We start from the raw sequence: 72,089 nt of genomic DNA on the forward strand, positions 1-72,089 counted from the left end.
GGGCTATCTCCTTTTCAGAGTAGCCTCGGGTACCAGCCTCCGCTGTTCTCATCTCAGTTCGCCGAGTCCAGCGTCCCCTCCGCTCAGGCTTTTGTCCAACGTTGCGAGCGCACCTGGAAGAGGGTCAGGTCTGCACTTTGCCGTTATAGGGCGCAGACTGTGAGGGCTGCTAATAAGCGTAGAACTAAGAGTCCTAGATATTGTCGCGGTCAGAGAGTTTGGCTCTCCACTCAGAACCTTCCCCTTAAGACGGCTTCTCGCAAGTTGACCCCGCGGTTCATTGGTCCGTTTCGTATTTCTCGGGTCATTAATCCTGTCGCAGTTCGACTTCTTCTTCCGCGATACCTTCGTCGCGTCCACCCGGTCTTCCATGTCTCCTGTATTAAGCCCGTTCTTCGCGCCCCCGCTCGTCTTCCCCCCCCCCCCCCCCATCCTTGTCGAGGGCGCACCCATCTACAGGGTCCGCAGGATTTTGGACATGCGTCCTCGGGGCCGTGGTCACCAGTACCTTGTCGATTGGGAGGGGTACGGTCCTGAGGAGAGGAGTTGGGTTCCCTCTCGGGACGTGCTGGACCGTGCGCTGATCGAGGATTTCCTCCGTTGCCGCCAGGTTTCCTCCTCGAGTGCGCCAGGAGGCGCTCGGTGAGTGGGGGGGTACTGTCATGTTGTGTCTTGTCTCTGTCCTTTCCCTTCACCCTGTCTCCCTCTGCTGGTCGTTGTTAGGTTACCTTTTCTCCCCCGCTTTCTCCCAGCTGTTCCTTGTCTCCTCTAACTACCCATTCACCCCGTTCCCCACCTGTTCCCTTTTTTCCCTCTGATTAGGTCCCTATATCTCTCTCTGTTTCTGTTCCTGTCCTTGTCGGATTCTTGTTTGTATTTCATGCCTGAGCCAGACTATCGTCATGTTTGCTGTAACCTTGTCCTGTCCTGTCGGAATCTGCCGGTCTATCTGAGCCTACCTATGTTTGGTTATTAAAGAAGCTCTGTTTAAGTTAGTTCGCTTTTGGGTCCTCATTCACTCACCTTAACAGTAGCGTGGGCGAGTGGGTTGCTGATGTCAACATTGTGAACAGAGTGCCCCGTGGTGGTGGGGTTATGGTTTGCGCAGGCATAAGCTACGGACAATGGGCACAATTGTGTTTTATCGATGGCAATTTGAATGCACAGAGATACCGTGACGAGTTCCTGAGGCCCATTGTCGTGCCATTCATCTGCTGCCATTACCTTATATTTCAGCATGATAATGCACGGCACCATGTCGCAAGGATCTGTACACAATTCCTGAAAGCTGAAAATGTCCCAGTTCTTCCATGGCCTGCATACTCACCAGACATGTCACCCATTGGGCATGTTTGGGATGCTCTGGATCGATGTGTACGACAGTGTGTTCCAGTTTCAGCAAATATCCAGCAACTTCACATAGCCTTTGAAGAGGAGTGGGACAACATTCCACAGGCCACAATCAACAGCCCGATCAACTCTATGTGAAGAAGATGTGTTGCGCTACTTAGTGGTGACACCAGATAATAACTGGTTCTCTGATCAACGCACCTACCTTTTTATCTGGGACCAACAGATGCATATCTGTATTCCCAGTCATGTGAAATCCAGAAATTAGGGCCCAATTAATTTATTTCAATTGACTGATTTCCTTATATGAACTGTAACTCAGTATGTTTGAAATTGTTGCATGTTGCGTTTATATATTTTCTCAGTGTAATTATTGTTATTTTTTGGGAGATATAGTTTACAACCTCACCTGCACAACTTTTTACCTTGTTTTTATCTGCTCTGTTAATCTTTCACTTTTTGTTTGTTTGTATGTGAGTAAATATAACTGAAACAGAAGAAAAGCTGTACAACTCTTGAGATAACTGAGTGATTAGGAGGAGTAGTGAACTCTGCTGTATCTTATCTGCTCCTAGATTAGAGCCTCCTAGATTAGAGCCTACCTGAATTTGTACTGTAGATCAAGGCCTTGAGGGGCAGAACACAAATCATTTGGACCGCTTTCAAACACTATGATGGACAGTTAACTAAGGCATCATAAATACTATGGCTACATCTCAATACTTTTAACAGAGGCATCATAAATACTATGGCTGCATTTTGATCTTCTTACCTGGCTTCTAGTATCGCCCCACAATAGTATATGCATTGGTTGAAGCTCAATGTTAAATTAAAATCTCTCTACTATCATATCTAAGCCAATATGAAACCAATGTCAATGAAAATGCGCAAATCAAATTGATTAGAGGCCTCTTGTTATGAGCTGTCCGGCCATTACCGAGAACCACATACCGTATTCTTAACAGGGTGGATAGCATTAGGAAAACATTTTCAATTTCTATCACTCTCTCATGCTTATTTCTGTCCGTTAAAATTAAGAACCAACGATGTGCTACCTTTTTGTAGCATTTCTGACAACGATAAAAACATTTCAGCCAAATTTCAGTTCTACAACAAGACCAAATCACTTGGATTGCACATCAACAGCGCTTGTAGCTAACACCAGTCGGAGAGAGGCAAGCCACAAACAAAGCTAGCTATATTTTGCTACGGAAGGTTTGTCACTTGCCTGAAGTAATCTGTGTAAACTGTTGGCCTTGACACGTACATGTAGTCAGAACACAAACAAATAAGCATAAATTAGATAGAGATCGTCCTTGGCTGTTATTGCCAGTTAGCTAGTAATGCTATGCCTTGTTGGCCAGTTAGCTAGCCAACTAATTCCCGAAAATCTAAAGTCACCATCCAAGTTAAAAGTTGCCAAGGGGGTGCGGGGTGCACCCAGGCTAAACAACACCAAAATCAGTGCTTGCGCAGTCAAAAGAAAACGGCATGCTCGCTGACTTGGTTAGCAATTTGACTGTTTTCAACACACGGTCATCACCAGATTGTCCATTTAAAGAGTGTGAACATAATGCGTTCATGACAGGGTTCGTAGCATACGCACGCACGGTGTGTGCTTATTTTCAATTATTAGGTGGGTCTTAAAAGAGCATAGTTAAGAAGCAATGGACAGGGACTTTGGTGAGTGTACTACTGCATGCGTCTTGCCAATAGTGTGCGATTGTGGCCCGCAAATAGGGGCGTTCCTGCATGTTGTCATTCCACTGCAGGAATACTTTTCCCACCCTGTAACACACTTGATATTCTGGATTTCAAATGATTGTCTATGTGATTAAAATGTGGGTCAAAGGAAAATACAAGTATTATCTGAGTTTTCATGGGGGAAGGATACTGTCTACCAGTGTCCTAACTAGCTAGCTAGGTAGTTACCGGTGTCAACCCCACCTCCCGCCTACTGTGTACCAGCGTCCTTCTAGCTAACAGGCAGGGGCAAAGGACACTGTCTACATTTGTCTCTAGCTAGTTAGCTACCGGTATTGTCGCCCCCACCTCTTCTTCTGTGGGGTTTATCGGCGGCTGGCATCCAACGTTAAGGTGCATTAGCATTACCATTACTGGAGCACTGGTGTGTGAAGAATCCAATACTTTAGCTGGTATGCGGTACAAATCACATTCTTGTGGAAGCACCTACTCTAAGAGTAGGAATTAGGCTGTTTGAGGTTTGAATCATAAACAACCTGCATACAGATTGTTTGAAGAAATAGACCCTTCACACCTACTGTTGCATGTGTGTGCTGGAAATTTTCTGGAAGTCTCTTCTCTTTCATTTGTCTCCTCTCCTTCATTTGTCCCCTCTCTTTCACAGATATGGAAACACAGAATATGTATTTCTATTTTCCAGCATAGCTCTATCGCAACCAGGTTACAGTTAGTTGATGATGAATAAAACACATTAAAACAACCTACCTTAATTTTAGGAAAATAACTTGTATCAACTTTCTCCCATTTGACAATTTAATAAAGATAGCTTACCAAAAGGATTTAGCCAATCCCTTCCAACCTGTATCACATGTACGTACACACACACACACACACACACACACACACACACACACACACACACACACACACACACACACACACACACACACACACACACACACACACACACACAGGCCATTGAATAGACAGTTGACACAGCAAACCCATAAATGTCAAACAGCTCAACTTTTAAATCCTGAAATGAACTTTATCTCATACTGGTTTCCACTTATACGCCGGTTATAACCGATTTAAATAATAAAATTATAATTGAAATCATACTTAACTTATTCTCTTTCTCTCTCCAGGGGTACATACATTACATAAAATGTCATACATACATTACATTTCTATATAGTAATATATGATAATGTCATACATTTGCCAAGTCAAGCATGACCAGAAAGAGAGGGAATGAGAGGAAGAGAGAGGGGGAGATATAGAATAGAGGGATGAGCTCAAAGACAGAGAAAAATTGCTGGAAGGAGTTGAGGATATCTGGGAGGAGGTGGGGATTACCTGGGGTGTATTCACTAGGAACCAAACAGAACCAAACATAAACAAATGGAAGCAAACAGAACAAAACGGGGAGAAACCTAGCTGAATTTGTCCAATAAAAACTCTAGTTTTCGTTACAAAATGTTTTCCATTAGGAGTTAACGGTTACCGTTGCAAAATGTTTTGCTGCGGTCTGCAACTACTAAATGCGACTACTAAATGCACCCCAGAAACTCCAGCAGTGAGTTCCAGTTACAGCTGACAAGACTGCAGAATTCAATAGCATCCCATGTATCATCAATGAAGTACTGTCTCCACCTGGTGGGGAATAGAGGTTAAAAAAGGGTTTCCTACTTTTGGTCATAAAAATAATTCATACATAAGAAAAGGCTATAATGATTAAACTAAAACACAACTATTCAAAAATATAAGCACACACACAACCTCAGATCAATTTAGATGAACCATATAACTGTAATAGTGGTGATGAGAAGATCAGACAGGAGGTTGTAGAACAGGACCTGTATAATAAACCTCAAAAAGGTGGATTTATGCTCTGATAGCGATAGGGTGAGAGAGATAAGATATTATTTTATCTCTCACAGCATGCAGTGACGGTGTTCGCTCTTTATCTCGGTAGGTATGAAGTGTATCAGAGTGTGATTGAACACAGTCAGTTGAAGGGTAGGAAGCTACAGGACAGAGTCTGTCAGTCAGTAGTGGTGGTGCTCAGAGTAGTTTTGCTTGGACTCTGGTGTGACTACAAAGTGTTTTGGACATTTTGTGGGTTATTGTGGGACATATCACCATTGACTGTGATCCCGAGGTGACCGTGAAGCACAAGACATGCTGCTAAGACTAAGTCTCCTCAGCCTACTGGCCCTCTCTCCATCTCTGGCTGCCCCACACCAAGGCTCCTTCCCTGGAGTGGATTCTCCCCACAGGAGCTCCAGAAACAACAAGCTGCTGCTCATCTCATTCGATGGGTTCCGTTGGGACTATGACAGGGACGTGGACACCCCTCACTTGGACGCGATGGGCCGGGACGGCGTCAGGGCTGCCTACGTCACACCCCCCTACCTCACCATCACCAGCCCCACACACTTCACCCTGCTCACAGGTAAACTATTACCTGGGTTGGGGAGTAATGAATTACATGTTTACAAAAAAAACGGTAACTGTAATCGGTTACATTACCAGCTAAAATATTGTAATCCGATTACAGATATATATTTTTTAAACTAGATGATTACATCAAGGATGACTTTTAATTCAGAAAGGATGTTCACGAAAAAAATATTTGAGACTTCTCTGTTTTGTCAATAACATTCAAATCAGCATTGAAAAAAGGCGCAAATTTAAGTTAGTTCCACCTGAGCATGTCTGCCCACAAGTCAGAGACCGCTATGATGAGCCACCAAATGTGTTTGATGGATTGCGGGAAAAGAGCAGGAATAGGCTTTTGTAGGCTGCTGTACAGTCCAAACTATGTCTTCCAATGGTGCGACTGCTGTCGTCATCCAAATTTTATCCAATTTCAATAAACGCTTGCAGGTAAGGATGAGAGCAATGGTGTAGTTTACAGCGATACGGATATCTATATAGCGCATTGACGTGAGTCACACTGTTGCTCTCTCATTTAGCTATTTGCGCCATACGGATTGTGGTTGTTGTGGATGACTGTTCAGATATCTAAATGTGTATTTGAATCAAATAATGGTTGAAATCAAGAAGTTTAAGCTGCCTATCAATCATTGTTTTTGAAACCAGTGGACAGCGAGTGAAAAATGCGCTCTTTAAACAGCTGCATAGTGCGGTTCCCAGCCTATATGGATTAGAAATCAGGCTTTTATTGCTCAATCTAATTCATGCTGATTTTTAAAAAAATCCATAGGCCTAATGGACACATGCTCAAACTCGCACACGTTTGATAGAGTTAAAGGGGCAATCTGTAGTTGCCACTGTACATCGATTTTTGGACTTAAAAATGACAAAGATGTAAAGATCTAATTTTATCATATCATTCATTATATGTAGTACTTGTGTCCCTTTAGGGCACCTGTAACCCCCTTGCTTACCTACATTGAAATGCTTGGAATGTTCTTCATGTGGAACGCATTAAACAATGCCGACGTTAATTTCTCCTCCCGTCTCATGTCCTGTCCTTATTTTAGTTGTAAAAGTAATACAGTGTGCTATACAACAAAACTGGCGACGAGGAAGAAACGTTCTCACATTTGTGCTCATTATCTTCGGCAGAAAGTCTGAGTTAAATTCGTAATTTCTTCTGCTGTAGAAAGACGCAAACAAAACATGGAGCTAGCCAGTCAAGTGAAGCTAGTTCGCTTTTGATGTCACAGCAACGAGAGCCTCGAGGGATAGGAAGAGTTTCGCTGAGGGAGAAAGTGAAGTCATCGTGAGTTAAAATACTAAAACAAGGGTATTGGAGTAAGGGACCGTCTGAAAAGTGTAAGAAACAAAAATAAATCTAAAATGTCTGCATTGGTTGGAAATATATGAACATTTGTTGAATCTGTGGAACAATGGAGTTCCACAGTTCTCACAAACTTCTACAGATGCACAATCGAGAGCATCCTGGCGGGCTGTATCATCGCCTGGTACGGCAACTGCTCCGCCCTCAACCGTAAGGCTCTCCAGAGGGTGGTGAGGTCTGCACAACGCATCACCGGGGGCAAACTACCTGCCCTCCAGGACACCTACACCACCCGATGTCACAGGAAGGCCATAAAGATCATCAAGGACATCAACCACCCGAGCCACTGCCTGTTCACCCCGCTATCATCCAGAAGGCGAGGTCAGTACAGGTGCATCAAAGCTGGGACCGAGAGACTGAAAAACAGCTTCTATCTCAAGGCCATCAGACTGTTAAACAGCCACCACTAACATTGAGTGGCTGCTGCCAACACAGACACTGACTCAACTCCAGCCACTTTAATAATGGGAATTGATGGGAAATGATGTAAATATATCACTAGCCACTTTAAACAATGCTACCTTATATAATGTTACTTACCCTACATTATTCATCTCATAGGCATACGTATATACTGTACTCTATATCATCGACTGTATCCTTATGTAATACATGTATCACTAGCCACTTTAACTATGCCACTTTGTTTACATACTCATCTCATATGTATATACTGTACTCGATACCATCTACTATATCTTGCCTATGCTGCTCTGTACCATCACTCATTCATATATCCTTATGTACATATTCTTTATCCCCTTACACTGTGTACAAGACAGTAGTTTTGGAATTGTTAGTTAGATTACTTGTTGGTTATTACTGCATTGTCGGAACTAGAAGCACAAGCATTTCGCTACACTCGCATTAACATCTGCTAACCATGTGTATGTGACAAATAAAATTTGATTTGATTTGATTTGCACAGAACGTTTTGAGTACTTTGTGTTGGCAAATGGAATTAAAGCAGAAGTCGTTGTGCCAACAGTTTTGACTGTTTTGGGAGGAAAAACATCAATCTACTGCGCAGCCTAGTAACACCTGAAAAACCTGGTGATAAATCATATGATGAAATTGTGGCTACCTTAAAAGGACATTATTCTCCAAACCACTGATAATCGCAGAGATTCAGGTTTCATAAAATAAATCAAGAGGAGGGGGAATCAATCTCTCAGTTTGTGGCTGTATTGAAACAGTTATCTGAACACTGAATTTGGGCGAACGATGAGTGACACTATACTTGATCGGTTAGTGTGCGGCATGAGCAGCGAGGCAATTCAGAAACGCCTTTTGACTGAGAGTAACTTAACATTCCAGAGACGCACAACAGCTAAGTGCATCGACCCAAGTGCACAAGGTGTCTACCGAGTTAAAAAACAAGGCAGGAGGTGGCAAGCCATGCTATCGCTGTGGGAAACCAGGTCACCAAGCAGAAGAGTGTTGGTGCAAAGACTTAGACTGCAGAAGTTGTGGAAAAAAGGGTCAAATCGAACGTGCATGTAAAAACAAAAAGAGACAATCAAAGAAACGTACTGAACAAAGGAAAAGCGACTTCAGGGAGTACAAAAAGAAAGGTCATAAAATGGAGCACACAGAGGATGAACAAAGTGATACCCTGTCTGAAGGGGAAGAATCTTTGCATGTTATGTCAATTTCAGACAATGGATACAGGAACTGGGTGACATCGCTACTGGATGGAAACGCAGTACGGATGCAAGTGGACACTGGAGTAGCCATATCTTTGCTGTCTGAGGCTGTATACAAGCAGAAACTACATCACCTCACACCACAGCCCACAAAGATGACACTGAAAACATACACCGGTAAGATTGTTCCAGTGAGAGGAAGCGTTATTGTGGAGCTCAACAAACAGAAGGTAAAGCTACCACTCTACATTGTGAAAGGCAACCATCCAGCATTGCTAAGACGCACATGGCTGGAAAATATCAAACTAAACTGGCAGGAAATTCACATGGTTGCAAAAGAGGACACAAACCTACAAGGGATATTGAGGAAACACGCGGATGTGTTCAAAGGAGACCTTGGCAGTATGAAGGACATAACAGTTAAACTGACCGTGAAACCAGACAGCAAGCCAAAATGCTTCAAAGCTAGACCTGTCCCATACGCCATAAAACCAAAAGTTGAAATTGAGCTAAACTGACTAGTTGAGAATGGGGTATTGGATCCAGTGAATGTTAGTGAATGGGCTACACCCGCTGTTCCAGTCATAAAAAAAGATGGATCACTCTGTGGTGATTTCAGTCACCATTAACCCAGTCTTGGCTGCTGAAAAATATCCACTACCCCTCATTCACAACCTATTTTCTGGTTTAGCTGGAGGACATAAATTCAGTAAGATAGGCCTGACATAAGTCTATCTACAGATGCATGTGGACCAAGAGTCACAAGAACTGTTGATCATGGTGACTCACAAAGGAGTACAGGTACCGGAGGCTTCCTTTTGGAATCACCTCAGCTCCGGCCTTGTTTCAGAGAGCTATGGACCAGATACTGAGCGGGCTTACTGTGGTCCATTGTTACCTCGATGATCTACTCATCACCGGCAAAGACTCGTAGGAGCACATGAGAAACCTGAATGCTACACTACAGAGATTGAAAGAGTACGGTCTGAGGGTCCGGAAAGACAAATGCAAGTTTTTCCGGCCCTTTGTTGAGTACCTGGGCCACATCATCAACAGTTCGGGGCTCCACAAGGTGCCATCGAAGGTGAAGGCCGTTGCGGAAACTACATCCCCACAGAACGTGAGTCAGCTGAGATCATTCTTAGGACTACTGACATACTACGCAAAGTTTGTGCCAAACCTAGCTAACATGTTAAAGCCACTGCATGAACTTTTGAACAAAACCAAACAGTGGAAGTGGACAGACAGATGTGAGGAGGCCTTCAAGTGAAAACAGCCTTAGCTCAGTCAGAGGCCTTAACCCACTTCAACCCCAACTTTCCATTACAGTTGGCATGTGATGCATCGCCTTATGGCGTTGGTGCGGTTGTCTCACAAATCATGCCATCGGGTGAAGAAAGGCCAATTGCTTTTGCATCACGGACCTTAAGTAAAGCCGAGAGCAATTATGCACAGATAGAGCATGAAGCACTCGCCATTGTGTTTGTAGTTAAGACATTTCATCAGTTTCTGTTTGGCTGACGATTCACACTGCTGACGGACCATAGACCCCTCACCTCCATCTTTGGTCCCCACACCAGCATTCCGTTGTTTGCAGCCAGCCGCATGCAGCGATGGGCATTATTGTTATCTGCTCACCAGTATGCAATCAAGTACAGAAGGTCTGAGCAGCACTGCAATGCAGACAGCCTCTCAAGGCTTTCCTTACCTGTTGCACACACTGAGCACTCCTTGGCTGAAATCTTCTACTTCAAGGATGTGACGAATGCCCCAGTTACATCTGACCAAGTAAAAAAGTTCACCCACACTGATCTAGTGATGTCTGAGGTCGTGGACATTGTCACTCGTGGAAATTAAGCTGTCGGACAGCCTACAACCTTACCTAGTGAGGAGAAACGAGCTCACAGTTCAGTTTGGATGCTTGCTATGGGGTTGTCGAGTCATCATACCGCCGCCACTGAGAAGGCAGGTGCTTGAAGAACTCCATTCAGGGCACTGTGGCATGGTGCGAATGAAGGAGATTGCATGCAGCTACTTTTGGTGGCCAGGTTTGGACGCAGAAATCGAAGACAAGGTCAAGTCATGTTCTGCATGTCAAAAGATGAGGAACATGCCACAGCTAGCACCACTACACCCGTGGGACTTCCCAGAGGAGCCTTGGCAGCGAGTCCACATAGACTATGCAGGCCCACTGGAGAATTGTATGTTCTTAGTTGTGGTTGACGCACACAGCAAATTGCCTAAGGTCACAGTGATGAAGAGAACCTCAGCGGAGAGAACCATCGAAGAGCTACGGTCAATCTTCAGTCGCTTCGGCTTGCCAATGCAACTCGTTAGCGATAATGGCCCCCAACTGGTGTCTGAAGAGTTTCTGTCATTCATGGAAGCAAATGAAATTCAGCACATCAAGTCAGCACCGATTCACCCTGCAATGAACGGCCTCGCTGAAAGGTTTGTCCAAACAATGAAGCAAACTTTAAAATCATCACAAGGGAACGGCTCCCTCAATAGGCGTCTAAACACCTTCCTGTTAACCTACAGAAACACTCCCCACGCTACAACCAAAGTGGCACCCGCGTCAGCCATGATGAAAAGACAGCTTCGCACGTGACTCGACCTCCTGAGACCTCCAAAGACTAAACAGGTTGTACAGACACAACAGGGAGCATAGGTGGAGAGACAGCAAAGCAAAAGACAGAAGCTTTATAGCTGGAGAGAGAGTTCTTGCTCGGAACTACTGCAAATGTCCAAAGTGGATACCAGCCACAGTGGTTGCACACACAGGGCCTGTGTCCGACATAGTTCACACACTGGAAAACATAATCTGGAGGAGATATGTGGATCAACTGTTGCCAGGAACCAACCTCAGAGACGACTCCTGTCAAGTGACAAACCAAGATCAGCTACTGGAGACCTACCATGACTATGAACCATCACCTGAACATCCACTGCAGCAACCTACAAATGTGGAACGTGCTCCAGATTCACCTGAACCAGCCAGAGTGCCTACTCAGGGTACTGTTGCACCTCAGTCTGGGCATACACCATAACCACTCAGCCTCAGAGACAATGTGACTGTAGACTCACCTGTATTACGTACCCATTACCCCTGACAGGTTGACTATTTAGTTCAGACTAAGACTTAAGTCTGGGAACCCTCTTTCCCTAGTTTAGAAAAGGTTATTCTGAAAAGTTCATTTATTTATATTAAGAGAACTGTCAAAAAGAAAACAATAGGCTAAACAGTGAATATTTACTTTTTCCTTATGAGTCATCAAAAGTAAATGGGGAGCAATACATTGTGTATTAATATTCTAGTTTAGTCCCTTTAGGGCACCTGTAACCCCCCATGCTTACCTATGTTGAAATGCTTGGAATTTTCTTCCTGTGAAACGCATTAAACATGCCGACGTTAATTTCTACTCCCGTCTCATGTCCTGCCCTTTTATTTTTTTACATTTCACCTTCACTTAACCAGGTAAGCTAGTTGAGAACAGGTTCTCATTTACAACTGCGACCTGGCCAAGATAAAGCAAAGCAGTGTGACAAACAACAACACAGAGTTACACATGGAATAAACAAGCGTACAGTCGATAACACAATAGAAAAAAAGAACGTCTATATACAGTGTGTGCAAATGGCGTGAGGAGGTAAGGCAATAAATAGGCCATAGTAGCGAAGTAATTACAATTTAGCAGGTTAACACTGGATTGATAGATGAGCAGATGATGATGTGCAAGTAGTGATACTGGTGTGCAAAAGAGCAGAAAAGTAAATAAAAACAATATGGGGATGAGGTAGGTAGAATGGGTGAGCTATTTACAGATGGACTATGTACAGCTGCATTGATCAGTCAGCTGCTCAGATAGCTCATGTTTAAAGTTAGTGAGGGAAATGCAAGTCTCCAGCTTCAGCGATTTTTGAAATTCGTTCCAGTCACTGGCAGCAGAGAACTGGAAGGAAAGACGGCCAAAGGACGTGCTGGTTTTGTGGATGACCAGTGAGATATACCTGCTGGAGCGTGTGCTACGGGTGGGTGTTGTTATCGTGACCAGTGAGTTGAGGTAAGGCGGAGCTTTACCTAGCATAGACTTATAGATGACCTGGAGCCAGTGGGTCTGGTGACGAATATGTAGCGAGGGCCAGCCGACTAGAGCACACAGGTCGCAGTGGTGGGTGCTATAAGGGGCTTTGGTCTCAAAATGCAAGGCACTGTGATAGACTGCATCCAGTTTGCTGAGTAATACATTTGATTTGATTTTTGATTTGATTTTGGATTGATAGTCAGTTTTACTAGGGTAAGTTTGGCGGCGTGAGTGAAGAAGGCTTTGTTGCAAAATAGAAAGCCGATTCTAGATTTGATTTTGGATTGGAGATGTTTGATATTAGTCTGGAAGGAGAGTTTACAGTCTAGCCAGAGACCTAGGTATTTGTAGTTGTCCACATATTCTGGGTCAGAACCGTCCAGAGTAGTGATGCTGGTCGGGCGGGCAGGTGCGGGCAGCAAACAGTTGAAAAGCATGCATTTGGTTTTACTAGAGTTTAAGAGCAGTTGGAGGCCACGGAAGGAGTGTTGTATGGTATTGAAGCTCGTTTGGAGGTTAGTTAACACAGTGTCCAAGAAGGGCCAGATGTACTGTATACAGAATGGTGTCGTCTGCGTAGAAGTGGAGCAGGGAATCACCCGCAGCAAGAGCGACATCGTTGATATATACAGAGAAAAGAGTCAGCCCCAGAATTGAACCCTGTGGCACCCCCATAGAGTATGCCAGAGGTCCGGACAACAGGCCCTCCGATTTGACACACTGAACTGTCTGCGAAGTAGTTACTGAACCAGGCGAGGCAGTCACTTGAGAAACCAAGGCTATTGAGTCTGCCAATAAGAATGTGGTGAAAGCCTTGGCATGGTCAATGAAGACGGCTGCACAGTACTGTCTTTTATCGATGGCGGTTATGATATCGTTTAGTACCTCAAGCGTGGCTGAGGTGCACCCATGACCAGCTCGGAAACCTGATTGCACAGCGGAGAAGGTACGGTGGGATTCGAAATGGTCAGTGATTCTTTCATTGACTTGGCTTTCGAAGACTTTAGAAAGGCAAGGCAGGATGGATATAGGTCTATAACAGTTTGGGTCTAGAGTGTCACCCCCTTTGAAGAGGGAGATGACCGCGGCAGCTTTCCAATCTTTAGGGATCTTGGACAATATGAAAGAGAGGTTGAACAGGCTAGTAATAGGGGTTGCAACAATTGCTGCAGATAATTTTAGAAAGAGAGGGTCCAGATTGTTTAGCCCAGCTGATTTGTACGGGTCCAGGTTTTGCAGCTCTTTCAGAACATCTGCTATCTGGATTTGGGTGAAGGAGAAGCTGGGGAGGCTCGGGCAAGTAGCTGCGGGGGGTGCGGAGCTGTTGGCAAGGGCTGGGGTAGCCAGGAGGAAAGCATGGCCAGCCGTAGAGAAATGCTTATTGAATTTTTAGATTATCATGGATTTATCGATGGGGACCGTGTTACCTAGCCTCAGTGCAGTGGGCAGCTGGGAGGATGTGCTCTCTTGTTCTCCATGGACTTTTCAGTGTCCCAAAACGTTTTGGAGTCAGAGCTACAGGATGCAAATTTCTGTTTGAGAAAGCTTTGCTTTCCTGACGGACTGCGTGTATTGGTTCCTGACGGACTGCGTGTATTGGTTCCTGACTTCCCTGAACAGTTGCTTATCGCGGGGACTATTCGATGCTATTGCAGTCCGCCACAGGATGTTTTTGTGCTGGTCAAGGGCAGTCAGGTCTGGAGTGAACCAAGGGCTATATCTGTTCTTAGTTCTACATTTTTTGAAAGGGGCATGCTTATTTATGATGGTGAGGAAATTACTTTTAAAGAATGATCAGGCATCCTCGACTGACGGGATGAGGTCAATATCCTTCCAGGATACCCGGGCCAGGTCGATTAGAAAGGCCTGCTCGTAGAAGTGTTTTAGGGAGTGTTTGACAGTGATGAGTGGAGGTCGTTTGACCGCGGACCCATAGCGGATGCAGGCAATGAGGCAGTGATGGCTGAGATTCTGATTGAAAACAGCAGTGGTGTATTTGGAGGGCAGGTTGGTCAGGATAATATCTATGAGGGTGCCCATGTTTACGGATTTTGGGTTGTACCTGGTGGTTTCCTTGATATTTTGTTTGAGATTGAGGGCATCGTGGTGCCCTGACTTCCTAGTTAATTAAATGTACATGATTAGCTTAATCACGTAACAATAATTACAGAGAATTGATTTGATAAAATAACAGTCTTCACCTTTAATGATGCCAAATACACAACACTACCCATGCTAGATTACGGAGAAGTAATTTATAGAAAGGCAGGTAAGGGTGCTTTCGAGAGGTTGATGCTTATTTATAAAACCCTTTTAGGCCTCACTCCCCCCTATCTGACATACCAACTGCAGCCCTCATCCTCCACATACAACACCCATTCTGCCAGTCACATTCTGATAAAGATCCCCAAAGCATATCATCCCTTGGTCGCTCCTCTTTTCAGTTCGCTGCTGCTAGGGACTTGAACTAGCTACAAAAAACACCCAAACTGCACCGTTTTATCTCCATCTTTTCATTCAAAGACTCAATCATGGACACAATCGTGGATAGTTGTAGCTGCTTCGACTGATGTATTGTTGTCTCTACCTTCTTGCCCTTTGTGCTGTTGTCTGTGCCCAATAATGTTTGTGCCATGTTTTGTGCTGCTACCATGTTGTTCTGCTGCCATGTTGTGTTGCTACCATGTTGTTGTCATGTTGTGTTGCTGTCATGCTATGTTGTCATCTCAGGTCTCTCTTTATGTAGTTTTGTGGTGTCTCTCTTGTCATGATGTGTGTTTTGTCCTAAATTTTTATTTTATTTTTAATTTTTAATGGCCTCGCAGGAGGCCTTTTGATAGGCCGTCATTGTTAATAAGAATTTGTTCTTAACTGACTTGCCTTGTTAAATAAAGGTAAAATAAAAAATATTAATAATTCAAAAGTTACATTACTGATTACAATTTTGGACAGGTAACTAACTGGTAACTGTAACGGATTACATTTTGAAAGTAACCTACCCAACCCTGGCTATTGCTACACACATGTACAATGTACACATACCGGTAGGATACATACTGTTACACAAATACCGCTAATTTACATAACCAACTTCACCCTAATCACATAACAACAAATATTGACATGCTGTCCTGTATTGCTTGTAAAGAGTGTATGTATCCTGTTTCCAGTGCCGCACACAAAAGCTAACTTTATGAATAGCCTACAATTAGATATAATTCGCCACCTACCACACATTTTCAAACCACATTGCATGAAGTTGTCTCTGCTTTTAACAAACACAAAAACTCTTTGACCACTCATTCCATTTTCCTCACAACATAAGTGCTGCACCTTCAAGTTACCCAAATGGAAAGGCCACCCGGTATCATACAATTCTCTGCTATGAAATTTACTTTCAACACGTGTAGGAAGCCAGGCATCAAATCCTTATTAAAAGCTGAAAGATTTATGCAATCTGAAAAGAAGGCAGAGTGTACGAGCGTTTGATGGAAACCGTTCTGAAATTAAAAACAAATCTAAACTGAATACCACAGATACAATGCACAGAGACATTATAGTCCACCGATGCTTTTACCTTCTTAAAAAAAACAAAGGCACACCAGGCCTTAAATACAAATATTTTTTTTCCATTCATTCGTAAAAAGTATTTTATCTGTAATTTGAGAAAATAAGGAGAACAATGTTGGCATAACAGTTTAGCTACCATCAAAAGTCTACTATCAAAATTGGAAACAATGTTTCATTTTTAAGATGTGCTGACAGTACGAAATACAACGCTTCTACATGGAGCATGCGCATGCATCATTGAGAACCGCAAGCAACTTCTTCACAACCCTGGGGTGTATTCCTTACGTAAACCGTTTACCATTTAAGAACCATAATGGAAGCAAACAGAGCAAAAATAGAGTTTCTATTGGACAAATTCAGGTAGGTCACCTCCACGTTTCATTCTGTTTGCTTCCGTTTAAGAAACACACAATAACACACAATTATTTTCTAAGGCAAAACTAATTGCTGAATGGCTTCTTATTCAGGTCAAATAGGCCTTGTGGTGATGTGCCTGTGAACTGTTTTCTTCCGTCTCTACCCACAAACAAAATGCTATCTATACTGAGAGTACAAAACATTAAGTACACCTGCTCTTTCCATGACATAGACTGACCAGGTGGAAGTTATGATCCCTTATTGATATCACCTGTTAAATCCACTTCAATCAGTGTAGCTGAAGGGGAGGAGACAGGTTAAAGACATCCAGCCAACGCAGCTCCCCTCTGAATACTGTGCAGAAGAAATATGAGCCTGTGCACGAAATTGAAATTCACTCAACTTTCTACAGTTTTCACCTTTAGTCAACACTGTCAACGTTTCGCTCTACTGTTGGAATTGTGATCAAATCAATGCAATATTAGCCACTTCCGATGTAATATACCGAAACAAAACAAACGATTTTGTATACAAAACTTACTGTGCATGAGATTTTCTTGTAGGCAGAGCGCATTGGAGTTGGATCCTATTGCATTGAAAGGCATGACTCATGCTTGTACTCTAAATTGGAATAGGATTCTATTGCATCGTCAAGCACGACTCAGGCTAGTATTCTACACAGACCAGTACTCTACACAGACCAGTGCGCCATAACAAATCAGAGCTGCAGTCGGCCTATTTGCAGATAGTCATTGCCATATATGGATCTGTGCCATTCACTTTGAACTGGACTGTGTTTAGGCTACAGTATGAGCTGTCACAAGTAGATGCGCTTGTTTTGAGATCAAAGTGAGAGCTCCATGTAACCATGTGTGCACATTTGTTCATATTCTTTGCTAGTTAGTGAGTTATTAGCTCAGTTATAGATAATTTCTAGTCAACAATTGGGGAGTGGTTGCTTCAAACAAGAGCACAAAATGTGGACCGTCTTTGAAAAGCAAGTCAGATAAAGAGCTTTTTTATGTCTTAAAGGGAATTTGTTTTATTTTAAGGCAGTCTTGAATAAAGTAGCCAATAGGCAGAACATAATTTGTCTGATTTTCTGTAATAATGGTATGGGAATAACAATTAATTATATTTTGTACAGTGGTTTCTTGCATCAGACACAACATTTTCAGTCACCTCCTTGACTGAAGGACAAGTGGATTAACAGGTTAATTTCAATCCCTGCAGTTTTTTTTCTTCAAAAGTCTCATGGAATGTTAGTGTTGAACACCAGGCATTGTCATGTTGTCTTGTCTCTGTCCTTTCCCTTCACCCTGTCTCCCTCTGCTGGTCGTTGTTATGTTACCTTTTCTCCCCCTCTTTTCCCCAGCTGTGCCTTGTCTCCTCCTAATTACCCATTCACCCCGTTCCCCACCTGTTCCCTTTTTTCCCTCTGATTAGGTCCCTATATCTGTCTCTGTTTCTGCTCCTGTCCTTGTCGGATTCTTGTTTGTTTGTTTATGTGTCTCATGCCTGAACCAGACTATCATCGTGTGTGCTGCAACCTTGTCCTGTCCTGTCGGAATCTACCTGTCCATCTGAGCCCACGTATGTTCGTCATTAAAGTACTCTGTTTGTTAATTCGCTTTTGGGTCCTCATTCACGCACCATAACAGAAGAATCCGACCAAGAATGGACCCAGCGACTTCGGATCCTCTCCACTCAGCCGTCGAGATCCAGGGAGCGATGCTAGGCAGACACAAGCAGGAATTGTCTGCTGCTCGACATGCCGTTGAGACCCTGGCCACCCAAGTCTCCAACCTCACAGAACAGGTTCACCATCTCCGCCTCGATCCACCGGCCACTTCCAGGGCTTTCGAATCTCCGGAGCCCAGAATCAATAACCCGCCGTGTTACTCTGGGGAGCCCACTGAATGCCGCTCGTTCCTCACCCAGTGTGATATTGTGTTTTCTCTCCAGCCCAACACTTACTCCAGGAGCACTGCTCGTGTCGCCTACGTCATATCTCTCCTTATTGGACGGGCTCGTGAGTGGGGCACGGCAATCTGGGAGGCAAGGGCTGAGTGTATTAACCAGTATCAAGACTTTAAGGAGGAGATGATACGGGTTTTTGATCGATCTGTTTTTGGGGAGGAGGCTTCCAGGGCCCTGTCTTCCCTATGTCAAGGCAATCGATCCATAACAGACTACTCTATTGAGTTTCGCACTCTTGCTGTCTCCAGTGGCTGGAACGAGCCGGCCTTGCTCGCTCGTCTTCTGGAGGGTTTCCGCGCAGAGGTAAAGGATGAGATTCTCTCCCGGGAGGTTCCTTCCAGCGTGGATTCCTTGATTGAACTCGCTATTCGCATTGAGCGACGGGTTGATCTTCGTCACCGAGCTCGTGGAAAGGAGCTCGCGCTCTCCGTCGCCTCCCTCTCCGCATCACTACCATCTTCCTCTGCCGGCTCGGGTGCTGAGCCCATGCAGCTGGGAGGTATCCGCATCTCGACTAAGGAGAGGGAACGGAGAATCACCAACCGCCTCTGTCTCTATTGCGGTTCCGCTGGTCATTTTGCCACTTCATGTCCAGTAAAAGGCCAGAGCTCGTCAGTAAGCGGAGGGCTACTGGTGAGCGCTACTACTCCTGTCTCTCCTTCAAGATCCTGCACTACCTTGTCGGTCCATCTACGCTGGACCGGTTCGTCAGCTTCCTGCAGTGCCTTAATAGACTCTGGGGCGGAGGGCTGTTTTATGGACGAGACCTGGGCTCGGGAACATGACATTCCTCTCAGACAGTTAAAGGAGCCCACGGCCTTGTTCGCCCTGGATGGTAGTCCTCTCCCCAGGATTCAGCGTGAGACGCTACCTTTAACCCTCACTGTTTCTGGTAATCATAGTGAAACCATTTCTTTTTTAATTTTTCGTTCACCTTTTACACCTGTTGTTTTGGGCCATCCCTGGCTAGTTTGTCATAATCCTTCCATTAATTGGTCTAGTAATTCTATCCTCTCCTGGAACGTCTCTTGTCATGTGAAATGTTTAATGTCTGCTATCCCTCCTGTTTCCTCTGTCTCTTCTTCACAGGAGGAGCCTGGTGATTTGACAGGGGTGCCGGAGGAATATCACGATCTGCGCACGGTGTTCAGTCGGTCCAGGGCCACCTCTCTTCCTCCACACCGGTCGTATGATTGTAGTATTGATCTCCTTCCGGGAACCACCCCCCCCCGGGGTAGACTATACTCTCTGTCGGCTCCCGAACGTAAGGCTCTCGAAGATTATTTGTCTGTAGCTCTTGACGCCGGTACCATAGTCCCCTCCTCCTCTCCCGCCGGAGCGGGGTTTTTTTTTGTCAAGAAGAAGGACGGGTCTCTGCGCCCCTGCATAGATTATCGAGGGCTGAATGACATAACAGTGAAGAATCGTTATCCGCTTCCTCTTATGTCTTCAGCCTTCGAGATCCTGCAGGGAGCCAGGTTTTTCACTAAGTTGGACCTTCGTAACGCTTACCATCTCGTGCGCATCAGGGAGGGGGACGAGTGGAAGACGGCGTTTAACACTCCGTTAGGGCACTTTGAATACCGGGTTCTTCCTTTCGGCCTCGCTAACGCTCCAGCTGTCTTTCAGGCATTAGTCAATGATGTCCTGAGAGACATGCTGAACATCTTTGTTTTCGTTTACCTTGACGATATCCTGATTTTTTCACCGTCACTCCAGATTCATGTTCAGCACGTTCGACGTGTCCTCCAGCGCCTTTTAGAGAATTGTCTTTTCGTGAAGGCTGAGAAGTGCACTTTTCATGCCTCCTCCGTCACATTTCTCGGTTCTGTTATTTCCGCTGAAGGCATTAAGATGGATCCCGCTAAGGTCCAAGCTGTCATTGATTGGCCCGTCCCTAAGTCACGCGTCGAGCTGCAGCGCTTTCTCGGCTTCGCGAACTTCTATCGTCGTTTCATCCGTAATTTCGGTCAGGTGGCAGCTCCTCTCACAGCCCTTACTTCTGTCAAGACGTGCTTTAAGTGGTCCGTTTCCGCCCAGGGAGCTTTTGATCTCCTCAAGAATCGTTTTACATCCGCTCCTATCCTTGTTACACCTGACGTCTCTAGACAGTTCGTTGTCGAGGTTGACGCGTCAGAGGTGGGAGTGGGAGCCATCCTTTCTCAGCGCTCCCTCTCTGACGACAAGGTCCACCCATGCGCGTATTTTTCTCATCGCCTGTCGCCGTCGGAACGTAACTATGATGTGGGTAACCGCGAACTGCTCGCCATCCGGTTAGCCCTAGGCGAATGGCGACAGTGGTTGGAGGGGGCGACCGTTCCTTTTGTCGTTTGGACTGACCATAGGAACCTTGAGTACATCCGTTCTGCCAAACGACTTAATGCGCGTCAGGCGCGTTGGGCGCTGTTTTTCGCTCGTTTCGAGTTCGTGATTTCTTATCGTCCGGGCTCTAAGAACACCAAGCCTGATGCTTTGTCTCGTCTCTTCAGTTCTTCAGTAGCCTCCACTGACCCCGAGGGGATTCTCCCTGAGGGGCGTGTTGTCGGGTTGACTGTCTGGGGAATTGAGAGGCAGGTAAAGCAAGCACTCACTCAAACTCCGTCGCCGCGCGCTTGTCCTAGGAACCTTCTTTTCGTTCCCGTTCCTACTCGTCTGGCCGTTCTTCAGTGGGCTCACTCTGCCAAGTTAGCCGGTCACCCTGGCGTTCGGGGTACGCTTGCTTCCATTCGCCAGCGTTTCTGGTGGCCCACCCGGGAGCATGACACGCGTCGTTTCGTGGCTGCTTGTTCGGTCTGCGCGCAGACTAAGTCCGGTAACTCTCCTCCTGCCGGCCGTCTCAGGCCGCTTCCTATTCCCTCTCGACCGTGGTCTCACATCGCCTTAGATTTTGTCACCGGACTGCCTTCGTCAGCGGGGAAGACTGTTATTCTTACGGTTGTCGATAGGTTCTCTAAGGCGGCTCATTTCATTCCCCTTGCTAAGCTTCCTTCTGCTAAAGAGACGGCACAAATCATCATCGAGAATGTTTTCAGAATTCATGGCCTTCCGTCAGACGTCGTTTCGGACAGAGGTCCGCAATTCACGTCTCAATTTTGGAGGGAGTTTTGCCGTTTGATTGGGGCTTCCGTCAGTCTCTCTTCCGGCTTTCACCCCCAGTCTAACGGTCAAGCAGAACGGGCCAATCAGACTATTGGTCGCATCTTACGCAGTCTTTCTTTTCGCAACCCTGCGTCTTGGTCAGAACAGCTCCCCTGGGCAGAATACGCCCACAACTCGCTTCCTTCGTCTGCGACCGGGCTATCTCCTTTTCAGAGTAGCCTCGGGTACCAGCCTCCGTTGTTCTCATCTCAGTTCGCCGAGTCCAGCGTCCCCTCCGCTCAGGCTTTTGTCCAACGTTGCGAGCGCACCTGGAAGAGGGTCAGGTCTGCACTTTGCCGTTATAGGGCGCAGACTGTGAGAGCTGCTAATAAGCGTAGAACGAAGAGCCCTAGATATTGTCGCGGTCAGAGAGTTTGGCTCTCCACTCAGAACCTTCCCCTTAAGACGGCTTCTCGCAAGTTGACCCCGCGGTTCATTGGTCCATTCCGTATCTCTCAAATCATTAACCCTGTCGCAGTGCGACTTCTTCTGCCGCGATATCTTCGTCGCGTCCACCCGGTCTTCCATGTCTCCTGTGTCAAGCCCGTTCTTCGCGCCCCCGCTCGTCTTCCCCCCCCCCCCCCCCATCCTTGTCGAGGGCGCACCCATCTACAGGGTCCGCAGGATTTTGGACATGCGTCCTCGGGGCCGTGGTCACCAGTACCTTGTTGATTGGGAGGGGTACGGTCCGGAGGAGAGGAGTTGGGTTCCCTCTCGGGACGTGCTGGACCGTGCGCTGATCGATGATTTCCTCCGTTGCCGCCAGGCTTCCTCCTCGAGTGCGCCAGGAGGCGCTCGGTGAGTGGGGGGGTACTGTCATGTTGTCTTGTCTCTGTCCTTTCCCTTCACCCTGTCTCCCTCTGCTGGTCGTTGTTATGTTACCTTTTCTCCCCCTCTTTTCCCCAGCTGTGCCTTGTCTCCTCCTAATTACCCATTCACCCCGTTCCCCACCTGTTCCCTTTTTTCCCTCTGATTAGGTCCCTATATCTGTCTCTGTTTCTGCTCCTGTCCTTGTCGGATTCTTGTTTGTTTGTTTATGTGTCTCATGCCTGAACCAGACTATCATCGTGTGTGCTGCAACCTTGTCCTGTCCTGTCGGAATCTACCTGTCCATCTGAGCCCACGTATGTTCGTCATTAAAGTACTCTGTTTGTTAATTCGCTTTTGGGTCCTCATTCACGCACCATAACAGGCATGGGCTGCTACTGTAGGCTGAATGATAGAACAGATATTTCCATGTTAAAATGTTATGTGATGCGTTTTTCTCCATTGTTTTTTATGGTAGGCCACTCTGGGAGGCCTACATTATGATCAAATAGCCACAGTAGCCTACTTGTAACTTAAAGGGGGTAGCCTCAGTGTTCACAGTAAAAAGGGACGGAAGTTGCAGAAAATGTTATTAATTTTCAAGTTTGAGCTCAGCATACCTGAAATGTTCTTTGTGCCAAAAACACATTTTAGGGAATATTGGCCAGCGTCCCTGTGGAACGCTTTCGACACCTTGTAGAGTCCATGCCCCAAAGAATTTAGGCTGTTCTGAGGGCAAAAGGGGTGGAGCTCAATATTAGGAAGATGTTCCTAATGTTTTTTATACCCAGTGTAAAATATCGCTAAAGCAAGTTAAGATTCTGTTTTTAAGACATTATGATATAACAAACGCCAGAGTCTGATTACTATTAGGCTGTAATTAACTTTGAGACAGACACCATTCTGCAACCCATTCGGCTCCAGAAGAGATGAATGAATGTCCATGGTCCTATTGGCCTATTATAAGCCAACAAGACAATGGAGGTCTATCAACACCACATTCACAGCCCCACTTATAAGGTCTCTAACCATGGGACTGCTTCCTGCTTGTTGCTTGTCTCTGTTCCTCAGGTCGGTACATAGAAAACCATGGAGTGATCCACAATATTTGGTTCAACACTACGACCCAGGAGAAGAAACAGTACTACATGACCCAGTTTGTGGATTCCTACTGGGACAACGGGAGTCTGCCCATCTGGATAACAGCGCAGAGACAAGTGGGTGCAACACACACAAACACACAAATCATCTCTGTCATAACTTTCTTAATTCCTTCTATGTCCCTTGGTGGGTCTGAAGCTACTGTATAATTGTAATGTATTACAGCTCCGTTATAAATAAGGTTAGAATCATTTTCACCCTTCCTCTGCCATGCAGGGTCTGAAGGCAGGCTCCCTCCACTTCCCCGGCACGGCCGCCACCTACAAAGGTGAGAGAGTAAAGGTCAGCCAGGTGGAACCTCGTTTCTATGAGCACAACAATGAGACGGACTGGAGGATCAATATCGACAAGGTGATTGGTCAGTGGTTCTCCAAGGAGGACCTAGACTTTGTGTCTTTGTACTTCGGTGAACCAGATGGAACGGGACACAAGTATGGACCAGAATCCCCGGAGCGCCAGGAGATGGTCCAACAAGTGGACCGGACCGTGGGATACATCCGCGATACCACCCGGAATCACGGCCTCTCTGATCGGCTCAACATCATTATCACTGCTGATCATGGAATGACCACTGTGCTCCGGAATGGCCTGGTCGACGAGATCATCCTGTCCGAGATTCCGGGATTTGACTTCCGGGATATCAAGTTCCAACTGGTGGATTATGGACCAACAGGAATGCTTCTTCCCAGAGAGGGAATGCTGGAGAAGGTGTACCAGGCCCTGAAAGGGGGCCACCCTCACCTGCATGTGTATAAGAAGGAGGACATGCCTGGTAGGCTTCACTATAGTAACCACCCTCGCCTCCTGCCCCTGATTCTCTTCGCTGATCAAGGATATGTCATCAATGGCGTGAGTGTGCCGAAACAGTGTCCTAACAGTACTATATTGTTGTTCTTTATACACGCTACTCAGGAGACGGGCATAATTTTTCCTGATCAGGTCATGTGGTCAGAACAAACTCTCTTCATACTGTCTTGATGGCATGCATTGAAGTTCTGTTACCAAAAACCATTGCAATCTCTGCACTAAAACCCTATAAGCACTCTTTCATTATCATCTGTACAGTTTTTCCCAGTCCAGTTCAACAAGGGAGAGCATGGCTATGATAACCAGATGATGGACATGAAGCCGTTCTTCAGAGCTGCGGGGCCTGACTTCCAGAAGAACCTGGCTGTGGGACCCTTTGAGACGGTCAACGTGTATCCGCTGATGTGCCACCTCCTGGGCATTAAACCGGAGGTCAACGATGGGTCGCTGGAGGTCACTCGCCAGATGCTGGTTCCCAAGAAGGACCAGGGATCCTATGAGAGTAAGTCTTTACGTTTATAATTTATTGACAGAACATTTATGTGCAGAACAACATAGGATATTCAAAATGTGAATTCTGCTTGGACAGAATTATAAACTTTTCCTATTCCCCATTAAGTACAGTGCCTTGCGAAAGTATTCGGCCCCTTTGAACTTTGCGACCTTTTGCCACATTTCAGGCTTCAAACATAAAGATATAAAACTGTATTTTTTTGTGAAGAATCAACAACAAGTGGGACACAATCATGAAGTGGAACGACATTTATTGGATATTTCAAACTTTTTTAACAAATCAAAAACTGAAAAATTGGGCGTGCAAAATTATTCAGCCCCTTTACTTTCAGTGCAGCAAACTCTCTCCAGAAGTTCAGTGAGGATCTCTGAATGATCCAATGTTGACCTAAATGACTAATGATGATAAATACAATCCACCTGTGTGTAATCAAGTCTCCGTATAAATGCACCTGCACCGTGATAGTCTCAGAGGTCCGTTAAAAGCGCAGAGAGCATCATGAAGAACAAGGAACACACCAGGCAGGTCCGAGATACTGTTGTGAAGAAGTTTAAAACCGGATTTGGATACAAAAAGATTTCCCAAGCTTTAAACATCCCAAGGAGCACTGTGCAAGCGATAATATTGAAATGGAAGGAGTATCAGACCACTGCAAATCTACCAAGACCTGGCCGTCCCTCTAAACTTTCAGCTCATACAAGGAGAAGACTGATCAGTGATGCAGCCAAGAGGCCCATGATCACTCTGGATGAACTGCAGCGATCTACAGCTGAGGTGGGAGAATCTGTCCATAGGACAACAATCAGTCGTATATTGCACAAATCTGGCCTTTATGGAAGAGTGGCAAGAAGAAAGCCATTTCTTAAAGATATCCATAAAAAGTGTAGTTTAAAGTTTGCCACAAGCCACCTGGGAGACACACCAAACATGTGGAAGAAGGTGCTCTGGTCAGATGAAACCAAAATTGAACTTTTTGGCAACAATGTAAAACGTTATGTTTGGCGTAAAAGCAACACAGCTCATCACCCTGAACACACCATACCCACTGTCAAACATGGTGGTGGCAGCATCATGGTTTGGGCCTGCTTTTCTTCAGCAGGGACAGGGAAGATGGTTAAAATTGATGGGAAGATGGATGGAGCCAAATACAGGACCATTCTGGAAGAAAACCTGATGGTCTGCAAAAGACCTGAGACTGGGACAGAGATTTGTCTTCCGACAAGACAATGATCCAAAACAAGATATCCATAAAAAGTGTTGTTTAAAGTTTGCCACAAGCCACCTGGGAGACACACCAAACATGTGGAAGAAGGTGCTCTGGTCAGATGAAACCAAAATTGAACTTTTTGGCAACAATGCAAAACGTTATGTTTGGCGTAAAAGCAACACAGCTCATCACCATGAACACACCAACCGGAGATTTGTCTTCCAACATGACAATGATCCAAAACATAAAGCAAAATCTACAATGGAATGGTTCAAAAATAAACATATCCAGGTGTTAGAATGGCCAAGTCAAAGTCCAGACCTGAATCCATTCGAGAATCTGTGGAAAGAACTGAAAACTGCTGTTCACAAATGCTCTCCATCCAACCTCACTGAGCTCGAGCTGTTTTGCAAGGAGGAATGGAAAAAAATGTCAGTCTCTCGATGTGCAAAACTGATAGAGACATACCCCAAGCGACTTACAGCTGTAATCGCAGCAAAAGGTGGCGCTACAAAGTATTAACTTAAGGGGGCTGAATAATTTTGCACGCCCAATTTTTCAGTTTTTGATTTGTTAAAAAAGTTTGAAATATCCAATAAATGTCGTTCCACTTCATGATTCTGTCCCACTTGTTGTTGATTCTTCACAAAAAAATACAGTTTTATATCTTTATGTTTGAAGCCTGAAATGTGGCAAAAGGTCGCAAAGTTCAAGGGGGCCGAATACTTTTTCAAGGCACTGTAGGTTTACCAATGGAATTACATCATACTTCATAATAGAGAAACATATTTTGATCACATGAAAGTGAGCTTTTATTTGTCATCAACTGTTTACAGGTTAGTAATCAATATTCAACAACAAAAAGCTTAAATGTTGAGGAAATGAATTTAAGCTTGACCAAGGACAGAATCATAAGCTGTCTTTTTCTTACACCCCATTGCTCAGGTTTACCCAGGGAATTATATGACCCTTATCTCACGTTGTTGAACCTTTGCCTTTATAGAGAAACACGTTTTGAATACATCAGGACATCAGTAAGATCTACCAAAATGCCTATCCCATGATAACGATCTTTCCAATGCTAGTTCTAAACCTTGAACCCGTGCAGATGTATCTGATAAACTATATAACATTCTGATAATAAATGTTGCAGATACATATCTTGTTTTATGCCTTGATATGAGAACGTAATCTAACAGGATGATCGCCATGTGATTGTGTCCTACACAGCAAATTCCCCAGTGTTAAATTAACACTAAAGTGTGGACCCATATAGACACTATTGAATTAGCACACTGCTTTATGCAAAGCTTTTTTGCATATTTCCCAGAGTGCGTTGGTTTTCATGAGAATTATAGAGTTACCACATGACTGCATTTGTTAGTGACAGAGACATCCTTGTTGCATACATCCAATTTAGTCCTATGTACTTTACCAAGTGAGATTCTGAGTGAATATGTTATAATTTAAGGTCCCGAACAGACATTTTGATTCCCATCTAAAATAGGCTTTTGAGTGGCTAAAATATCATAATATTTTTGGGGGTTAGAAATGCTCAAAGTTAAATAAAAAAAAAAATTATCTCGTGGCTTTCCTTCGAACTACCAGGAAGTTTGAAAAGACAGACTGAGTGGGCGGGGAACTTATATTCATGAGCTCACCTTGACTGACAGTTCTTTGACTGATAGCTCAACAAACTTGGATGCAGTGAGCAGTGTTGCACTAAAATCCTCTCAAGCTAATTTGGTGGAAAAAAAAGGACACCTACACCACCCAATGTCACAGGAAGGCCATAAAGATCATCAAGGACAACAACCACCCGAGCCACTGCCTGTTCACCCCGTTATCATCCAGAAGGCGAGGTCAGTACAGGTGCATCAAAGCTGGGACCGAGAGACTGAAAAACAGCTTCTATCTCAAGGCCATCAGACTGTTAAACAGCCACCACTAACATTGAGTGGCTGCTGCCAACACACTGACTCAACTCCAGCCACTTTAATAATGGGAATTGATGGGAAATGATGTAAAATATATCACTAGCCACTTTAAACAATGCTACCTAATATAATGTTTACATACCCTACATTATTCATCTCATATGTATATGTATATACTGTACTCTATATCATCTACTGCATCTTTATGTAATACATGTATCACTAGCCACTTTAACTATGCCACTTTGTTTACATACTCATCTCATATGTATATACGGCACTCAATACCATCTACTGTATCTTGCCTATGCCGCTCTGTACCATCAGTCATTCATATATCTTTATGTACATATTCTTTATCCCCTTACACTTGTGTCTATAAGGTAGTAGTTTTGGAATTGTTAGCTAGATTACTTATTGGTTATTACTGCATTGTCGGAACTAGAAGCACAAGCATTTCACTACACTCGCATTAACATCTGCTAACCATGTGTATGTGACAAATAACATTTGATTTGATACACAAACCAACTCAAACAACATTTAAATTGCATCACTAACCAGGTTTCCATCCTACCTTTTTCTCACCAATTGGTAGTTACAGTCTTGTCCCATCGCTGCCTGTACCGACTTAGGAGAGGCAAAGGTCGAGAGCCATGTGTCCTCTGAAACACACGCCGCACTGCTTGCTTAACCCAGAAGCCAGCCACACCAATGTGTCAGAGGAAACACCGTACAACTGGTGCCCGTAGCCAGCGTGCATGCACCCGGCCCACAACAAGGAGTCGCAGAGGGCGATGGAACAAAGACATCCCAGCCTGCCAAATCCTCCCATAACCCAGACGATACTGGGTCAATTGTACGCTGCCTCATGGGTCTCCCGGTCATGGACGGCTGCGACACAGCCTGGGATCAAATCTGGGTCTGTAGTGACACCTCTAGCACTGCAATGCAGTACCTTTGACCGCTGTGCCACTCCGCAGGCCCTCCATACAACCTTTTTATGCAAGTAAAGTACATGTTAAATAAAAAATGTCATGACAGGCATCAAATCAAATAAAAGTGTATTTGTCACGTGCGCCTAATACAACAGGTAGACCTTACAGTGAAATGCTTACTTACAGGCTCTAAGCTATAGTGCAAAAAAGGTACAGTATTAGTTGAAGAATGGGTAAGTAAAGAAATAAAAACAACAGTGAAAAACAGTAGTGAGGCTATACAGTGGCGAGGCTATTAAAGTATCGAGGCTACATACAGACCCCGTTTAGTCAGGCTGATTGAGGTAGTACGTACTTGTAGATATGGTTAAAGTGACTATGCATATATGATGAACAGAGAGTAGCAGTAGTGTAAACTGGTTGGTGGGTGGTGGGTGGCGGGACACAGTGCAGATATCCCGGTTAGCCAATGTGCGGGAGCACTAGTTGGTCGGGCCAATGGAGTGACTATACATATGTGATAAACTTGATGGAAACAGCACATTTTTCGGGCAAAATTTCCAAATGAGGACAAAATAAAACACGCTTGACAAGGTGGGAACATTTTGTGTCTGTAAAATTAAATATGCAAGAAACTATGTAGGAAACCCTTTTATGAGCAAATATTGATATAATAACCCTCATATCAAAGTGAACTTGGAGTCACCCGATGACATGTTGTGTGGACATGTTGTGTGGTCCACTACGACTTGTCGGGGAAGCATGCAGTTTACAGATTAAATCAGTTATGATGAACTTCACAGGGTGGTGAAAGTGCAAGGTAATGAGCTTGATGCTCCTTTCTAATAAATATCGAGGGTCTTATTCAGGTGACATGATCATTGATGCTTGGCTGCTGTTTGACAAATGAAAAATGTATCTTGCTCTTTTGTCCACAGTAATCTTATAACGTAGACTATATGTACACTCTAGCCATGTATCTGTATCTAGAGCGCATGTGCAAATGCAGAAGTGTGCACACTTGCTATATAATGCATTTGTTTTGTTGAGAAAACCATCATTGGAGTTGAAAATGTGATATTTTTATGTATAGCAATGTATAGCAATACCATGGAAACACTTGCTATAAAATGCAACATGCGATTTATTCGGTACATGAGAATTAAAAAAACAAATAAGAAATGAGTTTTTGTATGAGAACACAGTCTTGAAAAATCTGTGTCTTCACACGATGAAGTTGCGCACCTGCTAAAATTGGTTTCCTATTGAACATACTTCTTTCTGAAAGATATATTATAGTTTGATTACATTTTAAGGTGTCTGAGGAGTTAATACAAACTTATTTTGACTTGTTGAAACAAAGTTTAGAGGTAGATTTTTGGATTCCTTTCTCTGCAAGTTGAATGACTGGATTACTCCAATCAATGGTGCCAACTATACAGACTTTTTGGTAATATAAAAAGGATTTTATCTTAAAAAACGACACTACACGTTATCTCTGGGATGTGTTAACATGACAACTACTTCAGAGTTTTTCAACGACCCCCCCCCTTTTGTTCCATGCTGGCTGAAGACCTAGCTAGCCACTAACTATCTAACATCAGGCACAAATGAATAGTGCCATAGATGAATAGCATAAATTTTTAGTTATATTTGTTGACACCCCACAGTCAAGTTTTGGCACCAGTAGAGTAGCTATTTAGCTATATAAACCACGCCCCTCCGCAAACGCACCTTCTCCAATGTTGGTTACAAGGCAATACTTATTTACACTAGATAAGAAAATATCATGTTTTGGTGTAATACAATTAGGGTCATGTCAAAAACATGATTTTGACCGTTCATGCCTTCAAAAAGACCCTGCTGCTTGGTCAACCCAGAAGGAAACCAATTAAAAACCCAGTTAATGGTTAAATTATTAAATTACCCCATGTTTTAGTCATCTGAACAACCCAACATGTTGGGTTATTCACACAACCTGTCACAGTATGCTGGCTTGCAAAGTGATGTGTAATTCCTATTGAAATCAAGCCATATTGGGGATATCAAACCTCCAATCCAATTTTTTGTCACCCACAACCGCATTCAGAATTAACCCCAGGGTTGGGAAAACTGTAATTTGAGAGTACCTAAAGCATATATACTGGAACAATCTTTTCAGTAAAGGGTGAATTAAATAAAAGTAACATATTGGATTAGTTAAGAAAATGTGTGTCATTTATATCTGAGAAGCATAAGATTGATTGATTGATGTAAATGAAAAAACGTAGACATTGAAACAGATCATTCATAAAAACAACCTGCTATCGAGCATTTTGTGAAGTCTGATAATAATGGGCTTGGTTTTGGTTAAAGCTCTGGTTGTTAACACCAACACAGGGGTTATTTTACACCAAAGAGTGTTAGTTCAACATTTACAGAATTCATTGCTATGTTTTAGAGCACAGGCCCTCAAAATGAGGCCTTATGACATATGTATTGTGTTTTATAATACAATTTGAATGAAAACATTCTCTTGGGATCTCACTTGGTGAAGTCCACAGGATTGAAAATGGTTGAATGCAAGAACCATGTCTCTGTCACTAACAAATATAATCATGGGTGGTAACTCTAAAAATTCTCTCAAAAGGCAAGGCACTCTAGGAAATAAAGCTTTACACCAAGGAATGTGTCAACTTTACAGTGTCTATACATACGGGTTCACAATTTCAGTGTTCATTTAACCCTGAGAATTTGCTATGTATCAACAAACAGATTATAGCACAACTTATCATAAAGACTCTGAAATTACAAAAGGTTAAAGTTTGTGTTTGTGTGCGTGTGGGCAGGCGTGCGTGCGCACGTGTGTCCAGTGGTACACACTGCATTCAGTCCTGCTTCTCCTGGCAGTTCACTGCACTATGATAGTCTAACTCATTTGTAAATGTTTTCCAGACAGGGACATCCAGTGGGAAGTCTTCATCGGCCTGACATCGGTCGCTGGTATGTTAGCTCTGGTGTTTGTTGTCACCACAGCTCATGCCATGTTGAAAAGGACTCAGGAAAAGGACAGGAGGTAGGCTACATTTGAAAGTCCTTCTCAGAGGACAATACTTTTTATTGTATTCTATTCTATTGTAATCTGTCTCAGCAACATCTTTACATGACTACCACACGTCTGTAGTACTGACTACTACCTTGCCCTCACTTTCTGTTACAGATCTGAAGTCACCCACGAGGATCTCAATGAAAAAGAGTCCGATAAACAAACCTCCTTTTGAAAACCATTACCTTTGTGGGAAGTCATTTGTTTAACAAGTTATTGGGCTTCTGTGTGATTTGAGTGCTAATATCCTAGTTTAACCAAACAAAATGTTGTTTTTATACCAATGCAATATACATCTGTATCAGTGTATCAGGAAGGCCAACACCCTAACTCTAATCCTAGCTCTAACCCTGGCTTCATGTCCACACCCGGTTCAACCCTACAATATGTTTCAAAACCAATAACAAGCTTATTGATTATGCTGCACTCGTTATGTCTAGGGGTCTAAGGCCTACATGGTCTGTAACCTGATTTTTATGTGTGCATAAATGTGAGAGGTATGTGTATACGACCAGGTGTCGGATGCATGTACCCAGAAGATAGCAACCTTAACTTGGAGCTATACAGTAGAGCTATGCAAACACCACAATCGAGTTCCTTTGAACACTGAGTTAAATGGGGAACACTGCAGCATATTTAAATATTTAACACTTTCAAAAGTGTTATTTTAACACCAGTACAGTGGACTCATCTGTTCACTGAAAATAGTATGTTTTTACACTTTCAGAGTTAAAGGTATACCCTTGGTTGTACTGTGCAGCTGCCCAATCAGATTATTGTTATTTCTAAATGGTGACCAAAATACATACAGTATTGTATATACAAAAATATTCCAAAGGCCACATTGCCACCAAGAAAAAAGCCTATAGCCTCCCAAGTCTACAAGCTTACACACTAATCTCCCCTACAAAGGCAAAATGCAGTAACTACCCTTTTGGTCAAAATGAATTTAAGACTGAAATCAGGCTCTGTAGCATCTGTATTTTATTCTTATGACAATGTGTCCTGGTTCAATTTTGTTCAGTCAGAAAAAAATGGAATGTGAAATTTGCAGTAACTACAAAATACAAGTAGAAACCAAGGCAAACAGCAGTAACTGAAGTTACTCCACTTTGGCTTAGTTCCAGCATGTTTTGACTGCAGTAACAACACTACCGTTCAAAAGTTTGGGGTCACTAAGAAATGTCCTTGTTTTTGAAAGAAAAGCAATTTTTTGTCCATTAAAATAACATCAAATTGATCAGAAATACAGATTAGACATTGTTAATGTTGTAAATGACTATTGTAGCTGGAAACGGCAGATTTTTTTTTTGGGGGGGGGGAATATCTACATCGGCGTACAGAGGCCCATTATCAGCAACCATCACTTCTGTGTTCCAATGGCACGTTGTGTTAGCTAATCCAAGTTTATAATTTTAAAAGGCTAATTGATCATTAGAAAACTCTTTTGCAAATATGTTGGCACAGCTGAAAACTGTTGTTTTGATTGAAGAAGCAATAAACTGTCCGCCTTTAGACTAATTGAGTATCTGGAGCATCAGCATTTGTGGGTTCGATTACAGGCTCAAAATGACCAGAAATAAAGACCTTTCTTCTGAAACTCGTCAGTCTATTCTTGTTATGAGAAATGAAGGCTATTCCATGTGAGAAATTGCCAAGAAACTGGAGATCTCGTACAACTCTGTGTACTACTCCCGTCATAGAACAGCGCAAACTGGCTCTAACCAGAATGGAAAGAGGAGTGGGAGGCCCCGGTGCACAACTGAGCAAGAGGACAAGTACATTAGTGTCTAGTTTGAGAAAGTTTTTATTTGTATTTTTTAAACATGTTCTTTTTTTCACTTCACCAATTTGGACTATGTTGTGTATGTTCATTAGATGAAATCCAAATAAAAATCTATTTAAATTACAGATTGTAATGCAACAAAATAGGAAAAACACCAAGGGGGGTGAATACTTTTGTAAGGCACTGTATATATACATATTTTTCCAAACGTATTAATAATAAACTTAAATATCACATTTACATAAATATTCAGATCCTTTACTCAGTACTTTGTTGAAGCACCTTTGGCAGCAATTACAGCCTCAAGTCATCTTGGGTATGGCGCTACAAACTTTGCACACCTGTATTTGTGGAGTTTCTTTTCCGCATGTCCTCTCAAACTCTGTCAGGTTGGATGGGGAGCGTTGCTGCACAGCTATTTATAGGTCATGTCCGAGCTCTGGCTGGGCCACTCAAGGGCATTCAGAGACATGTCCTGAAGCCACTCCTGCATTTTATTGGCTGTGTGCTTAGGGGCATTGTCCTGTTGGAAGGTGAACCTTCACTCTGGAGCAGGTTTTCATCAAGAATCTCTCAGTATTTTTCTCCGTTCATCTTTGCCTCGATCCTGACTAATCTACCAGTCCCTGCGACTGAAAAACATCCCCACAGCACGTTGCTTCCACCACCATGTTTCACCGTAGGGATGGTGCCAGGTTTCCTCCAGACGTGACGCTTGGCATTCAGGCCAAATAGTTAAATCTTTGCTTCATCAGACCAGAAAATCTTGTTTCTCATGGCCTGAGAATCCTTTAGGTGCCTTTTGGCAAACTCCAAGCGGGCAGTCATGTGCCTTATTACTGAGGAGTGGCTTCCGTCTGGCCACTCAACCATAAAGGCCTAATTGGTGGAGTGCTGCAGAGATGGTTGTCCATCTGGAAGGTTCTCCCATCTCCACAGAGGAACTCTGGAGCTCTAAGGCCCTTCTCCCCTGATTAGTCAGTTTGACCAGCTCTAGGAGGAGTCTTGGTGCTTCCAAACTTCTTCCAATGATGGAGGCCACTGTGTTTTGGGGACCTTCAATGCTGGAGAAATGTTTTGGTACCCTTTCCCAGATCTGTGCCCTGACACAATCCTGTCTCGGAGCTCTACGGACAATTCCTTTGACCTCGTGCCTTGGTTTTTGGTCTGACATGCATTGTCAACTGTGCAACCTTATAAAGACAGGTGTGTGCCTTTCCAAATCATGTCCAATCAATTGAATTTATCACAGGTGAACTCCGATCAAGTTGTAGAAACATCTCAAGGGATGATCAAGCTCAATTTCGAGCCTCATAGCAAAGGGTCTGAATACTTATGTAAATAAGGTATTTCTGTTTTTTAATTTTAAGAGATGTGCAAACATTTCTAAAAACCTGTTTTTGCCTTTTCTGATAAAATAAAAAGGTTGAATCGATTTTAGAATAAGGCTGTAACGTAAAAAAATGTGGAAAAAGTCAAGGGGTCTGAATACTTTCTGAATGCACTGTATACAAGATTTCAGTGAGTGTTTAACTGATTATGTGTCAGTGTATGCGGCCAAGTTGATGGCTATGATTATAGATTTGAGATGAGTGGAGGAGGTGAAACCACTGAGTGGTGATCTGCTCTGATTTGGCTGCAGTGTTTATTAGTATGAAGACTGGAAGGTTGGAAAGGGGAGACTTGTTTGTGGGGATGATGGTGCTGTAATGGAATTGGAGTGGTGGTAAGCTTTTGCTGGGTTCCCACCCATGTGGGTGTGGAGGGTAATGAGAAGGCCAACGTGGTGGCTGAGTGTGCTGTGATGAGAGAGTGGGTAGATATTCAGGTCCCACTGGGCCGCAGGGAAGTCAAGTCCTTGATCTGGGCAAAAAGGCTCGAGCTTTGGCAAAGGGAGTGGGATGCTAGTGGTAAGGGGAGGCAATTTTATTGTGTGCATCAGTCAGTAAAGGAAGAGGTGGGGAGTATGGGATGTAAGAGAGAGGAAGTTGTGTGTAGTACTGACTACTGTTTGGCCACACAGGTTTGAATGCCACTTTGTGGATGATGGGGAGACATGAAACAGGTCTGTGTGATGAGTGTTTAGTGGAGGAAACGGTGGAGCATGTGTGGATATTTTGTGAACTGTATGACGTAGATTATATAAAAAATTGTCAGACTAGAGTCACCCAAGTTATAGACTGTTCTCTCTACTACCGCATGGCAAGTGGTACCGGAATGCCAAGTCTAGGTCCAAAAGGCTCCTTAACAGCTTCTACCCCCAAGCCATAAGACTGCTGAACAATTTATCCAATGGTTATTTTCTTAACACTATTTTCTTAAAACTGCATTGTTGGTTAATGGCTTGTAAGTAAGCATTTCACGGTAAGGTCTACACCTGTCGTATTCGATGCATGTGACAAATACAATTTCATTTGAGATGCTGAGAGATTGTGTGAAAGGGTCAGAGTGACTGGATAGGGTTGGGTTTTGGGTGGTATAGTGGAGGGAAGGGAAGTGGTGTCTAGGGCTCTATTTCACTTTCTTAAAGGAACAGGACCAATGAAGATAATTTTTCTTGCCACTGTACATTAAATTATGTGAACCCTTTGGAATTACCTGGATTTCTGCATAAATTGGTCATGAAATTTGAGCTGATCCTCATCTAAGTCACAACAATAGACAAACGCAGTCTGCTTAAACTAATAACACACAACTTATTGTATTTTTCTTGTCTATATTGAATACATAACTTAAACATTCACTGTGTAGGTTGGAAAAAGTATGTGAACCCTTCGGCTAGTCACTTCTCCAAAAGCTAATTGGAGTCAGGAGTCAGATAACCTGGAGTCCAATCAATGAGACGAGATTGGAGATGTTGGTTAGAACTGCCTTGCCCTATAAAAAACACTCATAAAATGTGGGTTTACTAAACACAAGAAGCATTGCCTGATGTGAATCATGCCTCAAACAACAGAGCGCTCAGAAGACCACCGATTTAAGAGTTATTGACTTGAAGCTGGAAAGGGTTACGAAAGTATCTCTAAAAGCCTTGATGTTCATCAGTTCACGGTAAGACAAAGTGTCTATAAATGGAGAAAGTTTAGCACTGTTAAAACTCTCCCTAGGAGTGGCCGTCCTGCAAAGATGACTGCAAGAGCACAGGGCAGAAGAATCATAGAATGTCAGCTAAAGACTTACTGAAATCTCTGGAACATCTCTGTTGATGAGTCTACGATACATAAAATGCTAAACAAGAATGTTGTTCATGTGAGGACAACACAGAAGAAGCCATTGCTGTCAAAAGAAAACATTTCTGCATGTCTGATGTTTGCAAAAGTGCATTTTGATGTTCCACAGCGCTACTGGCAAAATATTCTGTGGACAGATGAAACTACAGTTGAGTTGTTTGGAACAACACTGTGTGGAGGAAAAAAAGGCATAGCACACCAACATCAAAACCTCATCCCAACTGTAAATTATTGTGGAGGACGCATCATGGTTTGGGTGTGTTTTGCTGCCTCAGGGCCTGGACAGCTTGCTATCATCAATGGAAAAATGAATTCCCAAGTTTATCAAGACATTTTGCAGGAGAATGTTATGCTATCTGTCCACCAGTTGAAGCTCAACAGAAGTTGGGTGACGCAACAGGACAACAACCCACAACGCAGAAGTAAATCAACAACAGAAGAAAATACGCCTTCTGGAGTGGCCCAGTCAGAGTCCTGACTTCAAACCGATTGAGATGCTGTGGCATGACTTCAAGAGAGCAGTTCACACCAGACATCCCAAGAATATTGCTGAACTGAAATAGTTTTGTAAAGAGGAATGGTCCAAAATTCCTCCTGATCGTTGTGCAGGTCTGATGCGCAACGACAGAAAATGTTTGGTTGAGGTTATTGCTGCCAAAGGAGGGTCAACCAGTTATTAAATCCAAGGGTTCACATACTTTTCCCACCATGCACTGTGAATGTTTACACAGTGTTCAATAAAGACATGAACATGTAGACTTGTTTGTGTTATTAGTTTAAGCATACTGTGTCTATTGTGATTTTTGTTGTGATTTTTTTTTCAGAGATCCAGATATTTCCAAAGGGTTCACATACTTTTTCTTGCCACTGTAGGTAGGCTGTGACTGGCCTCACACTCCAGTACAGTAGATGGCGGTGTATGCACCTTAAAAGTTGGATGCGATCCGCCAACCCAATCACAAAAGAAGAACAAGGAGGCGCAGGACAGACTTGCCCAAACGAGAGAACCCCACTATTTCGGTTGTCTATACCTGAATGCCGTACTTCCTGACTTTAGGGGTGTGGTGTTTAGAATTAGCTTCGCTGAAATAAACTAGCAAAGTAATAAGATATCTAGCCTGTCGACCGCTCTACAAACTAATTGTAGGCTTACGCAATGTTCTTCTGAGAAATAGACTTGTTTACAAGTCGACTCTTTAGTTGCACAGAGTGGCGGGGATGCGGAATGAAAATGGGAAACATTTTCGGCAGAAAGAGACGCACGCGAGTCACAGAGCAGGACAGAGCCGTTTTGGTGAGTAGCCTAACGTTACTGTAGCTAGCTAACTGTAGCTAGCTAGCCGTAGCCAACTATTTAGCAAGTCAGCCTGCTAACATAGTTACTATAGTTAGCTACAAACATGTTCCAGTTGGCTCTCTACCCACACTACCCAGATAGGGAATCGATTTATAATGTTAGATCTGCAGAGTACACTACATGATCAAATGTATGTGGACACCTGCACCTCGAACATCTAATTCAAAAATAATGGGCATTAATATGGCGTTTGCCCCCCCCCCCCTTGCTGCTATAACAGCCTCCACTTTTCTGGGGAGGTTTTCCATTAGATGTTGGAACATTGCTGCAGGGACTTGGTTCCATTCAGCCACGAGTATTAGTGAGGTCGGGCACTGATGTTGGCATATTAGGCCTGGCTCGGAGTCAGCATTTCAATTCATCCCAAAGGTGTTTGATGGGGTTTAGGTCAGGGCTCTGTGCAGGCCAGTCAAGTTCTTCCAAACCGATCTCGACAAACCGCTTTTGTATGGACCTCGCTTTGTGCATGGGGGTATTGCCATGCTGAAAAAGGAAAGGGCCTTCCCCCAAACTGTTGCAACAAAGTTGAAACACAGAATCATCTAGAATGTCATTGTATGCTGTGGAGTTAAAAAGTCCTTTCACTGGACCTAAGGACAACCATGAATAACAGCCCCTCCTCCACCAAACTTTACAGTTGGTCTATGCATTCAGGCATGTAGCGTTCTCCTGTATTAAACTGCAGCATTACATATCGAGCATATTTAATACTCAATGAAATGGTGTATCATGCTACTCAAATGACATCCACATGTCAATATGCATGATAGGCTGGATAGTGCGGTCATTTCTCAGTCAGTCCTGCAATAAGAGCTACGACGCTAATATTTGTGTAAACTCTTTACTCATTGACATACACAGAACATTACTGTAGACTGTTACCCCATTTTCATTGATCCACAATCCATAGGTAAGGCTGTACAGTGAAATAGTTATGCCCCCAATGCAATGATGAAGTTTAATACATCCACAGTGCAATTTCAACTGATATTAAAAATGAATTTAACATTGTCTATTGTTGAATTTGAAAACATTCCAAACTTTTGCGTTATCTAGTCCAGATATAGCATTTCACTAATTGTATCCGTTTGCATCATATTCAATGTGACTTAAACTGGAATGATCTCTTGTCCTATACAGACGTGGAAGCTGATAGTCAGTCAGGTTTTTCTATCCACAATCCAGACTACAATAAATGGCTTCCTAAAGAAAATCAAATCCAAACCTGGCCAAAAGAGCACTCTTCCTTGGCTAAATGGAGAAATCTGGAAATTGATGAAAGAACGAGATTATGCTCTAAAAATAGCCCTAAAATCTAAATTAGAGCATGACAGACGTAGGTTTACCATGTTGAGAAATAAGGTGATGAAAGAAATCAGACAGGCCAAGGCAAACTTTTTTATTAACATAATTGGTGAAGCAAAGGGAAATTCTAAATTGATATGGGAGAATCTAAAAAAGTTAACAGGGAAAGACCATAGTAACACTGCAAAAAGACTAGAAATCATGGTGAATAACAATCTAACACAGGATGCAGTTGAAATAGCAATAGCCTTCAATTCCTACTTTATTGACTCTGTCAGGGTACTGACACAGAACCCCTCCACTTGTTTCTTGGGCTCAGTGCTAGTGAGTGACACTCAACCTGTCTTCATCATAAGGGAGGTTTCTGAGTCAAAGGTGAACAAGGTTATTAGCTCACTAAAGAACTCTAAAGCCAAAGATGTGTTTGGGATGGACTCTACCTTTTTTTAAAACTACAAAGTCACTCATTGGCCCCATTACTAAGGTCACCAACACATCTATTGGTCTCGGTGTGTTTCCAAGGGTATGGAAGTCGGCCATAATAACGGCCATCTTTAAATCAGGCGACCCTGCTGACGTGAGTAACTACAGGCCCATTAATATACTACCTGTGGTGTCAAAGGTTGTTGAAAAGTGTGTAGCAGAACAACTGATTGCCCACCTCAACAACAGCCCCTTCACATTACACTCCATGCAGTTTGGCTTCAGAGCGAAACACTCCACAGAAACGGCCAACTGCTTTCTTCTGGAAAATGTGAAGTCCAAGATGGACAAAGGGGGTGCTGTTGGGGCTGTGTTTCTGGACCTAAGGAAGGCTTTTGATACTGTTAACCATGAGATTCTCATTACAAAATTGTCCAAGTTCAACTTTTCCCCTAATGCCTTGAGATGGATGAAATCATACCTTGAAGGCAGAACTCAGTGTGTCAGAGTGAGCAATGAGCTGTCGCCCACTCGTAGCTATGATGTGGGCGTGCCCCAAGGGTCAATACTGGGGCCCCTCCTGTTCAGCCTGTACATTAATGATCTGCCTTCTGTCTGTACTGGGTCTGACGTTCAAATGTATGCAGATGATACAGTGATATATGTGCATGCAAAGAGCAAACAACAAGCTGCACAAGAACTCACTACTGTAATGGTCCAGGTTACAAAGTGGCTCAGTGACTCGTGTTTGCATCTCAATGTGAAAAAAACTGTTTGCATGTTCTTCACAAAGAGGGCAACAGATGCTACTGAGCCAGATGTCTATGTGTCAGGGGAGAAGCTCCAGGTGGTATCCGATTTTAAGTACCTTGGCATCATACTTGATTCCAACCTCTCTTTTAAAAAGCATGTGAAAAAGGTAATTCAAATAACCAAATTCAACCTAGCTAATTTCCGATTTATACGAAATTGTTTGACTACAGAGGTAGCAAAACTGTACTTCAAATCTATGATACTCCCCCACTTAACATACTGCTTGACTAGTTGGGGCCCAAGCTTGCTGTACAACATTAAAACCTATTCAGTCTGTCTACAAACAGGCTCTCAAAGTGCTTGATAGGAAGCCCAATAGCCATCATCATTGTCACATTCTTAGAAAGCATGAGCTCTTGAGTTGGGAAAATCTTGTGCAATACACCGACGCATGTCTTGTATTCAAGATCCTTAATGGCCTGGCTCCCCCTCCACTCAATATTTTTGTTAAACAGAAAACCCAGACATATGGCAGCAGATCCACAAGGTCTGCCATGAGAGGTGACTGTATAGTTCCCCTAAGGAAAAGCACCTTTAGTAAATCTGCATTCTCTGTGAGAGCTTCCCATGTCTGGAATACACTGCCATCAGACACACAACTGCACCACATATCACACTTTCACAAAATGCTTGAAGACATGGCTAAAGGTCAATCAGATTTGTGAACATGGTCCCTAGCTGTGTGTTGCCGCTTTCCATGTTGTCTGTTGTCTGTAGCTTGTGAGGTGTGGAAACACTTTGTTGCTTTTATGAATTTTGTCTTGCTGCTTTTTGTTTTATGTTGCTCTGTCTGTATGCTACGTCTTGCTTGTCCTATGTTGCTCTGTCTGTATGCTATGTCTTGCTTGTCCTATGTTGCTATGTCTTGCTTGTTCTATGCTGCTATTGTCTATATTGTAATTGTTTTTAATAACCTGCCCAGGGACTGCGGTTGAAAATTAGCCGGCTGGCTAAAACCGGCACTTTTACTGAAACGTTGATTAATGTGCACTGTCCCTGTTAAAAAAATAAACTAAACTAACTTATTTTGAAGGCAAACCACTGATAAAACTATTGTTACTCACACTGTTGTTTAAGACACACTGGTGGGTTAGGGGCAGTCTGACAACCCATACTAACCAGGGCTAACACCAAATTCAATTGACTATACTGCCAAGCTAGACAGTAAACGGAAGCGATTTAGCGTTGTTGGAATACCACTCATTTCAATCACGTAAAAATTTCTGTCTTCTCCATTCCAGCAACTGAAACAGCAGAGAGATAAGTTGAAGCAGTACCAAAAGAGAATCACTCTGCAGCTGGAAAAAGAGAGGAATCTGGCCAAGCAGCTGCTGAAAGATGGCAAGAAAGAGTAAGGACCTTCTCTCACCATAAATAATGCCTAAAGTAAATGTCACTTTAAAGCGCTTGAGATTGAAAGCTGCCATGATCATACATTGATACATACAGTTGAAGTCGGAAGTTTACATACACCTTAGCCAATTACATTTAAACTCAGTTTTTCACAATTCCTGACTTGTAATCCTAGTACAAATTCCCTGTCTTAGGTCAGTTAGGATCACCACCTTATTTTAAGAATGTGAAATGTCAGAATAATACTAGAGAATTATTTATTTCAGCTTTTATTTTTTTCATCACATTCCCAGTGGGTCAGAAGTGTACATACACTCAATTAGTATTTGGTAGCATTGCCTTAAACTTCTTATGGCGGCATGGGCAGTATTGAGTAGCTTGGATGAAAGGTGCCCAGAGTAAACGGCCTGCTCTTCAGTCTCAGTTGCTAATATATGCATATTATTAGTTGTATTGGATAGCAAACACTGAAGTTTCTAAAACTGTTTAAATGATGTCTGTGAGTATAACAGAACTCATATGGCAGGCAAAAACCTGAGAAGAAATCCAAACAGGAAGGGAGAAATCTGAGGTTGGTCGATTTTCAACCCAGGCCCTATTGAATTCACAGTGGAATATGGATGAAGTTGCACTTCCTAGGGCTTCCAATAGATGTCAACCGTCTTTAGAAACTTGAATGAGGCTTCTACTGTGTTGTGGGACTGAATGAGTCAGGTTACTGGCAGAGAGCCATTTCCTGGTCACATGCATTTCATATGATATCGACATGCGTTTGATTGCTTCTCTAGACACAAAGGAATTCTCCGGTTGGAACCTTATTGAATATTTATGATAACACCCTAAAGAATGATTCTATACTTAGTTTAAAATGTTTCTTCGACCTGTAATATAACTTTTTGACGTTTTTGTCCGAACTTATGCAGGACCTGCATGAGCGTTTGGATATGTGTACCTAACGCGCTAACAAAAGTAGCTACTTGGACATAAATAATGAACATTATTGATCAAATCAAGCATTTATTGTGGAACTAGGATTCCTGGGAGTGCATTCTGATGAAGATCATCAAAGGTAAGGGAATATTTATGTGATTTCTGGTTTCTGTGGACTCCAACATGGCGGACAATTGTATTTATTGTGAGTGCCGTCTCAGATTATTGCATGGTTTGCTTTTTCCATAAAGTTTTTTTTGAAATGTGACACAGTGGCTGCATTAAGGAGAGGTATATCAATAATTCCATTTGTATAACTTGTATTATCATCTACATTTATGATGAGTATTTTTGTTGAATCGATGTGGCTATGCAAAATCACTGGATGTTTTTGGAACTAGTGAACGTAGCGCGCCAATGTAAACTCAGATTTTTATATAAATATGAACTTTATCAAACACAACATACATGGAAGTCCTATGAGTGTCATCTGATGAAGATCATCAAAGGTAGGTGATTAATTTGATCTCTATTTGTGCTTTTTGTGACTCCTCTCTTTGGCTGGAAAAATGGCTGAGTTTCTCTTTGGCTTGGTGGTGACCTAACATAATCGTCTGTGGTGCTTTCGCTGTAAAGCCTATTTGAAATCGGACTCTGTGGTTAACAACAAGATTACCTTTAAAACGGTATAAGAGACATGTATGTTTGAGGAATTTTTATTATGAGATTTCTGTTTTGAATTTGGCGCCCTGCACTTTCACTGGCTGTTGTCATATCATCCCGTTAACGGGATTGCAGCCCTAAGAAGTTTTAACTTGGGTGAAACGTTTCGGGTAGTCTTCCACAAGCTTCCCACAACAAGTTGGGTGAATTGTGGCCAATACCTCCTGACAGAGCTGGTAAAACTGAGTCAGGTTTGTAGACCTCCTTGCTTTTCAGTTCTGCCCGTACCTTTTCTATAGGATTGAGGTCAGGGATTTGTGATGGCCACTCCAATACCTTAACTTTGTTGTCCTTATGCCATTTTGCCACAACTTTGGAAGTATGCTTGGGGTCATTGTCCATTTGGAAGACCCATTTGCGTTCAAGCTTTAACTTTCTGACTGATGTCTTGAGATATTGCTTCAATATATCCACATAATTTTTTACCCTGATGATGGCATCTATTTTGTGAAGTGCACCAGTCCCTCCTGCAGCAACGCAACCCCACAACATGATGCTGCCACCCCCATGCTTCAGTTGGGATGGTGTTCTTCGGCTTGCAAGCCTCCCCTTTTTCCTCCGAACATAATGATGGTCATTATGGCCAAACAGTTCTATTTTTGTTTCATCAGACCAGAGGACATTTCTCCCAAAATTACGATCTTTATCCCCATGTGCAGTTGCAAACTGTAGTCTGGCTTTTTTATGGTGGTTTTGGAGCAGTGGCTTCTTCCTTCCTGAGCAACCTTTCAGGTTATGTCGATTATAGGACTTGTTTTACTGTGGATATAGATACTTTTGTACCTGTTTTCTCCAGCATCTTCACAAGGTCCTTTGCTGTTCTAGGATTGATTTGCACCAAAGTACGTTCATCTCTAGGTGACAAAACGTGTGTCCTTCCTGAACGGTATGACAACTGCGTGGTCCCATGGCGTTTATACTTGCATACTATTGTTTGTACAGATGGTACCTTGAGGCATTTGGAAATTGCTCCCAAGGATGAACCAGACTTGTGGAGGTCTACAATATTTTTTTCTGAGTTCTTGGCTGATTTCTTTTGAATTTCCCATGATGTCAAGCAAAGAGGCACTGTGTTTGAAGGTAGGCCTTGAAATACATCCACAGGTACACCTCCAATTGACTCAAATGATGTCAATTATCCTTTCAGAACCTTCTAAAGCCATGGCATCATTTCTGAAATGTTCCATGCTGTTTAAAGGCACAGTCAACTTAGTGTATGTGAATTTCTTACCCACTGGAATTGTGATAGTGAAATAATCTGTCTGTAAACAGTTGTTGGAAAAATGACTTGTGTCATGCGCAAAGTAGATGTCCTAACCGACTTGCCAAAACTATAGTTTGTTAATTAACAAGAAATTTGTGAAGTGGTTGAAAAACGAGTTTTAATGACTAAGTGTATGGAAACTTCCACTTCAACTGAACCGACACAACCATTCAAAGTTTGTGAAATGTCCTTGATTTCTGAAAGAAAAGCTAAAAAAATCGTCCATTAAAATAACATCAAATTGATCAGAAATAGTGTAGACATTGTTAATGTTTATGACTATTGTAGCGGGAAACAGCTGATTTAATGGAATATCTACATTGGCGTACAGAGGCCCATAATCAGCAACCATCACTGTGTTCCAATGGCACGTTGTGTTAGCTAATCCAAGTGTATCATTTTAAATGGATAATTGATCATTAGAAAACCCTTTTGCAATTATGTTAGCACAGCTGAAAACTGTTGTCCTTCTTTAGACTAGTTGAGTATCTGGAACATCAGAATTTGTGGGTTCGATTACAGGCTCAACTCGTCAGTCTCTTCTTGTTCTGAGAAATTAAGGCTATTCCATGCAAGGAATTGCCAAGAAACTGAAGGTAACGTACAACACTGTGTACTACTTCCTTCACAGAACAGCGCAAACTGTCCCTAACCAGAATAGAAAGAGTGGGAGGCCCCAGTGCACAACTGAGCAAGAGGACAAGTACATTAGTGTCTAGTTTGAGAAACAGACTCCTCACAAGTCCTCAACTGGCAGCTTCATTAAATAGTACTTGCAAAACACCAGTCTCAACTAGAGGTTGACCGACTGACTGATACCGATTTATTGGAGGACCAAAAAAAAGCCGATACCGATGAATCGGCCAATTTTATATATTTTTGTCTTTCAATTTAAAAAAAAAATCTATTTGTAATAATGACAATTACTACAATACTGAATGAACAATGAACACTTATTTTAACTTAATATAATACATCAAATCTATTTAGTCTCATAAGTATTGAAACATGCTAAATTTGGCTTAAATAGTGCAAAAACAGTTTTGGAGAAGAAAGTAAAAGTGCAATGTGCCATGTGAATAACATAAAAAGTTAACGTTTAAGTTCCTTGCTCAGAAAATTTGAAAGTTGGTGTTTCAATATTCCCAGTTCTTCAATATTCCCAGTTAAGAAGTTAGTTATTATAGTAATTATGACACGTCGACTATTTCTCTCTATACCATTTGTATTTCATATACCTTTGACAATTGGATGTTCTAATAGGCACTTTTAGTATTGCCAGCCTAATCTCAGGAGTTGATAGACTTGAAGTCATAAACAGCGCTGTGCTAAGTATTGTTAAGAACTGCTGGAAAATGCAGTCAGACTGCTCTATCAAATCATAGACTTAATTATAATATAATAAACACAAAGAGTTGGTCATTAATATGGTAAAATCCGAGAAACTATCATTTCGAAAACAAAACGTTTATTCTTTCAGTGAAATCTGGAACCATTCCATATTTTATTGAATGGGTGGCAACCCTAAGTCTTTATATTGCTGTTAAATTGCACAACCTTCAATGTTATGTCATAATTATGTACAATTCTGGCAAAGTAGTTTGCAACGAGCCAGGCGGCACAAACTGTTGCATATACCCTGACTCTGCGTGCAATGAACCCAAGAGAAGTTGCACAATTTCTCTAGTTAATATTGCCTGCTGACATATTTATTTTAACTAAATATGCAGGTTTAAAAAATATATAATTCTGTGTATTGATTTTAAGAAAGACATTGTTTATGGTTAGGTACATTCGTGCAACAATTGCTTTTTTTTTTTTTTTTTTTTGCGAATGTGCTTTTGTTAAATCTTCCCCCGTTTGGCGAAGTAGGCTGTGATTCGATGACAAATTAACCGGCACCGCATTGATTATATGCAAAGTTGAACAAGCTAGTTAACCTAGTAATATCATCAACCATGTGTAGTTAACTAGTGATTATTTGAAGATTTATTTATTTTTTTACATAAGAAGTTTAATGCTAGCTAGCCACTTACCTTGGCTCCTTGCTGCACTCGTGTAACAGGTGGTCAGCCTGCCATGCAGTTTCCTCGTTGAATGCAATGTGATCGGCCATAATCATTGTTATGAAAACTTGAAAACGGACCCGATTAATCGGTCGACCTCTAGTTTCAACGTCAACAGTGAAGAGGCGACACCGGGATGCTGGCCTTCTAGGCATAGTTCCTCTGTCCAGTGTCTCTGTTCTTTTGCCAATGTTAATATTTTATTTTTATTGGCCAGTCTGAGGTATGGCTTTTTCTTTGCAACTCTGCCTAGAAGGCCAGCATCCCAGAGTCGCCTCTTTACTGTTGACGTTGAGACTAATGTTTTGTGCAAAGCAGTCAAGGTAAAGGGTGGCTACTTTGAAGAATCTCAAATATACAATATATTTTCATTAAACACTTTTTTGGTTACTACATGATTCCATATGTGTTCATAGTTTTGATTTCTTCGCTATTATTCTACAATGTAGAAAATAGTAAAAATAAAAACCCTTGAATGAGAAGGCGTGTCCAAACTTTTGACTGGTGTACTGTGTATGTATGTTATTTCCAATTTATTGTATTGCATTTTCTAACCTTTCTGTATTTTGTTTTCAAACAGGAAGGCCCTCCTCTTGCTCAAAAAGAAGAGATACCAAGACCAGCTCCTCGACAAGACAGAAAACCAGATTAGCAACCTGGAGCGCATGGTAAATAGTTGAAACAGTTTTCAAACATACACTCTCACACCACCAGGAATAGTATAACATGGTCATTTATTCATTACTGTAACATGAGATGTATTGCACCGTAGCAACAAAATGTTCACTCTAAACAGAAAAACAGAAAACAATAACTATTTTTTTAGATACGTCCCTCTGTTTAGTTTTGTTTGCTTCCATTTGGTTCCGAGTGAATACCCACCTGTACTCAACTAATGCTTTCTAATCTTGTGTTCTTTAGTGTCAAGACATTGAGTTTGCCCAGATTGAGATGAAAGTCATTGAAGGCCTTAAAGTTGGAAACGATTGCCTGAAGTCATTGCATGAGGTATCAGAGATCTAAGTTTGTTCTCTATGCCTATGACATAGATGGGTAGCATACTGTATGTGTTTTTCCATAAGCCATCAGTAAGATAAATAGGTTGCTCAGGGAGTTTTCACATATGGATTTCGGTACCCCCGTTCGGTTTCTTGGAGCATTTGTGAGAGTTCTACAGAATAAGTTTAGCTTTCACAACACCAGAAAATAATATTTTCAGGATGCAACTTGTCAGGCACACATTCTACATGACGTTGGCGAGCTAGCTTGCTTGTAACGGGCACAAAGTTTCACTTGAATTGCGCTGCCGACTCTTAATACCTGGTTCTCCTGTCCTGGATGTTGGACCTGCTACTCGTGCAGGGTTAGTTTCAGCCAGGGTTAGTTTCAGCCAGGGTTAGTTTCAGCCAGGGTTTGTTAGCAGTATAGTGTGGATCAGGCTACTAAATGCTCCAGAATCCGCATCGTACAGGGGATATGTGAAAGCGCCCTTAGTTACCTTCATTGCATCTGCAGTCCAAATAGCATTCCACATGAATAATCCATGGCTAAAACATTGGCTTCCCTGTACTTACTGTTTTGTTCTTTCGTATTAGGCGATGTCTATCGAGGATGTGGAGAGAATTATGGATGAGACCCAAGAAGCCATTGAATACCAGAGGGTAAGGTCCCCACTGTTTCTTTTTACAGAGGTGTTGCTATCTTACTGAAATTACTGTATTTTCTTGATATTTATTTGTACCTTTTGATCTATCTTCAGGAAATAGATGAGATGCTGGCAGGTTCCCTGACACAGGAGGATGAAGATGCTATACTGGCTGAACTGGAGGCCATCACTCAGGTCTGAATTACTCAACAACAACACTGGCTGGCAAGGCAGAAACCATCTCATCATGAGACTGTCAACCTGGACAGTATCTCTCTATCAATAGAATGTTCTATTTCATACAAATGGAAGGTTCTATTTTGTGGACTAGAATGTACATTTCTCTGCTCAAGTCCCTCCCCATTTCTCTGTCTTTCTCTTTCTTATTATTCCTTTCTCTAAAACCTTGATTTGTTATTGTATGTGTAGGGAGACCTTGACCTACCAGAGGTACCTGATGAGTCCCTGCCTGAAGTCCCAGAGACAGCTGAGGAAGAACCAGAGCCAGGTCAAGGTTAGACTCCTCAGATATGTCAACATGCGGAATTACAATGAGGGTTAATTTCACGTTGAAAATGTGTTCAGATTTGGATTAGGTTGAATACTCCACCAGTTGTAATAGACTATGTGATAATTAGGAGTCATTCTGAGTCTGTCTGCTTGTCTTTATTTCAGAGAGACCGAGGAAGAAGCAAGAACGGGAGATGTTGGCTGTCTAGAAACATGTTTGTTTGCCAGGGGACTTGGTACGCCGGCCACTATATCCCCCTCGTAGGGGTCTCATGCCCCAACCACCCCAAACACACAGCCACAGAAATATTATCTTCACTCACTGGAAGCAGAAGCATCTCTTCCAGTCCCTCACTGTCAAGACTGATGCTCCTGGTGCCCTGCTAGTCCTTGGTCTTGTGAACCCCACTATGGCTCTATAGGGCTCCTCTGGACTCAACAACCCTATCACTCCAACCACGGACATGGACCTTATTTTTCAGATCATTGCCTGCAGGTTCTTTCCTATTCTTTTTATGTTTAGGGCCTATTTTGATTTTTCCTATTGCTTAAGTCCCTTGACAGGTGTGTTTTTTGTCTTCTGTGCACAAATTGTGATTAACGGACAAATGAATGCATGTCACTTTATTTATTTCCCTTTCCCTTTGTGACGTACCAAGTCCCACAAGGCTTATTATCTGACCACAGAACATATCTTTGGGAGGAATAGCCTACATTCATGTTTTAAAGTCATGACTATTTTCAGAAACCTAACCTGCCAAATCTTTATTAAAAAATGCCTTGATTCCGCCTCCCGGGTGGCGCAGTGGTCTAGGGCACTGCATTGCAGTGCTAGCTGTGCCACCAGAGACTCTGGGTTTGTGTCCAGGCTCTGTCGCAGCCGGCTGCGACGGGGAGGTCCGTGGGGCGACGCACAATTGGCCTAGCGTCGTCCGGGTTTGGCCGGTAGGGAAATACTTGTCTCATCGCGCACCGGCGACTCCTGTGGCGGGCCGGGCGCAGTGCACGCTAACCAGTTCGCCAGGTGCACGGTGTTTCCTCCAACACATTGGTGCGGCTGGCTTCCGGGTTGGATGCGCGGTGTGTTAAAGAAGCAGTGCGGCTTGGTTGGGTTGTGTTTCGGAGGACGCATGGCTTTCCCGAGCCCGTATGGGAGTTGTAATGATGAGACAAGATGGTAACTACTAACAATTGGATACCACAAAATTGGGGAGTAAATAAAGGGGGTAAAATTCAACCACAAAAAATGCCTTGATTCCTGCCAAACTGTCAGAAATGCATTTGACTTTGGCTTTGATTTTAACTTGTTGATCTGGGGACAGAATCCTTATAACAACACTAACCTATTTGCTGAAGCAGCCATTTCATGTCTATTATTTTTCTTCCTCACTGTCAAACTGTTTAACTAATCTAAAGCTACAGTTCCTTTTGGCTTGGGAATTAGTTTAGTGTCATTGGTGAAAGGAAGGGCTAATCGTATATTGTCAGTGGGCTTACTTACCTCTGTACCTCAGACAACACTGGTGTTATTATCGGATGCCTAGATTTGACTATGATTTCAGTCAAAGACAACCTCGCAGAGCCTGACCTAGCTCTCTATCCAGTGAGTATTATGATATTCGGTCTGTCTTACAATGAAGTGTGATATTGGGTTGCTAACTGCCTGGGTTAGTAATATTTTACTGGCATATCATATTCTCAGAGCATTGGCTAATTATTTCTTTATCTGAAATGGAGGGCCTACATATAAAAGATAAGCACTACCAACATATTTGATGTATGTATGTGGACTATCAGACCAGATATGTATTGTATTAAAAAAAATAAGAGTTCTCTAATCTGTAGTGTCTCTCTGAGACACTCTTGATAATAATTGTGAAGACCATTTGACAGTTATATCATATTTATACGAAATCTCTTATTCTGTAACAATACAAGCATTTTTAAAGGTAGTGTTTGGCCAGTCTGGTTTTACTCTGTATGTTATATAAACAACCACTAGAGGGCAGCAGATAGCAGTGTTTTTCTTGTTCATTGGTTCGTGAATGTATTGTGTGGATTGGGGTGCTGTCTCATGTTTTTATTATGTGTGCTGTGCATGTATATGGGACAGTAACTAAACTCAGCAAAAAAGAAATGTCCTCTCACTGTCAACTGGGTTTATTTTCAACAAACTTGACATGTGTAAATATTTGTATGAACATCAGATTCAACAACTGAAAGAAACGGAATAAGTTACACAGACATGTGACTAACAGAAATGGAATAATGTGTCCCTGAACAAAGGGGGGGTCAAAAGTAACAGTCAGCATCTGGTGTGGCCACCAGCTGCTTTTAAGTACTGCAGTGCATCTCCTCCTCATAGACTGCACCAGATTTGCCAGTTCTTGCTGTGAGATGTTACCCCACTCTTCCACCAAGGCACCTGCAAGTTCCCGGACATTTCTGGGGGAATGGCCCTAGCCCTCACCCCCCGATCCAACAGGTCCCAGACGTGCTCAATGGGATTGAGATCCGGGCTCTTCGCTGGCCATGGCAGAACACTGACATTTCTGTTTTGCAGGAAATCATGCACAGAACGAGCAGTATGGCTGGTGGCATTGTCATGCTGGAGGGTCATGTCAGGATGAGCCTGCAGGAGGGGTACCACATGAGGGAGGAGGATGTCATCCCAGGAACGCACTGCGTTGAGATTGCCTGCAATGACGACAAGCTCAGTCCGATGATGCTGTGACACACCACCCCAGTCCATGATGGACGCTCCACCTCCAAATCCATCCCGCTCCAGAGCACAAGCCTCGGTGTACTGCTCATTCCTTGGATGATAAATGTGAATCTGACCATCAACCCTAGTGAGACAAAACCGCGACTCATCAGTGAAGAGCACTTTTTGCCAGTCCTATCTGGTCCAGCGACGGCGGGTTTGTGCCCATAGGCAACGTTGTTGCTGGTGATGTCTGGAGAGGACCTGCCTTACAACAGTCCTACAAGCCCTCAGTCCAGCCTCTCTCAGCCTATTGCAGACAGTGAGCATTGACTGAGGGATTGTGCGTTCCTGGTGTAACTCGGCCAGTTGTTGCCATCCTGTCCCGCAGGTGTGATGTTCGGATGTACCGATCCTGTGCAGGTGTTGTTACACGTGGTCTGCCACTGTGAGGACGATCAGCTGTCCGTCCTGTCTCCCTGTAGCGCTGTCTTGGGTGTCTCACAGTACGGACATTGCACTTTATTGCCCTGGCCACAGCTGCAGTCCTCAGGCATGCTGCAAAGGAGGCAAAAGGCACGTTCATGCAGATGAGCAGGGACCCTGGGCATCTTTCTTTTGGTATTTTTCAGAGCCAGTAGAAAAGCCTCTTTCGTGTCCTAAGTTTTCATAACTGTGACCTTAATTGCCTACCGTCTGTAAGCTGGTTGTGTCTTAATGACCGTTCCACAGGTGCTTGTTCATTAATTGTTTATGGTTCATTGAACAAGCATGGGAAACAATGTTTAAACCCTTTACAATGAAGATCTGTGAAGTTATTTAGATTTTTACAAATTATCTTTGAAAGACAGGGTCCTGAAAAAGGGCCGTTTCTTTTTTTTGCTGAGTTTGCATAGTTATGGGGAGAATCGTGATGAATTAAATGTAACTATAGAGATTATACTAAGGCACTTTTAAATAATTACATAGTTGGTCACAGAGAATTGTTATACAGCAACCTACATAACTAAAGATTCCAAGCAACGAGTAAGTGGTAGGTCTTCTTGACCCATATTTTGGGTGGAATCTGTGAAATGTACTTCTATGGGATAAGTACTTCATTATGTCACTGATTGTTCCCGTTAAACCATTGACCGTGTGGGAGACAGGGAGTAGGTGGGCAAAGGCGTTAAGGGAACCTGAATAACAGTGAATAGCTGTGCTCTATGATTCACAAAAGGGAGATTTGAACCTGCGAGATGATTACAGGCAGGGAAAATGGAGTGAGGGGGTGTGTAGGAGGAGAGGAGGCTGTTTTCAAGTTCTCCTGAAAAAGCCAGGTCTGCAGAGGAAGGCACCATAATGATGATATGGGAGGCAGGGAGTGTGTGTGTCTGTCCCCTTGCTGCCAATCCATCAGGCAGAATGCTACACACCACCCCCCCCACCCTGTGTTCAATTGTTGTAGTTACCTACAGTTCCTGCTATGTTGCACGTCATTAGGGACCAATGTTGATTGATGTCGTCCTCTATTTATTCTCACCTCCTGTCTCAATTGAATAAGAAGCTGTCTCATTGTTGAGATGTTTCATTCTGTCCACCTGGACAAAAGGAACACCTATGTAAGAATCACAGAAGGTTGGTGGCACCTTAATTGGGGAGGACGGGCTCATGGTAATGGCTGGAGCGGAATAGGTGGAATCGTATCAAATACATCAAACACTGGCCATCAACACAGGGGACCCTCAGGGGTGTGTGCTTGGTCCCCTCCTGTACTCTCTGTTCACCCACGACTGTGTGGCCTCAACACCAACACCATAATATGCTGCCGACAACTGTGGTAGGACTGATCACCGGCCACGATGAGACAGCATATAGGCAGTAGGTTAGAGGCCTGGCAGTGTGGTGCCAGGACAACAACCTCTCAACGTCAGCAAGACGAAGGAGCTGATTGTGGACTACAGGAGACTGAGGGGTGATCACTCCCCCATCCACATCGACGGGGCTGTAGTGAAGCGGGTTGGGAGCTTCAAGTTCCTCGACGTTCATTCCTTAGTGATGTGGACATGGTCAACACACCCACACCGTTGTGAAGAGGGCACAACATGGCCTCTTCCCCCTCAGGAGGCTTTAAAGATTTGACATGGGCCCTCAGATCCTTAGAAAGTGCTATAGCTGCACAAATGGGAGCATCTTCACTAACTGCATCACCGCTTGGTATGGTAACTGCAAGGCACCTGACCACAATTCGCTACAGAGGGTGAGTACGACCCAATACATCACTGGGGTAGAGCTCCTTGCCATCCAGGAACTCTATACGAGGTGTCAGAGAAGGCCCCCCAAAAATTAAGACTCCAGTTACCCAAGTCAGACTGTTCTCTCTGCTGCAACATGGCAAGCGGGACCAGAGCCCCAAGTCTAGAACCAACAGGACCCTGAACAGCTTCTAGCTCCAAGGCATAAGACTGCTAAACAGATCACTAAACGGCTACCCGGACTACCTGCATTGCCCCTTTTTTGTACTAGCTCTCTTGCACTGACACTATGCTCTCACACACTGGACTGTACCTACACACTCACACATTCTTACAGTACACTGACACACACACACACACACACACACACACAACATGCATACTGACCCCATACACACACACACACACACTTTCACACTCACCACATACGCTGCTGCTACTGTCTTATCATCCTGTTGCCTAGTAACTTTATCCCTACATATGTACTGTTCATAGCTACCTCAATTACCTTGTACCCATGAACATCATATAGCCATGTTATTTTCAACTCCCTGTGTATAGCCATGTTATTTCCAACTCCCTGTGTATAGCCATGTTATTTCCAACTCCCTGTGTATAGCCATGTTATTTCCAACTCCCTGTGTATAGCCATGTTGTTATTCACTGTATTTATTCCTCATGTCACTATGTAATTTTTTTAATTAAACGTTATCTTTAACTCTGCATCGTTAGTCTACACTTGTTGATTAAGAAGCATGTGACATAACATGTGATCTTATTTAATTTTGGAAACCACTTGTGGGCCAACTACACTGAACAAAAAGATAAATGAAACATGCAGGAATTTCAAAGAATTTACTGAGTTACAGTTCATATAAAGAAATGTCAATTAAAATACATTTACTCGACACCAATCTATGATTTTCACATGACTGAGAATACAGATACCTTAAAAAAAGATAGGGGCGTGGATCAGAAAACCAGTCAGTGTCTGTGTAACAGTATAACTTTAGACCGTCCCCTCGCGCGAACCAGGGACCCTCTGCACACACGTGGTCTGCGGTTGTGAGGCCGTTTGGACGTACTGCCAAATTCTCTAAAGTGATGTTTGAGGTGTCTTATGGTAGAGAAATTAACATTCAATTGTCTGGCAACAGCTCTGGTGGACATTCCTGCAGTCAGGAATGATATCTACTGCAGCCCTCATCCTCCACATACAACACCCGTTCTGCCAATCACATTCTGTTAAAGGTCCCCAAAGCACACACATCCCTGGGTTGCTCCTCTTTTCAGTTCGCTGAAGCTAGAGACTGGAACGAGCTCCAACATTCAAAGACTCAATCATGGACACTTACTGAGAGTTGTGGCTGCTTTGCTGGATGTGTTGTCACTACCTTATTGCCGTTTTTGCTTTTGTCTGTGCCTAATAATGTTTGTACCCTGTTTTGTGCTGCTGCCATGTTGTTGTCATGTTGTGTTGCTACCATGCTGTGTTATGTGTTGCTGCCATGCTATGTTGTTGTCTTAGGTCTCTCTTTATGTAGTGTCGCGATGTGTGTTTTGTCCTAAGCATTTTGCCTTTTGGTGGGCAGTCCATTATAAATAAGAATTAGTTCTTTATTGACTTGCCTAGGTAAATAAAAAATAAATAAATTGCACGCTCTCTCAACATGAGATATTAGAGGTATTTTAGAGTTGCATTTTATTGTCCCCAGAACAAGGTGAACTTGTGTAATGACCATGCTGTTTAATCAGATTACTGATATTCCACACCTGTCAGGATTATTTTGGCAAAGGAGAAATGCTCACTAACATGGATGTAAAAACAAATTTGTGCACACAATTTGAGAGAGAAACCTTTTGTGCATATGGAACATTTCTGTGATATTTTATTTCATCTCATGAAACATGGAACCAACCCTTTACATGTTGCGTTTATATTTTTGTTCGTTATTGATCATCACACAAGCAATGGCAAAATTAAAAAATGCTTTTCAACAAAACTTAATTCAGGATTTTTACTGTTGGGTTATGTGTTGGAGGGTTGTCAAAAGAGGTACTTTTTTTTGCTTTTAAAATTGGCCTTGACATTTAGAGATATTTTACAACAGGCTCTTGTAGTACAGATCGTGACTTTCTGAATAAGGTGTGGAGTATTCCCCTGCCTACATTACATACTGTAGCCAATACGAGAAAAGTGACCCCGTCCTACACCCACACCCACTATACATCCCACTCACTAACCCTATTCATACATGAATAGCTATAGGCACAACTGTAACAGTTAAATAGAAATAAATGAACAGAGCTATTCAGTGGTAGTGTTTTGTACAATGTTCGATAAATACACTTGGTTCTACGCCATTATACGGTATATGTCATGCATAAAATGTGTGCAGAATTTGTTCATTTACCTTGACCGCAAGAGCACAATCTGTTGAAATCATTATTGTTGTGTATAGAGATGTGTGTATGTGATTGTGTGTACTGAAGTCATTCAGGCATGCAGTTGTTATGAATTATCTTTATGCAGAAGAGGCAAAGCGGAGGCAGTGGTGTGGGCAGTGTTCGAGAGAGAGAGAGAGAAAGAGGAGGCAGAGCCCTTTAAAATGGCAAGCAGCGCTATCCCTATGACATGTTTCCCTCTGCGCTCCACGCGTGGTATTGCCTCCAGACTGCGTGGGCTAGTGTGGGTGCAGTAGACGAGTTTCGTATAAAACCCCTGATTCGGGAGTCTCATATTACGCGCGTTCGCCTCCCTCTGTAGTTGTTTGTTACAACGGCTCCTTCCACATATTCTGTTTTTCTTCAGTCGTATTTCTTAGGAAAGCTACCGTCACTAAAGAAATCTGTTCTATGGTTTTGGCTGAAGAAGATCCCACGATGTCTCGGACTGACGAGGTGCACCGTATAACGGAGAATGTCTATAAGGTAAGAACACCCATGCACCTGTCCATTCATTCCCGCTTCAATAATTCCTCCCTCGATTATTGTTTTCCTAAAGTGGGTTGATGAGTAGAGTCTCGTCAGCTGATGAAACCTGCTAAGATTGTGGTTGCTGTTGGATACGTTTTGAACTTTGTTTTAGGCACAGGTATATATATATATATATATATATATATATATATATATATATATATATATATATATATAAGTATATGTTACTCTCTATATTCGAATATAACAAATCAAACATCCTATTTATGACATATATATATATATATATTACAATAGTCGAAACCATTAATATAATGATAACGACTTTGGCTTCTATGGTGTACCGGGGAAATGTCCAATCTCACCCCATCCGTCCACAGAGGGTCTTATCACTGCTCCAAAATGATGCTCTTTTTCTCAGCAGTGAGTGACACATTGCTCGCAGTGACGCCAACAGCCATAGGCTCACAGGGGACAAAAAACAAGTTCCCCAGTCCAAGTTTAATTTGAATATATCATTTTACTTAAGGATGTGTAACAGTGACAGTTTGCCTCGAGGCAGACCAACCTGGTCTCAGAGCATTTCGTATTATTCTGTACATAAATCCCTCACACTCCATTTACTATAATATGGTTCGTTTTGTATGGCATGTATTAATTTGTGCACTAATTTCGTGTGATATGTTTTGAATTACAATTTGAGTACAATATGAATTTACGAATTTGCAATGAAAATATGTTATGAATTGGCAAAATGTACAATATGTTACAAAATGAGCAAAACTTATGAAATGCTACAAATACTAGCAAATACTAACATAAGCTAGCTGGCTGGCTAAAGTTAGCTAGGCTATGGGGTTAGGGTTAAGGTTAGGATTAAGTTTAGGAGTTAGGTTAAAGGGTTAGGCCATTAGGGAAGGGTTTGCTAAAAGGGTTAGGGTTAGGGGAAGGGTTAGCTAACATACTAAGTAGTTGCAAAGCAGCTAAAAGTAGTAAGTAGTTGCTAATTAGCAAAAATGCAAAAGTTGTCTGTGATGAGTTTCAAACTCTCAACCTTTGGGTTAGTAGACGTTTGCGTTATACGCCCAACCAACCACCCTACTTTGTTTTTGCCTTAAGTAACCATCTGTCTTATGTAACCATACAAAACTTATCATACTAATTTCAGTGTTCCAGATTTACATTTACTATGTTACGTTTAGTCTATGAAACCAGGCTGGGCAGATAGGGACAGCTCAAATTGCATGGTATGACATATTGCAGACCAGCAGTTATTGACTTGACTTGCCTAGTTAAATAAAAATGTGCACTTGAGCAAGGCACTTAACCCTAATTGTTTCTGTATCCGAGCGTCTGCTAAATGACTAAAATGTTTCTAGGCTGGGTAGTATTTAAAAATCAGATAAAGTTTATATTAAAATAAAAAATTAACAGCTCTCACAGTAGGTGGGGTTCACCCAATAAAGGCTAACTGTTGGGAGACATCTGTTAGGGGAGTTATAGAAGTCTCCTGTGTGAGGAGGGATGAGTGTGTGTTGCAGCGATCAGTGAGGAGGGATGGGTGGCACTCTTTCTGTAATTATCATGTGAGGGTGTTGTTCTTTGTCTCAGAGGAGAAGAACTTTGCTAAATAAACATGTGAGCAAATATAATACAATTCAGAATAGTAGTGTCATGTTACTCATGTTCTCTCCCTCTGTTATCTTAGCAAGGTGGCTTATTAGCAGTGCTTGACTTGGGCAGGAGCTCACCTGAGCTGAGTAACGGCAACTCATATTTCTACTGTTTGAGTTCCTGCACCTCTTCTAGAATATTAGCTCAAAAGTATTGCAGAGTTACTGCACTAAATACAAACAGTAGCGGCACCCCAAATTAGTATTGGCACCTATTTTAATTCAAGTCAAGCACTGCTTGTTAGAGATTCTGAACTATGGCAGTATTTGATATGTTTTTTTTTCTCTACATATTTTTATCACCCTTTTCACCAAGCTAGAGGAGTTGATAGAGGGAATCAAGGACCGTCCCACGCTTGTTGAAACTACCCTGTAGTCTAAAACTCCCCTCCTGCCATTTCCACAACAAAGCTCTCCTTTAGCAGAGCCAAGGGCGGAGGTGCTACTTTTGAGACTCACTGCACTGTAAGATGTTCTTGCATTCCAAATGGCACCCTATTCCCTTTGGACCAGGACCCATAGGGAAAAAGATGCCATTTGGGAGTCACATGTTTTGTCCAAGCAGGCTAGATTTCAGGAAGTGAAGAGAGCGAGGGAGAAGGGCAAAGGGGCAAGAGGTTGCACAACCTGTGAAAACTGGTCACTGTTCTCAGTACTCCCTCTTATGACATAGTCAGATGGTAACTAGAGCCTAGTGGCTGCTAGGATGTAAGTACTCTCTAGTTGATCTGTCATGGCCATTCGCTACCATGCAACATAGATGGCACTGAGCTGTACACTCATATACGTACTCTCCTTTTGAGGTTAATTTCTAACACCTAGTCTTGACCCTCCACATACCCCTGTAGGTAGACTTTAATGATCAGTGGTGGTGGAGCAGCAGCCTGATGCTGAGACCATGTGTTGGTGTTGTTAATGAATGACCAGGGTGGGGCCATGGAGAGGAATAAGAGGAGAGGTGGTAGTTTAATGAGAGAGAGAGCCTTGATGATGGAGTAGTCTAATGAGAGAGAGAGCCTTGATGATGGAGTAGTCTAATGAGAGAGATAGCCTTGATGATGGAGAAGATGGCAAGGCCATGAGGTGATGACTCCTTGCTGTCCCCAGTCCACCTGACTGTGCTGCTGCTCCAGTTTCAACTATTCTGCCTTATTATTATTCGACCATGCTGGTCATTTATGAACATTTGAACATCTTGACCATATTTTGTTATAATCTCCACCCGGCACAGCCAGAAGAGGACTGGCCACCCCACATAGCCTGGTTCCTCTCTAGGTTTCTTCCTAGGTTTTGGCCTTTCTAGGGAGTTTTTCCTAGCCACCGTGCTTCTACACCTGCATTGCTTGCTGTTTGGGGTTTTAGGCTGGGTTTCTGTACAGCACTTTGAGATATCAGCTGATGTACGAAGGGCTATATAAATAAATTTGATTTGATTTGATTTGATCCTGTATTTGTATTTGTTATGGATCCCCATTAGCTGCTGCCAAAACAACACACTGTGTGCCCTCAGGCCCCTACTCCACCACATATGTACAGTACTAAATCCATGTGTATGTATAGTGCGTGTGTGTGTGTGTGTGTGTGCATGTGTCTGTGCCAATGTTTGTGTTCCTTCACAGTCTCCGCTGTTCCATAAGGTGTTTTGTTTTATGTTTTTGTTTTTATTTTACTGCTTGCGTCAGTTACTTGATGTGGAATAGAGTTCCATGTAGTCATGGCTCTATGTAGTACTGTGTGCCTCCCATAGTCTGTTCTGGACTTGGGGACTGTGAAGAGACCTCTTGTGGCATGTCTTGTGGGGTATGCATGGGTGTCCAAGCTGTGTGCCAGTAGTTTAGACAGACGGCTAGGTGCATTCAACATGTCAATACCTCTCATGAATATGTCGAGAGAGATTGACATGCATATTTTCAATATTAGCTCTCTGTGTACATCCAAGGGCCAGCCGTGCTGTCCTGTTCTGAGCCAATTGCAATTTTCCTAAGTCATTTTTTGTGGCACCTGACCACACGACTGAACAGTAGTCAAGGTGCGACAAAACTAGGGCCTGTAAGACCTGCCTTGTTGATAGTGTTGTTAACAAGGCAGAGCATTGCTTTATTATAGACATACTTCTCCCCATCTTAGCTACTACTGCATCAATATGTTTTGACCATGACAGTTTGAAATCCAGTGTTACTCCAAGCAGTTTAGTCATCTCAACTTGCGCAATTTCCACATGATTTATTACAAGATTTAGTTGAGGTTTAGGGTTTAGTGAGTGTTTTGTTCCAAATACAATGCTTTAAGTTTTAGAAATATTTAGGGCTAACTTATTCCTTGCCACCCACTCTGAAACTAACTGCAGCTCTTTGTTGAGGGTTGTCATTTCAGTCGCTTTACTAGCTGACGTGTATAGTATTGAGTAATCCGCATATATAGCAACCCTGGCTTTACTCAGTCAGTGGCATGTCGTTAGTAAAAATGTTAAAAAGCAAGGGGCCTAAACAGCTACCCTGGGGAATTCCTGATTCTAACTGGATTATATTTGATAGGCTTCTATTAAAGAACCCTCTGTCTTCTGTTAGACAAGTAACTCTTTATCTACATTATAGCAGGGGGTGTAAAGCCATAACACATTATTTTTTTGAGCAGCAAACTATGATCAATAATTTCAAAAGCTGCACTGAAGTCTAACAACATCCTGTGTTTTGGAATGAGAGGAACAGTCAGTCAGTCAGTTAATCAGTCAGTGGGGGGGATATTTTCCTGATCAGCAGGCTGCATCTTTAAAGAGCCCAGCAGGAGAGGGAGAGATGGAGTGGTGGAGAAACGCAGAGGATAGGAGATTAGTAGCTGCCCTGGTAATTTGACCCACGGCTGGGGGCCTATTTTTGGGAGACGGATGCTACCTGGCGGTGGCTGTAAGTGTGTGTGTGTGTGTGTGTGTGTGTGTGTGTGTGTGTGTGCGCATGCATGCATACAGCTCTTAGGCTGGTAGAGTAGTGTGTGTTTCAGCATGGGTTAATATCTCTAAGGGCCTCTCTAAAGAAACACTTAGAGGTCTTGATTTGTTCAATAAACACCTGACCAGATGAGTGACAGCTTCTATTATTACATACCATGCAACCAGGTCTGTTACCGAGGGTGAGTGTTAAGGAGATGCTAAATGTTTAAGCATTTATTTATTTATTCAGTATTTATTCAAGAGCAAGCACTTTCAATCAGTATCACCTCATGCAGTCAATTAATTGGTCAATTGCATTTCAATTGTATCAGTTTTGCATGGCAGATCACATTACAGGTGTATCTAATTAACTAATTGCTCAATCCACATCATAACAGGTATGCTGAGAATGTTCTAGATCTTTCAAACTCAACTCTGGATCTCAAAGCAAGTTCTACTGGACATCAAAGCTAGTTCATTTGCTTGTTTTCATTGTTCCCTTCTAATATGGGACTGATTTAGTCCTGGCACACCAGGTGTGTGCAATTCATCATCAGGTATAAAACCAGCAGGCACTGACCTTTTATATGGTAAGCGTTGAATACCACTGTTCTAGTGAGTCCGTGTCTGAAAGGTGAGCTGTTATTTTAGCACCTGATACTCCTCATTGTTTTATCTTGCTCAAGTTTTATCCTCAGTGTACTTTTCAAACCTGTAACTGCACAAGGCGATGGCTGGTCTTGTCACAGGGAGGAGGAGAAGAAGAAGAGCTGGATGCTTGCAGTGTAGGCTCCACAGAGGAGGAAGGGGGGAACCATCCTCAGTGAATTTCATACAATTTGAGAAACATTTGAGAAACATTAAAGTTATCCTAATCCTATATCCTAAATATATTAATGTCACCAAATAATGTATTAAAATACATTGTTTTGCAATGACGGTCTACAGTAGCCTCAACAGTACTCAGTAGCACCATGGTGTAGCCGGAGGATATCTAGTTTCCATCATACTCTGGGTACATTGACTTCAATTCAAAACCTATGACGTCCATAATTCTCACCCCTTTCCATAGACTACCACAGTAATAATGACAACTTCCGGAGGATGTCCTCCAACCTATCAGGGCTCTCTTGCAGCATGGACTGACATGTTGTCCACCCAATCAAAGGATCAGAGAATGAATCTAGTACTGAAAACACATATTGTGTTACTTTTTATTTATTGTGTTACTTTTTATTATTACTTTTTATTTCAGCTTATGTTATTCTTCTTGAACTACACTGTTGTTTAAAGGCGTTTCATGGTTAAGTCTACACTTGTTGTATTCGGCGCATGTGGCAAATAAAGTTGGATTTGATAAGCTACAGCTAGCTAGCACTGCAGTGCATAAAATGTGGTGTGTTGTTGACTCAAGAGAAAGACAATAGTTGAACAGTTATGAACAAATTAATTTCTTCCAAAATGAAGGAGAAGCAAGAGAGAGCAAGAGCTAGCTAAGTGATCATGCTGTTTGTATGTGGCTGCTATGAAAATGAACTGTTTGCGCATGATCAGGGGTGTATTCATGCCGGTGATTCAGTTGAAAAACATTTCTCAAATGGAAGCAAACGGAACGAAACGGGAATAAAAATACCTGAATCTTTCCCATAGAAACGGTCGTTTGCAACTGCTGGACTAATGATTACACCCTAGATCAGCTAGATGCAGGCAAGAGTGTGTAAGGCAGTATGGAATGTGTCACTGTCTGTCAACTTGATTACTAAAAAATGTAATTCAGAGGCTAGGTTGTAGCAACCTTATGATGGGTATAGGGACCATTTGAGTATCATGTAATAGTCTAAACCAATCAATGTTACATTGAACTGGGGGAATGGAAAATGAATGACAGTCATCCAATATGCTGTAATAGAAATAATAACATGCTCAGAAAGAAAATTATCATCCGCCCTAATCTTAAATGGCACCGACCGCCACTGATGCTAGCAGATGGTGTAGTATTAACAAAGGGATTTATTTCATCAAGACAAGGTGTGAACATCACTCTGTTTGGGAGTTGAGTAGGGGAAATGCTTAGCCATAGCAGTAAATTGTGTGTCATCCCCTGAGAAGCGGGTATATTGGCAGCCTGTCTGTGACGGGGTGCAGTGTGACAGTGCAGTCTCTCTGAAGACCTTGCTATGGCCTGGCAGCTGCTTGCTGAGTAATCTACAAGCTCGCTCAGACTCCAAGAAGACAAGACGCCGTCTGCAACATTTGGCTGTGTGACTCACACGCAGATGTGTGTGTGCATACGTGTGGGCAGTGTCTCACGACTATATGTGTGTGTGTATGCCTCTGACTGCCTACATACTTGACTTGGCCCTGAAAGGAGGACACCCCCACCTCCAGACAATCTGCTGTTTACACCTATTACAACCTCTGCACACACACACACACACACACACACACACACACACACACACACACACACTTCAACATTGTGTGGGTGTGTCAGAGCTTAATCATCCTGGCTCGCTTGCTCAATTGAGAGTCCAAGTGAGTATTTCTCTATTAAATTACATTTTAGCATTTGCCGCAGATCGGTGAAACACTTTTTTGCCTCGTGTTGAGATAAATTACATAGTTTCAATAGTGATATTTGACTGCTCCATCTCAGTGAGTTATTATTGTGAAATACGTCACTGAATATAATCAAAGCAAAGCTCATTCATTATGTGGAATATGGAAAAGAATCATACGGCTACATATACTGCACATTTACAGTTGAAGTCGGAAGTTTCCATACACCTTAGCCAAATACATTTAAATTCAGTTTTTCACAATTCCTAACATTTAATCAGAGTAAAAATTCCCTGTCTTAGGTCAGTTAGGATCACCACTTTATTTTAAGAATGTGAAATGTCAATAATAGCAGAGAATTATTTATTTCAGCTTTCATTTCTTTCATCACATTCCCAGTGGGTCAGAAGTTTACATACACTGAATTAGAATTTGGTAGCATTGCCTTGGGTCAAACGTTTCAGGTAGCCATCCACAAGCTTCCCACAATAAGTTGGGTGAATTTTGGCCCATTCCTCCTGACAGAGTCAGGAGTCAGGATCCTGACGGAGGCCTCCTTGCTCGCACACACTTTTTCAGTTCTGCCCACACATTTTCTATAGAATTGAGGTCAGGGCTTTGTGATGGCCACTCCATTACCTTGACTTTGTTGTCCTTAAGCCATTTTGCCACATCTTTGGAAGTATGCTTGGGGTCATTGTCCATTTGGAAGACCCATTTGCGACCAAGCTTTAACTGATGTCTTGAGATGTTGCTTCAATATATCCACATAATTTCCCACCCTCATGATGCTATCTATTTTGTGAAGTGCACCAGTCCCTCCTACAGCAAAGCAACCCCACAACATGATGCTGCCACTCCCGTGCTTCACTGTCGGGATGGTGTTCTTCGGCTTGCAAGCCTCCCCCTTTTTCATCCAAACATAATAATGGTCATTATGGCCAAACAGTTCTATTTTGTTTCATCAGACCTGAGGACATTTCTCCAAAAAGGATAACCTTTGTCCCCATGTGCAGTTGCAAACCGTAGTCTGTTTTTTTTATTGTGGTTTTGGAGCAGTGGCTTCTTCCTTGCTGAGTGGCCTTTCTGGTTATGTCGATATAGGACTCGTTTTTACTGTGGCTATAGATACTTTTGTACCTGTTTTCTCCAGCATCTTCACAAGATCCTTTGCTGTTCTGGGATTGATTTGCACTTTTTGCACCAAAGTACGTTCATCTCTAGGAGATAGAGTGCGTCTCCTTCCTGAGCGGTATGACGACTGCGTGGTCCCATGGTGTTTATACTTGCGTACTATTGTTTGTACAGATGAACGTGGTACCTTAAGGAGTTTGGAAATTGCTCCCAAGGATGAACCAGACTGGTGGAGGTCTACAATGTTTTCTGAGGTCTTGGCTAATTTCTTTTGAGGCACTGAGTTTGAAGGTAGGCCTTGAAATACATCCACAGGTACACCTCCAATTGACTCAAATTATGTCAATTAGCCTATCAGAAGCTTCTAAAGCCAAGACATCATTTTCTGGAATTTTCCATGCTGTTTAAATGCACAGTCATCATAGTGTATGTTAACTTCGGACCCACTGGAATTATGATACAGTGATTTATAAGTGAAACGTCTGTAAACCATTGTTTGAAAAATTACTTGTGTCATGCACACAGTAGATGTCCTAACCAACTTGCCAAAACTATAGTTTGTCAACAAGAAATTTGTGGAGTGGTTGAAAAGCGAGTTTTAATGACTGTAACCTAACTGTATGTAAACTTCCGACTTCAACTGTATCATACATATGATATATATCATACATATCAAACATATACATATCATATTATACATTTATACATATCCTACATGCATACACGTATCGTACATATCATACATGGATAGGGAAGGTTGCTGCACAGCTATTTCCAGGTCTCTCCAGAGATGTTCGATCGGGTTCAAGTCCGGGCTCTGGCTGTGCCACTCAAGGACATTCAGAGACTCGTGCCGAAGCTACTCCTGCGTTGTCTTGGTTATGTGCTCATAGCAAGGTGTCTGAATACTTATGTAAATAAGGTGTTTCTGTTTTTTTCATTTACTAAAATGTAAAAAATCTGTTTTTGCTATGTTATTATGGGATGTTGTGTGTGTATTGATAAGGGGGGAAAAACAATTGAATCAATTTTAGAAAGGGAACTGGAAATGGGAATACCTAGTCAGTTGTACAACTTTATAACTTCAACTGAAATGTGGCTTCCGCATTTAACCCAACCCCTCTGAATCAGAGAGGTGCAGAGGCTGCCTTAAAAGGACATCCACGTCTTCGGCGCCCGGGGAACAGTGGTTTAACTGCCTTGCTCAGGGGCAGAATGACAGAATAAGGCTGTAACGTAACAAAATGTGGAAAAAGTCAAGGGGTCTGAATACTTTCCGAATGCATAGGGTGCCATTTAGGTTCAGTTTGCTCCTAGCCGGCGACGCAAGCGTTTGTGCCTTGCATACTCCCTTAGAAGACCTTCGCTTGGAAAACAAGAAATATTGCTGTTTGTCCCTCTTGAGACGCTGCAGCAACAACATAGCCAGTATACACTTCCTTAAGATAAATAAAAAAATCTAATTAATTTTGACGTTTTTGCCAAGGTTTTAGTTGCACAATTTTACATCTAACTAAAATCAGGGTTGGGGTCAATTTCTATTTAATTTCCAATTACAAATTCTATTCCTTGCAAGCCGAGGAACACCATCCCGACCGTGAAGCAAGGCATCAATCATCATGTTGTGGGGTTGCTTTGCTGCAGGAGGGACTGGTGCACTTCACAAAATAGACGGCATCATGAGGGAGGAAAATTATGTGGATATATTGAAGCAACATCTCAACATTCAGGAAGTTAAAGCTTGGTTGCAAATGGGTTTTCCAAAGGGACAATGACCCCAAGCATTCTTCCAAAGTTGTGGCAAAATGGCTTAAGGACAACAAAGTCAATGTATTGGAATGGCCATCACAAAGCCCTAACCTCAATCCTAATTTGTGGGCAGAACTGAAAAAGCATGTGCGAGCAAGGAGGCCTACAAACCTGACTCTGTTACACCAGCTCTGTCAGGAGGAATGGGCCAATATTCACCCAACTTATTATGGGAAGCTTGTGGAAGGCTACCCAAAATATTTGACCCAAGTTAAACAATTTAAAGGCAATGCTACCAAATACGAATTGAGTGTATGTAAACTTCTGACCCACTGGGAATGTGATGAAAGAAATAAAAGCTGAAATAAATCATTCTCTCTACTATTATTCTGATATTTAGCATTTTCAAAATAAAGTGGTGATCCTAACTGACCTAAAACAGGGAATTTCTATTAGGATTAAATATCAGGAATTGTTAAACCTGAGTTTAAATGTATTTGACTAAGGTGTATGTAAACTTACGACTTCAACTGTATATACTGTTACACACACACACACACTTATCACATAGTTTTCCATACTTAAGTTAAGGCCATGCAACCTGAGTGGGGTGCACATGTACAGTCAATAAACACATATGTTTATGTGGTGGACACTTGATACAGTCACATGATATTGTTGTGGTATGTCACAAAATCATGTTACATAACAATATTAATTTTATATATCAATATCTTGCTATGTATTGCTAAGTGGATAGATCTCTACAGAAGGTGTAAATGGTACAGCCAAGTGGTTACTTGCGGAGTAGCAATATCAGAAATCGATACTTTATAATATTTCACTTATTTTCAAACTATGTACAAGAACAACATCAATAATGTCAGTGATAGACAAGGTAGCTTCCTCCCTAAGTTTGTTTTACTCACTGCTTTAGCACACTCCGCCAACCCTGATGTCCTTGCGTGTCTGAATCCTGACTTCGGAAGGCCACCAAAAATTGAGATTTCCATCCCACACTACAACATTTTCCGTCAAGGTAGAACTGCCAAAGGGGGAGGAGTTGCAATCTAATGCAGAGATAGCTTGTACAGTCATACTTTCCAGGTCTATACCCAAACAGTTCGAGCTTCTAATTTAAAAAATTTATCTCTCTAGAAATAGGTCTCTCACTGTTGCCGTCTGTTATAGACTCCCCTCAGCTCCCAGCTGTGCCCTGGACACCATATTTGAATTGATTGCCACTCATCTATCTTCAGATTTCATTCTGTTAGGTGACCTAAACTGGGATACGCTTAACACCCCGGCAGTCCTACAACCTAAGCTAGATGCCCTCATTCTCACACAAATGATCAAGAAACCCACCAGGTACAACCCTAAATCCTTAAACATGGTCACCCTCATAGATATTATCCTGACCAACCTGCTCTCTAAATGCACCGCTGCTGTCTTCAACCAGGATCTCAGCAATCACTGCCTCATTGTCTGCATCCGCTATGGATCCGCGGTCAAACATCCACCCCTCATCACTGTCAAACGCTCCCTAAAACACTTCTGCGAGCAGGCCTTTCTAATCGACCTGTCTTGGGTATCCTTGAAGGATTATGACCTCATCCCGTCAGTCGAGGATGCCTGGTCGTTCTTTAAAAGTAATTTCCTCACCATCTTAATTAAGCATGCCCCTTTCAAAAAATGTAGAACTAAGAACAGATATAGCCCTTGGTTCACACCAGACCTGACTGCCCTCGACCAGCACAAAAACATCCTGTGGCAGACTGCATTAGCACCAAATATTCCCCGCGATATGCAACTTTTCAGGGATGTCAGGAACCAATACACACAGTCAGTCAGGGAAGCAAAGGCTAGCTTTTTCAAACAGACATTTTCATCCTGTAGCTCTAACTCCAAAAAGTTTTGGGACATTGCAAAGTCCATGGAGAATAAGAGCATCTCCTCCCAGCTGCCCACTAGCACTGAGGCTAGGAAACATTGTCACCACGGATAAATCCACGATAATTGAACATTTCAATAAGCATTTCTCTACGGCTGGCCATGCCTTCTTCCTGGCTTCCCCTACCCCAGCCAACAGCTCTGCACCCACCGGAGCTACTTACCCGAGCCTCCCCAGCTTCTCCTTCACCCAAATCCAGATAGCAGATGTTCTGAAAGAGTTGCAAAACCTGGACACGTACAAATCAATTGTGTTAGATAATCTGGACCCTCTCTTTCTAAAATCATCCGCCGCCATTGTTGCAACCCCTATTACCAGTCTGTTCAACCTCTCTTTCTTATCGTCCGAGATCCTTAACAATTGGAAAGCTGCCACGGTCATCCCCCTCTTCAAAGTGGCTGACACTCTAGACCCAAACTGTTACAGACCTATATCTGTCCTGCCCTGCCTATCTAAAGTCTTCGAAAGCCAAGTCAATAAACAGATCACTGACCGTTTTCGAATCCCCCCGTAACGTCTCCACTGTTCAATCAGGTTTCCAAACTGGTCACGGGTGCACCTCAGCCACGATCAAAGTATTAAACAATACTGTGCAGCCGTCTTCATCGACCAGGCCAAGGCTTTCGACTCTGTCAATCACAGTATTCTTATCAGCAGACTCAACAGGCTTGGTTTCTCAAATGACTGCCTCGCCTGGTTCACTAACTACTTCTCAGACAGAGTTCAGTGTGCCAAATCGGAGGGCATGTTGTCCAGACCTCTGGCAGTCTCTATGGGGGTACAACAGGGTTCAATTCTCAGGCCAACTCTTTTCTCTGTATATATCAACGATGTCGCTCTTGCTGCGGGTGATTCCCTGATCCACCTCTACGCAGACGACACCATTCTGTATACATCTGGCACTTCTTTGGACACTGTGTTAACAAAACTCCAAACGAGCTTCAATGCCACACAACACTCCTTCCATGGCCTCCAACTTTTCTTAAATGCTGGTAAAACTAAATGCATGCTCTTCAACCGATTGCTGCCCGTACCCGCCCGCCCGACTAGCATCACTACTCTGGACGGTTCTGACTTAGAATATGTGGACAACTACAAATACCTCGGTGTCTGGCTAGACTTTAAACTCTCCTTCCAGACTCATTAAACATCTCCATTCTAAAATGAAATCTAGAATCGGCTTTCTATTTCGCAACAAAGCCTCGTTCACTCACACCACCAAACATACCCTCTTAAAACTGACTATCCTACCGATCCTCGACTTCAGCGGTGTCATTTACAAAATAGCCTCCAACACTCTACTCAGCAAACTGGACGCAGTATATCACAGTGCCATACGTTTTGTCACCAAAGCCCCATACGCCACCCACCACTGCGACCTGTGTGCTCTCGTCGGCTGGCCCTCGCTACATATTCGTCGCCAGACCCTCTGGTTCCAGGTCATCTAAAAGTCTTTGCTAGGTAAAGCTCTGCCTATTTGTTTCTGTCCTACGCTTGACTTTGGTGCAGGGCATGTGATGTCCATAGCAAAACTCCCCGATCTTCTCAAAAAGATAAGTTTGTCTAGCTGTGTCCAGTCCAGGTGGCGCTTGTACAGGCTGACCATCTATGAGAGGAAGTATGTCAGCGTTGCGCAGCTGCTGAAACCTCATCCCGACAGTCCGAACGCTCCTTGGCGACAACAACACCAGGCTCCAGAGCATCGGAGCTGTAAAACAGGGAATAACAACATAAAAAAATCTGAAGACATTACAACCCTGCACAACATCAATTCACCTCCCAAGTTTAGATTAGAAGAATAGCCGCATACAATGCAATGAAAATGATTTTCACCTAAAGTGCTGGTACTGCTTGATCTGTGGCAGCTGCCTGAAGTACGGAGTCAGGTGTTGTTGCCAGCCATAGCTTTCCACCAGCACCGTACCATCCTCCAGTCCAACGAGCTGTGGGATGTTGACCCCGTCACAGTGCTGTCCTTCACAACACCACCAATCCCAGACAAAGTGTTCATTCTGGTCTTTCTAAAGCGCAGCTTGATGAGCCCTGAGCATCAGCCGGGGGCAAACTGTGATCAGGAAATTAAGGTTCAGACTGTGGTGGAGCTTGTGCAGGCACAATACCAGAGCACAATACCAGAGCACAAACGTGTTCTTGTTTTGACCACTGCAGTTATCACAATTCAGGTCCACACGTGTTTCCCCAGTTGGTGAGAAATGGTGCATGTAATTGATGACTGCATTTCTGCCTTTGCTTGCTTGGGGCAGCTCTCTTTTTGTTTTTATGGGAGGTATTAGACCATTCTCCTTGTATGATTGGTGGAGGAGAGTCAGGTGTGTTCTACTGATGCTGAAGACAAATTCCAGATAAAAATATTTTTTCATTTTTATTCAATAGAAGTTCTCTCAGAATGCCATTTCACATCACTACACCCAGTTCATACACGTAATGTTAGCTAGCTAGCCAGCCATCTAACATCAGCTGGCTAACGAATAGCAAGCTTTAACTAGCATTACCAACCGATTGTCATAGCTACCTAAAGTTAACCAAATAGGTTCAATGTTAGCTAGCTAACATTAGGCTATAACTATCGATGCGAAATGGCATTCTGAGAAAACATCACTAACGTTACACACATACAAAGTTGACCAAGTAAGTTAGGTTCAATGTTAATGTTAGCTAGCATGCCAGCCATCAAACTC

General features: G+C 42.8%; 3 protein-coding genes across 8 annotated transcripts in view; all 3 read left to right on the forward strand.

Annotated features, from left to right (window-relative positions):
* The first annotated feature begins 5,013 nt into the window (after positions 1 to 5,013).
* Positions 5,014 to 33,364, forward strand: LOC110502780 (ectonucleotide pyrophosphatase/phosphodiesterase family member 7). The gene is made up of 6 exons (XM_021581054.2): positions 5,014 to 5,512; positions 23,541 to 23,686; positions 23,847 to 24,479; positions 24,696 to 24,939; positions 31,968 to 32,088; positions 32,233 to 33,364. Exons 1-6 carry the CDS (start codon positions 5,239 to 5,241, stop codon positions 32,291 to 32,293), a joined length of 1,479 nt encoding a protein of 492 aa, XP_021436729.2. The 5' UTR covers positions 5,014 to 5,238; the 3' UTR covers positions 32,294 to 33,364.
* Positions 33,365 to 38,100: 4,736 nt separating this feature from the next.
* On the forward strand, positions 38,101 to 50,292 carry chmp6b (charged multivesicular body protein 6b). The gene is made up of 8 exons (XM_036960471.1): positions 38,101 to 38,428; positions 42,274 to 42,383; positions 47,949 to 48,036; positions 48,290 to 48,376; positions 48,964 to 49,029; positions 49,128 to 49,208; positions 49,443 to 49,527; positions 49,689 to 50,292. The coding sequence occupies exons 1-8, from the start codon at positions 38,360 to 38,362 to the stop codon at positions 49,730 to 49,732; spliced, it is 630 nt and encodes a 209-aa protein (XP_036816366.1). The 5' UTR covers positions 38,101 to 38,359; the 3' UTR covers positions 49,733 to 50,292.
* A 6,733-nt stretch (positions 50,293 to 57,025) lies between these two features.
* Positions 57,026 to 72,089, forward strand: part of LOC110502783 (BAR/IMD domain containing adaptor protein 2) — a 157,332-nt gene continuing 142,268 nt past the window's right edge. For all 6 annotated transcript variants that reach the window (XM_036960472.1, XM_036960473.1, XM_036960476.1 and 3 more), the window contains exon 1: positions 57,026 to 57,392. In XM_036960472.1, the coding sequence (XP_036816367.1) occupies positions 57,318 to 57,392 (75 nt within the window). In that variant the 5' untranslated portion in view covers positions 57,026 to 57,317. The remainder of the gene's footprint in view (positions 57,393 to 72,089) is intronic.

Source organism: Oncorhynchus mykiss, chromosome 23, assembly GCF_013265735.2.
Source record: "Oncorhynchus mykiss isolate Arlee chromosome 23, USDA_OmykA_1.1, whole genome shotgun sequence".
Classification (NCBI taxonomy): Eukaryota; Metazoa; Chordata; class Actinopteri; order Salmoniformes; family Salmonidae; genus Oncorhynchus; species Oncorhynchus mykiss.

Excerpts from the sequence above, each read along its gene's own strand:
- LOC110502780 (XM_021581054.2), top strand. The coding sequence starts at position 5,239 with ATGCTGCTAAGACTAAGTCTCCTCAGCCTACTGGCCCTCTCTCCATCT. Across the intron at positions 5,513-23,540 it reads ACACTTCACCCTGCTCACAG|GTCGGTACATAGAAAACCAT; the intron begins GTAAACTATTAC and ends TCTGTTCCTCAG. Across the intron at positions 32,089-32,232 it reads ACTCAGGAAAAGGACAGGAG|ATCTGAAGTCACCCACGAGG; the intron begins GTAGGCTACATT and ends TTTCTGTTACAG.
- chmp6b (XM_036960471.1), top strand. The coding sequence starts at position 38,360 with ATGAAAATGGGAAACATTTTCGGCAGAAAGAGACGCACGCGAGTCACA. Across the intron at positions 49,030-49,127 it reads AAGCCATTGAATACCAGAGG|GAAATAGATGAGATGCTGGC; the intron begins GTAAGGTCCCCA and ends ATCTATCTTCAG. Across the intron at positions 49,528-49,688 it reads AGAACCAGAGCCAGGTCAAG|AGAGACCGAGGAAGAAGCAA; the intron begins GTTAGACTCCTC and ends TCTTTATTTCAG.